Below are 71,311 nucleotides of genomic sequence, written 5' to 3'. Positions count from 1 at the left end.
CTTGTTTGGCATATGTAAGTTACATATTGGGAATGAACAGAGAAATGCCATGAATCAGAACTGATGGATGAAATAAATATTAGATGTACATGGATTTATAGTTTCAAGGAACTCTTGATATCCTGGCACCATGTTTGTGTGAAGTGAGAAGGACAAAGTGCCATTGAGGGATTTCCTTGTGAATTGATTCCAAGGGAAAAAGCTGTGAAATCACACTGAGCAGTTATGATCCAAACTCTCTCCTTTGGACTCATCTCTGCAAATCCACAATATTCCAAAATTGTTCTTAAACCCTCCATAGAATGGCCATGCCCATGGACAAGAAACACATTGATTTTGTGCAACCCGAGTGTAGAATGTATCGTTTCCAAAGTGTTAGTAAAGGTGTCATGGGATGTATGACTTGGCAGAGTTGGAATCGATTGTGTCAGAGAAATGCAAATATTGCTCTGCAGGAGCCTTGGTCTCAGAGTTCGAAGAAATGTTTCTCTGCTGTCATCATTTGAGATGAGGAGGCCAATCCCAAGTCCTTCCAAAATGATTTAGTAGCTGAACAATCCCAAGTGATCCTCTAAGAAATCATGAGAGATTTGGCTATTCAAATAAATTGGGGAAGTGCTGGAGCTCAGGTTAACAGCACATCCTTTGCATGCAAAAGGTCTGGGATCCAACCCCTCTGAAGTCAGGGCTGGGAAGACCCCTGTCTGAAAACCTGCGGAAAACAAAACTGGAGAACATCCAAAATGATCCAATGGAATAAAGGGATGAAGTCTCAGGATGTTGAAAAAATATATGTGGTTTTATTTCAAGAAGTAGCCTTCTTAAGAGGTTAGATTTGAGAAAAAAGAAATGGACAAACACATAGACATACACTGGAGAACAAACATTAATGTTAAAACAAGGTAATAATGCCAGTTGTCACACTATAAAATTGCCTGTGATTACTTACTCAGTTTTTAGATATAAATATAATATTGAACCAACTGATCCTATGCATAGCATGTTCCTGAGAGCTCCAACTGAATTGGCCGGGGGTGGCCTGAGTACTCCCCGCAGCTGTGGGCAGGAAGCTTCAGTCTGTTTCCCACCTCCCAGCTGAGCAGAGCAGAGCAAAGTAAGCTGCTCCAGCTGGTCCAGGGACCACAGAAGCAAGCAAGCGCCCAGAGAATGAGCGACCAGAGCGAGCGACCAGGGGGAGCAAACAGGAGTTGGCCAGGAGAGTTCGGCAGCGGAGGTCAAGGGGGAGGCCCCTAACATTTTTCAACCTTATTTTATTTTATTTTATTTTATTTTACTTTATTTTAATTATTTTTAAAAAAATATTTTTCCTGTAACACACACTTCCACACCAGTGGGACTCTGCTTTTAACCTCTAGTGAGTACAGGAGCAGGCACAGGCTAGTCTAGAACAATCACAAAGCCAGACACAAAAAGGGAAAAGAGGCTATGGAAGGACAAGACTCCCCAGTGGTGGTGACCTGCAAGGTGTATGCAATGTTTGTTTTCTTGCCTAAGAACAACATGGCCTACACCTGTAACAAGTGCAAGTTGATCACGCTGCTGGAAGAAAAAGTAAGAGGACTGGAGCGGCAACTGTCGACCTAGAGAACATGACAAGTTCTTGGACAGAATGGGTGAACTACAGCAGCAAAGTGAAGAACAGAAACTTGAAGAGCAACAGCAAGCTAAGGCAGAAGTGGGAAATGCTGACGTGAGGAAAAATGCAGTAGACGATACTCCTTGGAAAAGGTTGACAGGAGGAGAAGAACTAGACGTCACTCTGCACCAGTGGAAGCAGTAGAGCTGTGGAAACAATTCCAGGTACTTGCAGATGAGACTGGAGGACATCCTGCAGAGGAAGAATCACAGGGGAACCTGCATGAGAGTGATCAAGAGGCTGAAGTAGGGATATCAGAGAATTCCATGACGGATCTCGGTGAGGCCGAATGCCAGTGCATTCGGCCCCCCGAAATCCATCACAGAATGAAGCCCCCGCCCCCTCAACCCACGAAAGGCATGAGGGATGAAGTCCCCGCCACCCCCAACCCACAAAAGGCGTAGGAAATGGAGCACTTACCTGCTCCTGTCTGCGCTGCTTTGTGAATGGCGGCCATCTTGCGGCCGCCATTCGCTTCCTCTTCATAGCCATGATAGGCTAAGTAAATATTTATGTAGCCTATCACAGCTAATGCAGGGACACCATTTGCATCCCTGAAGAGGCTGTGATAGGTTACGTAAGTATTTACATAGCCTATCAAGGCAGGGGGGGGGGGAAACCCAGCGTACGCAAATGGCGGCTACCGCCATTTGAGTACACTGGGTTTTTTCCCCCTGCCATGATAGGCTACGTAAATATTTACATAGCCTATCACAGCCTCTACAGGGATGCAAATGGCGTCCCTACGTTAGCCGTGATAGGCTACGTAAGTATTTACGTAGCCTATCACGGCTATGAAGAGGAAGCGTAAGGTAAGTGCTCCGTTTCGTGCACCTTTTGTGGGTTGGGGGTGGCAGGGACTTCGTCCCGCGCGCCTTTTGTGGGTTGGGGGGTGGGGACTTTGTTCTGCGATGGGTTTTGGGGGGCTGAACGCACTGGCATTTCGCCTCACCGAGATCCATCGCGGAATTCTCTGATATCCCTAATCGAGACTCAAGTATGTCACGAAGACCCGTGGACTTGCCAGGGATGTTGTCTCCCGGGAGGATGGCTTAGAGACATGACTGAAAGGTTACCTGGACTCATAAAGCCCACTGACAGGTACCCCTTTCTTCTCATCCATGTGGGAACAAATGATACTGCCAAGCGGAGCTACGAAGAAATCACATCAGACTTTGAAGCTTTGGGAAGGAAACCCCAGAACTTTGGGGCCCAAATAGTTTTCTCATCCATCCTTCCAGTAGTTAGAAGAGGAATGGAAAAGGAAAGAAAAATAGTCCGGGTGAATGACTGGCTATGAAGGTGGTGCTGGCATGAGAGATTTGGATTCTGGGGCCAAGGGCTATACATCCTGGAAGATGGGCTGTTGTCAAGGGATGGGTTGCACCTCACAAAGGCTGGGAGGAATGTGTTTGGCTGCAGCATGAAGAACTTCATCAGGAGGGCTTTAAATTGAATCCTGCAGGGAAGGGAGATGTAAAGTTGGGGGTAATAATGGACAAAGGCTCATGCACCGCAACGGAGAGAACAGCTCTAACAGCACCCAATAATAGTCTTCAGACACATGTAGGAAGAAAGCCAGACTATGAAGCACATGGTCTTCGATGTCTATATACTAATGCCCAGCGTATGGGAAACAAACAGAACAAGCTTGAACTCTTAATACAAGAGGGAAATTATGACTTGATAGTTGTAACTGAGACTTGGTGGGATGACTCTCATGACTGGAATACAGCAATTGAAAGATATAACTTGTTCAAAAACAATAGGAGGAACAGAAAGGGAGGTGGGGTAGCACTTCATGTGAAAAATACATATCTCTGCACAGAAATACAGGAGGATGAGCTTGGTAGCCCCACTGAGAGCATCTGGATCCAAATAAATGGAGCAAAGAATAAAAGGAACCTGGTGGTCGGAGTCTACTACCGGCCACCCAATCAAGGAAAAGACAAAGATGAAACTTTTGAAAACCAAATTGCCAATGTTTCAAGGAAGCATGATGTAGTAGTAATGGAGGACTTCAATTTCCCCAATATTTGTTGGGAGACAAATTCTGCAGAACATAGCCCCTCCAGGAAATTCCTGACTTGTGTGGCAAATAACTTCCTCCTACAGAAAATAGAGGAAGGAACTAGAGAACCAGCTATCCTTGACTTGATCCTAACCAGGGTTAGCGGAGAATTTCTCCACGAGTCTTCGGGAGACCGAGTGCCAACGCATTCGGCCCCCCAAAAGTGTTGAGGAAATTCTCTGCTGGCCCCCCGCGCCCCCCCCCCGGCATGGGATTTACCTTCGGTGAATGTCCCTCTCAGTGGCGGGTCCCGGCGGCGGTTCGGCGGCAGTTCGTCGGGGGCGGCGGCCGGTCTTCCGACCGGCTGCTGCCACCGCCATTGCAAAAAAAAAAGTAAAGTAAAAAAAAAAACCAAACACTCATGATAGGCTATGTAACGATTTACGTAGCCTATCACGGCTAGATTTCCAAAGTCAGCTGTGATAGGCTATGTAAACATTTATGTAGACTACGGCGAAAATAAGGGAACGCTATTTGCGTTGCCCTTATTTTTGCCATAGTCTACGTAAATCTTTACATAGATTAGACATGCCAAAATAAGGAACGCAAATGGCGGTCCCCATGGGAGCCGCCATTTGCATACGTGCTTTTTTTTTTCTTTCAAAGTCACCCGTGATAGGCTACGTGATGATTTACATAGCCTATCACAGCTGACTTTGGAAATCTAGCCATGATAGGCTATGTAAATCGTTACATAGCCTATCACGGGTGTGTGTGTGTGTTTTACTTTTTTTTCTCAGCCAGGTAGACGGGGCGCTCCTACCCGGCCTGAATTTTGCCGGCGAGGGATGGGGTGCCTCCCCCCCGGCCTGAATTTCGGCCGGGTGAGGCAGGGCGCCTCCCCCCCTCATCTGAACTTCGGGGGGAGAACCGAAGCACCTCCCCCCCACTGTGAAGCAAGCTGCGGGACGAGGTAAGTCCCTTTCGTCCATCCCTAATCCTAACCAACAGAGATGACTGAGTGGATAAAGTGGCAGTTCAAGGAACTCTGGGGGAAAGCAACCATGTTGTACTTGAGTTCTTGGTTCTAAGGGAAGCAAAAGCCGAGTGTAGTCAAACGCGTACCCTGGATTTTAGGAAAGCTGATTTTAATAAACTCAGAACAATGATCAATAAGGTCCCATGGCAAGTGACTCTAATGTGAAAAGGAGTCCAAGATGGGTGGGAGCTTTCAAAAAATGAAATTCTCAAGGCACAATTACAAACAATTCCAACAAGAAAAAAAGGTAGAAGACAACAGAGGAAGCCAATGTGGCTTCACAAAAAACTTAGAGATGACCTGAAAACAAAAAAGCACACATATAGGAAGTGGAAAGAAGGCCAAGCAACAAAATAAGAGTACAGGCAGGTAGCACAGAATTGCAGGGATGGCATCAGGAGGGCTAAAGCTGAGAACGAGCTGGGGTTAGCGAGGGATGCTAAAAGCAACAAAAAGGCTTTCTTCAGCTACGTGCATAGTAAAAGACAGAGGAAAGAAATGGTGGTTTAGCTAATAAATAAAGATGGCAAAATGATAACAGATGACAAAGAAAAGGCAGAGGTGCTCAATTCCTACTTTGGCTCAGTCTTCTCCCCAAAGAGGGTCTATGACCCCCTAGCAAAGGCGGAGTACAAGCTGAAGGGGCAGGATTGCAGCTTGAGATCGATAGGCATATGGTCAAGGAACACCTAAATACTTTGAATGAGTACAAATCACCAGGGCCAGATGAACTGCATCCTAGAGTAAGAAAGGAACTGGCAGAAGAACTCTCAGAACCACTGTCTATTCTCTTTGCGAAATCATGGAGGATGGGTGAAGTGCAAGATGACTGGAGGAAGGCTAATGTTGTCCCTATCTTCAAAAAGTGTAAAAAGGGGGAACCTGGGAACAACAGACCAGTCAGTCTGACATCAATCCCTGGGAAAATTCTGGAGCAGATTATAGAGCAATCCATCTGTAAGCACCTTGAAAACAATGCAGTGGTTACTCGAAACCAACATGGATTTGTCAAGAACAAATCCAGCCAGATGAACCTGATCTCATTTTTTGATCAAGTAACCTCCCTTGTGTACTGTGGGAATGCTGTAGACATCATATACCTCAACTTCAGCAAAACTTTCAACAAAGTGCCCCATGATGTCCTGATGAACAAACTAGTTCAAAGTTGGCTAGATGAAACAATGATCTGGTGGATCCACAGTTGGCTACAGAATTGGACTCAAAGAGTGCTTCTCAATGGGATCTCCCCAACTGGGGAGAGGTAATGAGTGGGGTACCAAAGGGCTCTGTCCTGGGCCCAGTGCTCTTCAACATTTGTATTAATGACTTGGAGGAGGACGTGCAGGGAATGCTGATCAAATTTGCAGATGACACAAAATTGGGCAGGATAGCTAATACTTTGGAAGACAGGAACAAAATTCAAAGTGATCTTGATAGACAGGAGTGCTGGGCAGAAAACAACAGAATGTCATTTAATAGGGATCAATGTCAACTTCTGCACCTAGGAAAAAGAAACCAAATGCACAGTTCCAAGATGGGAGATACGTGGCTCAACAACACTACACGTGAGAAGGATGTTGCCCATTACAAGCTGAATATGAGCCAACAATGTGATGTGGCTGCAAGAAAGGCAAATGCTCTTTTGGGCAGCATTAATAGAAGCATAGCTTCCAAATCCCGGGAAGTACTAGTTCCCCTCTACTCAGCACTGGTTAGGTCTCATCTGGAGTACTGTGTCCAGTTCTGGGCACCACATTTTAAGAAGGATGCAGACAAACTGGAGAGGGTTCAGAGGAGGGCAACGAAGATGATCAGGGGACTGGAAACAAAGCCCTATGAAGACAGACTGAAAGAACTGGGCATGTTTAGCCTTGAGAAGAGAAGACTGAGGGGAGATATGATAGCACTCTTCAAGTCCTTGAAAGGTTGTCACAGACAGGAAGGCCAGGATCTCTTCTCGATCATCCTAGAGTGCAGGACACGAAAGAATTGGCTCAAGTGACAGGAAGCCAGATTCTGGCTGAACATCAGGAAAAACTTCCTGAGTGTTAGAGCAATGCGACAATGGAACCAATTCCCTAAGGAGGTGGTGGGCTCTCCCACACTGGAGGCATTCAAGATGAGGCTGGAAAGCGATCTGTCAGGCATGCTCTGACTTTGATTCCTGCATTGAGCAGGGAGTTGGACTCGATGGTCTTGTAGGCCCCTTCCAACCCTACTGTTCTCTGATTCTATGATACTGAAACATTGCCAAAGAACATTATCATGTGACAATGTAACCACAGTTTAAACTGTACTTATTTTTGTACTAATATGATTGATTTTTGAAATACTTATAACAAAATGTTTTAGGAATTATTATGATAGATACATGGTAAGCACAACAATAACAGCAGCAACAAAATAAGTGATTCAAAATTTTTGAAAACATGTATCAAGGATAGATATTATTTCAAGACAAAAAAGGCAGAGTTTACTAGGGAGGAGACCAGAGCCAGACCTACTTAGTTTCAGCAAGGTTTTTGCATTACATTGCTTCAGGCCATGCCCTAGGACACTTTAAGCATTTGAAATGGTCTGTGGCCCCTAACAGCTTATTGGAACAAAAGGCTTGTGGGTCTGTAATGTGCTAGTAAGGTTGTTGTTGGTGGTGGTGGTGGTAATGGTAAATATTACTTCATGACTTCTTCTCTAACATAGTGAAAAACTCTGTTGCGGTTTATGCTCATGTTGAAATCTTTTCTATTTGCCTCAATATTTACTGATCTATGACACCTGCTAGCGTGATTTTTAGTAAATAGCATACTGGGTTTTTAAAAAATATATAGTTGTGCTTTGTTTTGACTATAATATATATTTATATTTTGGTTTTTATTTTTATATACCACCTGGATCTATCGTACATGACAGGTGCTGTAGAAATATTCTAAATAAATACTAAGAATAGTTGGGTCAAATTTAGCAATTGTGGGACTCAATACCCACCTCTAACCATCACTAGATATCAGTGTTGGCAAATCCAGAAGGATAGGAACACACAGAAACAAACAAGCAGACAGACAAACATCGAAGCACCATAAAGTTAAGAAGAGGCAGCTTTGAGATTTGGTTCAAAGACAGGGACAGTCCTGATGACCAGGCACACTGGAAGGGTGTGGTATATGGTATCTCAAAGGGAAAATCATCTCATCCCTCCCCCCTTTTCTCCACATGGACTTCTACAAGCTCTCTTGGAGGTAAATTAGGTTCCAAAGCACCTTGGATTTTTTTAAATGACCCTCTGTGGGACTCTACATGAGTTGGTGCTCCCCAGAGTTTTGATTCCTTCATCATCAATGCTCAGAAAAGATATCTGGGATGATCACTACAGACCTGGAATGCAAGAGGCTCATCCAAAATGTTACAAGGGGATATTCCATGGATGGTCTCCTCTTGATTTTCAAGGGCAGGCAGAAAGACCAGGTAGGCAACATCAGGGCAGGAGCACCTCTGTGTGCACCTCTGACTTTCTGCTACACACAGTGCTGCTTTCCTATGGTTGCCATACGGGTCACACAAAATAAAGGCAGATGGGGAATGAATATTCATTTGTAAACTGAATTCATTTTAAAGATGAACAAACAAACCAAATGATGCAGTGTGACATGATGCTGTTCAGGATTCCATCCAGAAATGCCCCTTTCCTGGGTCTCCATTCTGTCGCACCTTCCCTGGGTTTTGTTGTTCAGTCGTTCAGTTGTGTCCAACTCTTCGTGACCCCATGGTCCATAGCACGCCAGGCCTTCCTGTCCTGCGCTCTCTCCCGGAGCGTGCTCAAGTCCATATTCATTGCATCAGTGATGCTATCTAGCCATCTCATCCTCTGCCGTCCCCTTCTCCTTTTGCCTTCTGTCTTTCCCAGCATCAGGGTCTTTTCCAGAGAGTTTTCTCTTCGCATTAGGTGGCCAAAATATTTGAGCTTCAGCTTCATTATCTGTCCTTCCAATGAGCAGTCAGGGTTGATTTCCTTTAGGATGGACTGATTTGACCTCCTTGCAGTCCAGGGGACTCGTAAGAGTCTTCTCCAGCACCACAGTTCGAAAGCATCAGTTCTTCGGCGCTCAGCCTCAGCCTTCCTTATAGTCCAGCTCTCACAGCCATACGTTACTACTGGGAAAACCATAGCTTTGATTATACAAACTTTTGCCGGCAATGTGATGTCTCTGCTTGTTACTATGCTGTCTAGGTTTGCCATAGCTTTCCTCCCAATGAGCAAGCGTCTTTTAATTTCATGGCTACAGTCACCATCTGCGGTGATCTCGGAGCCCAAGAAAATAAAATCTGTCACTGCTTCCATTTCTTCCCCTTCCATATGCCAGGAAGTGATAGGGCCAGATGACATGATCTTCATTTTTTTAATGTTGAGTTTCAAACCAGTTTTTGCACTCTCCTCTTTCACCTTCAACAAGAGGTTCTTTAGACCCTCTTCACTTTCTGCCATTAGGGTGGTATCGTCTGCATATCTGAGGTTGTGGATAATTCTCCTGGCAATCTTAATTCCAACCTGTGATTCATCCAACCCGGCGTTTCTCATGATGTACTCTGCATATAAGTTAAATAAGCAGGGCAACAATATGCAGCCTTATCGTACTCCTTTCCCAATTTTGAACCAATTGGTTGTTCCATGTCCGGTTCTTACTGTTGCTTCTTGACCCTCGTACAGGTTTCTCAGGAGACAGGTAAGGTGGTCTGGTATCCCCATCTCTTTCAGAATTTGCCACAGTTTGTTGTGATCCACACAATCAAAGGCTTTAGCATAGTCAATGAAGCAGAAATAGACGTTTTTCAGGAATTCTCTTGCTTTCTCCATGATCCAGCGAAAGTTGGCAATTTGATCTCTAGTTCCCCTGCCTCTTCGAAACACAGCTTGTACTTCTGGTAGTTCTCAGTTTGCATACTGCTGAAGCCTAGCTTGTAGGATCTTGAGCATAACCTTGCTTGCATGTGAAATGAGTGCAATTGTACGGTAGTTTGAACACTCCTTGGCATTGCCCTTCTTTGGAATTGGAATGTAAACTGACCTTTTCCACTCTTGTGGCCACTGTTGAGTGTTCCAAATTTGTTGGCATATTGAGTGCAGCACTTTAACAGCATCATCTTTTAGGATTTTAAATAGCTCAGCTGGAAGACTGTCATCTCTGCTAGCTTTGTTGTTAGTCATGCTTCCTAAGGCCCACTTGACTTCACTCTCAAGGATGTCCGGCTCAAGTTCAGTGACCACACTATCATGGCTATCAGGGACATTCAGATCTTTCCTGTATAGTTCTTCTGTGTATTCTTGCCACCTCTTCTGAATCTCATCTGCTTCTGTTAGGTCCCTGGCTTCTTTGTCCTTTATCATGCCCGTCTTTGCACAAAACGTTCCCTTGAGATCTCCGATTTTCTTGAAGAGATCTCTAGTCTTTCCCATTCTGTTGTTTTCCTCGATTTCTTTGCATTGTTCATTTAAGAAGGCCTTCTTGTCTCTCCTTGCTATTCCCTGGAACTCTGCATTCCATTGGATATATCCTTTCTCCCTTGCTTTTCGCTTCCCTTCTTTCCTCAGCTACTTGTAAAGCCTCATCAGACAGCCACTTGGCTTTCTTGCATTTCTTTTTCTTTGGGATGGATTGAGTTGCTGCCTCCTGAACAATGTGACGGACCTCCGTCCATAGTTCCTCAGGCACTCTGTCTATCAGGTCTAATCCCTTAAATCTATTCCTCACCTCCACTGTATATTCATGAGGGATATGATTTAGGTCATACCTGAATGGTTTAGTGGTTTTCCCTACGTTCTTCAATTTAAGCCGAAATTTTGCAAGAAGCAGCTCATGATCTGAGCCACAGTCAGCTCCAGGTCTTGTTTTGACTGACTGTATAGAGCTTCTCCATCTTTGGCTGCAAAGTACATAATCAATCTGATTTCGATATTGACCATCTGGTGATGTCCATGTGTAGAGTCGCCTCTTATGCTGTTGGAAAAGAGTGTTCGCTATGATCAGCGTGTTCTCTTGGCAAAACTCTATTAGCCTTTGTCCTGCTTCATTTTGTACACCAAGGCCATGCTTGCCTGTTATCCTGGTGATTTCTTGACTTCCTACTTTGGCATTCCAATCCCCTATGATGAAGAGGACATCTTTTTTTGGTGTTAATTCTAGAAGGTGTTGGAGGTCTTCATAGAACCGATCAACCTCCGCTTCTTCGGCATCAGTGGTTGGGGCATAGACTTGAATTACTGTGATGTTGAATGGTTTGCCTTGGATTCGTACTGAGATCATTCTAACGTTTTTAAGATTGTACCCCAGTACTGCTTTTCCCACCCTTTTGTTGGCTATGAGTGCTACTCCATTTCTTCTCAGGGATTCTTGCCCACAGTAGTAGATATGATGGTCACCTGAATTAAATTCGCCCATGCTTGTCCATTTTAGTTCACTGATTCCCAAGATGTTGATGTTCAATCTTGCCATCTCATGTTTGACCACCTCCAGCTTACCTTGATTCATTGATCTTACATTCCAGGTTCCTAAACAATATTGTTCTTTACAGCATTGGACTTTCTTTTCACCACCAGACACATCTACAGCTGAGTGTCCTTTCGGCTTTCGCCCAGCTGCTTCACTCTTTCTGGCACTACTTGGAAATACCCTCTGCTCTTCCCCAGTAGTATATTGGACACCTTCCAACATGAGGGGCTCATCTTCCAGCGTCATATCTTTTAGCCTTGTGATACGTTCCATGGGGTTTTCTTGGCAAGAATACTGGAGTGGGTTGCCATTTCCTTCTCCAGTGGACCACATTTTGTCAGAACTCTCTGCCATGACCTATCCGTCTTGGGTGGCCCTGTACGGCATAGCTTATGGCTTCACTGAGTTATGCAAGCCCCTTCGCCACAACACGGCAGTGATCCATGAAGGGGTCCCTGGGTTTACCATTTATTTTTTTCCCAACAGTCAGTTAGCATTCTGTGCCCACTGAGCATGCTCAGTCCACATAGCACCACTTTGGGTCCCTCCTCAGTTGTTCCCCTCCTTAAAGATTTTGGAAGGATCCAATGTTAGTCCTACATAGAGTAGACCCATCAAAATGAATGGGACTTAGCTTAGTCATAACTTAGTTCTCATTTTCATTTCAATCAGTTTACTCTAGGTAGGACCAGCACTGCATACTACCCTTTGTTTTTGTACTTCTGTAAAATCTGGGGTAGTATACCCAAGCCTGTTGATACCTCCTCTTGTGTGTGGAATGGATGGTGCTATTTTGGATCCACACTCAGAGAATGAGTTTGCACTGATATGTACTTTTGTCTTCAGATTTGAGTATATTTTTCTGAGGAATGTCTCTGCTTGACTTACTGAGACAAGTACAGCTGCCTTGGTGATTCCTTTCCCTCCACTGAGTCATGCACTCCTTTAGTGGTTGGGCAATAATCCATCGCACAGGTCTTTTTAGGACTTTTCATCTAGCCAGACATTTTCCCCCAAAATGAGGGGTTGCCAGCAACACAGCTTCCCTCTCCCTGCCCTCTCCAGTCTTAACTCACAACAAAGTGAATTATACCACACCCTTGATGGGTCCTTTTCATGGTGTGACAATACGACGGTTCTTATTGATTTTAGCCACACTGTGTGTAACTGTAATGGACCCTTTAGGTCTGCAGTAAAATCTCTAGAAGAATACATTGGTGATGGAGACGCAGGTCTACTAGTGCCATCGTCCTTTCCATTTTTGTTGAACCCTGGGTGGAAGATCAAAATTCTACAAACTATTGCAACAGTGACCATAACAAGGGATGTTATTTGCATTGCTCCTGAATCTGTTGTTTTGTGCACGGGTATGTGTGAATGTAGGACTGACTCCAGCCAGGACTAGATAGGCAGTAGAATGAGGGGGTAGAATTTGTTGTTCAAACTCTGGATTGCAGGTGGTCAATACCATTTCTTCATGCTCCCCCAGTGTAAAAAACAAACAAACAAACCTTTCCTGTAAATATTATGCTAGCATTCCCTGATGTGCTAGTTTACTATAGGTAGGGCAGTATGTAAGAACATAAGAAGAGCCATGCTGGATCAGACCAAGGGTCCATCTATTCCAACATTCTGTTCTCACAGTGGCCAACCAGCTGTTGATCAAGAACCCACAAGCAGGACATGAATACACCAGCACCCTCCCACCCATGTTCTCCAGCAACTGGTGCACATAGGCAGACTGCCTCTGATACTGGAGATAGCACATAGCCATCAGGACTAGTAAACACTGATAGCCTTCTCTTCCAGTAATATATCTAACCCCTTTTAAAGCCATCCAAATTAGTGGCAGCGAATTCCATAGTTTAACTATGCACTGTGTGAAAAAGTCCTTCCTTTTATCTGCCCTGAATCTCCCCCCCCCAATTATCTTCAAGGGATGACCCCACTGTATAATGTGAGAGGGAGAAACATGTCTCCCACATTCTCCACACCGTGCATAATTTTGTACACCTCTCTGTCATGTCTCCCCTTACCCTCCTTTTTTCCAAGCTAAAAAATCCCAGCTGTTGTAACCTTCCCTCACAGGGGAGATGCTCCAGCCCCTTGATCATTTTAGTTGCCCCTTTTCCACCCCTTGTCCATTGCTACAATATCCTTTTTTAGGTGTGGTGACCAGAACTGTACACAGTATTCCAAGTGTGTTCGCACCATAATTTGTATAAAGGCAGTATGATTTTGGCAGTTTTATTCTCATCCCTTTTCGAATTATGCCTAACATGGAGTCTGCCTTCTTTACAGTGGCTGCACACTGGGCTGACAGAAAGGGCCATTCAAAAATCTGATTTCCCCTCCCCTTTGCAGTCTAAAGTGCTGTAGTCTGCCATATTTAAGAACTGCGATCTGGGACTAGGCAATACGTTTATGTGATCGCAGTCACAGGCTTGGATTCTCTTCTTTGAAATAGCAGCAGTGTGTGTGTGCACATGTGTGTATGATCTGAACAGGACTGCCGTGGGCAGGGAGAGGGGTCTTATCCTTCACCCACCCCACCCCCAGTAATATTTGTCCCCAGGAAAGCCATTTGCTGCATGACAGCTGGGGAGGGGGGATTTCAGCAAGAAAGCAGTCTAGAGAAGTCAGATCACCCTTCCTGTCCACTGGAGAACTGTCATGGAACTACCCTTCCACCCCCATCCCACCTCTGTGAAGGAAAAGAACAACCACTCCAAGCCTGGGACAGATACTCACATGGAGAGTATACTGTCTAATCTCAGTCTCCTTCTGCAGCATGTGTAGATAAGACCACTGCGTCTTTTGGTCTGTGGTGTGGCTATTATTGACCTAACTTTTGTTATTTCCAAAAGTTGGTGTGCCTGTTATTTTTTCTGTCCATCATTGAGGGTTTAGATCGATGCCCTCCAGCTGTGTTGACCTGCAACCCCCATCATCCCCAGCCATCATGGCCATTGTGAGTTGCAGTTGAATACATCTGGAGGGTGACAGGCTGGGGGATGCTGAGCTAGAGGAATAGAACTGTGTTGTGGGTGGGGATTAAGGCAAAACAGAAGATGGACAGCTTAGCTAGATCAAGGAGAAGGAGATGAGTTTGACCCGGAAAACCTCAGGCCAGAGTGGCAGGGGATGGGAAGATGGGACACAGTAGGATTTAAAGTAATAAAAAGCTCAGGGAAGGGGATAAGTAAAGTGATGAGGCAGGGCAAAGAATCAAAACAGTGGAGTTCTGGAACGCAGCCCCAAGCCATCATGGCCAAGAAGCTGGCATACATGTTGCTGACCTGTGTGGTAGGTAGCACCCTATTCCTGCTTCCTTCTATGGAATTTGCTGGGAAGCTGGAACCATCACTCCCCCCCGCCAAAAAAAAGGAAGAAGCAAGCTCAAGGGGCTCCAGGCAAGCTCCCATTCCAAATCAGGGTGGGGCTGAGGAGTAATTCCTGATATGATGTCCCTTCCTCTCTCCCACCAGGTTAAAGGCTTACCATGAACCAATCCACTATTTCAGAATTCATTTTGCTGGGCCTTTCCCACTCTTGTGCACACCAACTCATCCTGTTCACCATGATCTTGGCCTGCTATGCCACCCTCCTGTTGGGTAACTTCCTCATTGTGGTGACCGTGCATGCTGAATCTCGCCTCCTAAACTGCCCCATGTATTTCTTCCTTGCCAATCTGTCCCTTCTTGACATGGCATTGGGCTCAATAGCTGCCCCCAAGATGTTGGCTGACATATTGACCTGCAGCCATACCATTTCCTATGGAGGGTGCATGGGCCAGCTCTTTTTCCTCCACGTCTTTGGGGGTGCTGAGATGCTCCTCCTCACCATCATGGCCTATGATCGCTATGTGGCCATCTGCCACCCACTGCGGTACATGGCCATCATGGATCGGCAGCGATGCCTCAGGCTCCTTGTGGTATGCTGGACAGGAGGCCTTCTTCATTCAACCATCCAGATGGCTGTAGTTGTCCAGCTACCATTCTGTGGACCCAATGTGCTGGACAATTTCTACTGTGATGTTCCACAGGTGATCAAGCTGGCCTGTACAGAGACCTACACCATTGAGCTACTCATGGTGGCCAACAGCAGCATACTTTCCCTCCCTAGTTTTATAATAGTGGTTATATCCTATGCTGTCATCTTGGTGACCCTCCGAGGACACTTCACAAAAGGTGGTGGGAAGACTCTGTCCACCTGCAGCTCCCACCTGATGGTCATCAGCCTCATCTACATCCCTTGTGTCTTTGTGTATCTCAGACCCTTCTCAAGCTCTCGATTGGACAAGATGGCCTCTGTGTTCTACACGGTGGTCACACCAGCTCTCAACCCCATTATTTACACCCTGAGGAACCAAGAAGTGAAGGGAGCCATGGGTAGGTTGAGGAACAAACACATATTCTTCCCCACTAGGTTGAAGGAAGGTCATGCATAAGGTTGTTTTCACTGAACCTTGTTTTGGTGACCTTTAGCAAATCCTTGTTTCATATGTAAATATTTGGATCAGCAGCACCAGCTGATAAACATGCATTAGTTATATCTTGACTGTATGACTGTAACACAATCTATGTAGGGCTGTCCCTAAAAGCTGCTCAGAAACTTCAATTAATGCAGGATGCAGGTGCTAGAGTCTTGACTGGGGCAAAGTGCTGTGAGAATCATGTGACACCTTTATTGTATCAGCTGCACTGGATGCCAGTTTGTTTCCAAGTGCAATTCAAGGCACTGGTTATTGCCTTAAAGCCCTTAACAGCCTGGAACCAGACTACTTGAAGGACTTATTTTCTCCACTGTGAATCTGCCCATCCTTTAACATCATTTGTTGACTCCTCTTTTGTGTGCCATTGCTTTATGTAGCACAGTTGGTAGCAACATGGGGGGGGGGTTTCCTCAGTGGTGCCCCAGCATATGTGGAACTCCTTGCACAAAGAGGTTAGGATATATCCATCTCTATTTGTGTCCCACAGGCAACTGAAGACATCTCTCTTGAAACAAGCTTTTGTTATTTGTTAGTTTTGGCTCTTTGTGGTCTTGACTTTTGATTCTGCTTTTAGTTTGATAATTATGTTTAATGATATGAGTTTTCTCCTTCTTTTTATATATTGTCAGCCACCTTGGGCAACTCGTTTTTGGAGGAGAAGAACGGTATATAAAGCTTTGTAGAAATAAAATACATTCCAAAAATCAGAAAGAGAGATGTGTGTTGGTTTTTGAGAGGGCTGGTGTGGGGTCCTGAACCACATCTACAGAAGAGAGTTGGCCCATAGCTCAGAAAAGGAATAATTTCAGACACTGCTGTGAACTCTCTCAACCCCCATCCCCAACATGTGCATGGATAGATAAACTGACAGTGCCACCCAACTAAGCAAGCACATTTTGTGCGGGTTTGTCCCACCTGTTCCCTGTGATACCCATCTTTTCTATTGTCTTATTGTGCTCCTTCACAATCCTCTGCACATCAGAGAGGAGTCTGGGGGATCCCATTCTCTCAAAGCCCACCGAATGCCAAGAGAGAAAGAAGGTCCTTCACCACCTCTAGCCTCCCCAGGTACCCACAGTAAGCAAGAATGGTGAGAGGTTTCATGCATCTGGATTTCACACATGCCTAACCATGCCAACTGCTAGTGTCAGCCATATCACCAGGACATTGACTAAGTCAGGGGTCCCCATCCTTTTGGGGGTTGGTTGAAATTTGGAATTTTGAGAGAGTGGCATGGGTGCTCTCACAAAATGGCTGCCATTGGCAGCTTGACCATTGATAAAATTGCTACCATGGGGGAGGGGGAGTCAGACACAAAACACCCATTTCCCAGAAGCCAGCACTTCTCTTTGCAGCATGCCAGCCTCACAGTTTTAAAACCACCACCACCACCACCACCACCACCACCACCAAACTGGGCAACAACCCTGGCAGGGGCCAAGAGATATGTCCATAGGAACATTGGTACCCACGGGTAGCATGTTGGAGACTCCAGATCTAGGTCAGCACCAATGGCAATGCCACAGCCCCTGCAAAACTGCACTCATGATCCAATCTCCCCATGATAGCCATAGGAGGGAAGATGTTTGACTTTCAGCTCACTTTGGGCTGAACTGCTTGGGCACTGGAGCATCAAGGACTCTCATGTTTGGGCTCTGGCAGCATTGAATCGTAGACCTAGGAGATGTCATCTACCTGCCATGTGCATTCACCCATGTACAATGCAAGAGACACAAAACTGGTAAAGTAACAATTGAGAACTAGGGAGAGAAATGCATCCACATCTCATTTTAATGAGAACTTACCAAATTGCACATATTTGAATCAGTATGTGAACTGAAACTCAGTTATCCATTGATGTTCACACTTCTCTGAATTTTGCAATGGAGTTCTCCAATTTTTAAAAAAAAGGAATACACAAAGCATATATATTAGGGAAGTGAACACAAACTGCATACATTAGTGAAAACAATGTTCAGAATGGATCACATTAGGAAAATGGGCTGCCAAAATGTGTATATTAGGCAATATTGCATGCAAAAACACATATATTAGGAGAAACGAACACAATAATATGATCAAATTTTCATGCAAACATAAAAAAATAATAATCTCAAAGTTCAAGAAAAGCTAAATTTAAGATTGGAGAAACTATCAGTTTGAGATGAACCATGGCAGGAAACTTTTCAGCCCCGGGGGGCGGGGCGGGCACCTCCTTGATGGTACATGAGCCTTTTAAAGCTCTATTTGTATAGCAGTTTTTAAAAACCCACCCTCTTGAGATGAATTTCCCCCGTTGGGGCTGAACAGCAGCCTGCACTCTCCAAGGTGCTGATTCCTTTATCAACGGTAAGAAGAGACCCAGACTTCACTCACAGAGGGTAGAATCCAAGGTCATCTGACGCAGGAGGATTATAAAGGGGAATGGCAAAGGCTTGCACCTCTCTGTTTCAAAATCAGCTGAAAGAAATGTGGAGTGAGCCCTCGTTCTCACTCACGTTCTCAATTCTGATATTTGTGCGGAGGAACTCTCTCCTGTTTTACTCACCTGGGTATTGTCCACCCATCCACGCTACTATGGCATCGCCATTTGCATCCCTGCTCTTTGCTGTGATAGGCTATGTAAATAAATATGTAAATATAGCCTATCACCAAAAAGCGCAAGGAAGCAAATGGTATCAGCTATGCCAGAAATCATTTGTATCCGCAGCCCTGCAGCAAACAGAAGTCCAACTGCAGATGGGCCAGGCCCGCAGCGCCGCAGACTTGCTGCGGAGCGCAGCCAGCCAGGGAGGATTCTGGGGGGGGGGTGAGAGGGAGTAGTCCATTCCTCCACGAACCCCGGGGGGCCAGATTCCAAAGAATCCAGCCTCATTAGAGTCTGTGGCGGATTTCTCCACCATCCCTAAACCCAAGTGCATATCTTTGTTGGTCATTGCTGTGCCAGATATTATATGACAGCTCTTAGCTGTGTGTATCTTAACATCCTGCACATAGAGAACTGAGAACTAATCACAACATTGGGCAAAATCTGAACTTTAATTCCAAATCAAGTTTCTAGCCCTTAAGACTGTAAAGATGTCTTGAAATACTTGGTGAAATTGCAAAATCCATAGGTGTATATGATAAGATATTCCAGTTGTCAGGGACTGGGGCTTCTGAGCTCTGCACAGTCTTTCCCCCAACTCCTTATCCCAAGTGGATGCAAAACAAAATAATTGGTTCAAATCAACAAAAGATGTAAATGTGACTAATCTGTCTCAAGTGTTGTTGTTATTGTTGCTGCTGCTGCTCTTGTTTTGAACACAGCTTTTTTAAAGAGCACACTCTCCTGGATATTGGTTTGAAACAGCTACTTGTATATAGTAACACAGGAAGGTGTCCAAAATGGGGTCTAGGTTAGAAATTGGCATCAAAAGAAATAGGTCCAAGAACCAAATTCTTTTCACAGCTCCAGGAGGGGAATACCATATGGTTAGCTAGAATAACATGGGCTGGAGGAACATTAACAATAACCCTTTAATTTTTTCTCCCACTAGAACCAGCTCTCACCATGAATGGAACCACCATTCCAGAGTCCATTTTGCTGGGCTTCTCCTTCTACCACACTTCCCAGATCTTCCTTTTCACTCTGGTCATGAGCTGCTACATCATTATCTTCCTGGGCAACTTCTTGATCATGGCAACTGTGATGTCTGAGCCCCACCTCCAACACTGTCCCATGTATTTCTTTCTTGTGAACCTGAGCCTTACTGACATGGCCTTGGGCTCGGTTGCAGTCCCAAAGTTAGCAGTGGATCTGTTGAACTCTGGCCATACTATTTCCTTTGGGGGATGCATGGCCTAGATCTTTTTTCTCAATGCCTTTGGGGGCATAGAGATGCTTCTTCTCACCCTCATGGCCTATGACCACTACGTGGCCATCTGCAACCCTTTACTGTGATGTCCCGCAGGTGATCAAGCTGGCCTGCATGGACACCTATGCCTTTGACATTCTCATGGTAGTCAACAGTAACCTGTTAACTTTTCCCTGCTTTCTGACCTTGCTGCTTTTGTACATCCTAATCCTGGCCACTGTCTGTAGCCATTTGGGGAAGGATGGCAGCAGGAAGTTTCTGTCCATCTTCACTTCTCATTTGATGGTGGTCAGCCTCTTCTATGTGCCCTGCATCATAGTGTATCTGAAGCCCAACTCTCATGTGATCAAGGTGGCTTCTGTGTTCTACGTGGTGGCCACACCTACCCTCAATCCATTTATCTACACACTAAGAACTGAGAAGTAAAGGAATCCATGAAGAGGTTGAAGCACAAGTGGAAATCCCTCTTGATGCCTCAAAAGAAGTACTTGTGTGAAAGAAACTGTTGTGTGTAAGAGACTGAGGGTTCTTTATCAAAAATGATTTCAAATAATAATTGTTGAACATCTACAAATGTAGCATCATTCACTTGAATGTCTGCTTAGTGGCTTGGATCCTGAAATGTTCCACTTATGGAATGGGACCTGTGTCTCCTCCTCTCCCACCTAGTCCCATTCCTCAAGCATTAGCCTTCCTCTGGCAGAAGAACATTTCTAGATCCAAGCTTTCATATTTTGTTGTTCCATAACTGGAGAAGTCCCATGATACCTAATAATTCAGTAGTGGAACTGGAATTTGATGCCATGAGATGTAGTAAATGATGGCCACTAGCTTAGAGATGAGCTTGAAAGGGATTTGGAAAGATTCATGCAAGACAGGTCTATCATTACTAAAAATGTAATGGCAACATCCAGAGATAGGCTACCTCAGATGATGAGAGCCTGGGACAAGTAACAGATCATGCTGGGGGGTGGAGGGAGGAGGGGTTTGGGATGTCCATTCTGCCCAGCTTGTGAACTTTCTGGATTGATTTCCTGACTGAGTGATGCTGGGGAAAGAGTACTGGACTAAATAGATTTTCTGTCTGATCCACCAAGGCATTTCCTGTATCTTCCCCCTTATGACTCATTAAGCCTCTTCACAAATCTAACCTAAGTACATGATAGAAGTGATATAAGATGGCACAGTTGGCTTTGAGGTGTTTTTTGCTTTGTTTTTGTAGTTTGGATTAAGCTGGTATTGATATAGACGCTTCATTTTAGCTCAGATTTTCTTTTTTTCTTGTTTAAACTTTGCATTAATGAACCAAGTAAAATCTGTATTTAATATTTAGTAACGACTGATCTTGATGGGCCCTCTCCTATTTTCTTTTACAATCTTTTGAAAGTAATAAATATTACAGAAATGTTTTTTAAAGGTTTAATGCAAAACCTTTTTGTGACTCTCTCCCCACCCCTTCTCCATCCAGATGTAAAACACTGATGAGAACATCATCAGTGTGGTCTCCACTGATAATTGTATCATGGAAACTGAATGGTCTCAAGAACACCAATGAAGGACACAATCCTATGGGGATAGGCGGCACCTCCAAACTTGGAGGCATCTGACTATCCAATGCAGGGTGGGTGGAGAGCGGAGGGAATCTTCTCCTCCATGTTCTCCTACAAATGCTGCCCTACATTTGTGGCTAGATGGCTGATTTTGGCTGTATAAAAGGGGCACCTTGGAGTGTGTGGGGAGGCTGGATGGTGCATTTGTTGTTTATTTGTTCAGTTGCTTCTGACTCTTCGTGACTTCATGGACCAGCCCACGCCAGAGCTTCTTGTCGGCCGTCACCACCCCAGCTCCCCCAAGGTCGAGCCTGTCACCTCCAGAATATCATCCATCCATCTTGCCCTTGGTCGGCCCCTCTTCCTTTTGCCTTCCACTTTCCCTAGCATCAGCATCTTCTCCAGGGTGTCCTGTCTTCTCATTATGTGGCCAAAGTACTTCAGTTTTGCCTTTAATATCCTTCCCTCAAGTGAGCAGTCTGGCTTTATTTTCTGGAGGATGGACTGGTTTGATCTTCTTGCAGTCCAAGGCACTCTCAGAATTTTCCTCCAGCACCACAGTTCAAAAGCATCTATCTTCCTTCGCTCAGCCTTCCTTATGGTCCAGCTTTTGCAGCCATAGGTTACTACAGGGAATACCACTGCTTTAACTATGTGGACCTTTGTTGTCAGTGTGATGTCTCTGCTCTTAACTATTTTATCAAGATTTGTCATTGCTCTCCTCCCAAGAAGTAAACGTCTTCTGATTTCCTGGCTGCAGTCAGCGTCTGCAGTAATCTTTGTGCCTAGAAAGACAAAGTCTGTCACTGCCTCCACGTTTTCTCCCTCTATTTGCCAGTGATCAATCAAGCTGGTTGCCATAATATTGGCTTTTTTGAGGTTTAACTGCAACCCAGCTTTTGCACTTTCTTCTTTCATCTTCGTCATAAGGTTCCTCAGCTCCTCCTCGCTTTCAGCCATCAAAGTGGTATCATCTGCATATCGGAGATTGTTAATGTTTCTTCCAGCGATTTTCACTCCAGCCTTGGCTTCATCATGCCCAGCATGTCACATGATGTGTTCTGCGTACAGATTGAATAGGTAGGGTGAGAATATACAACCCTGCCGTGCTCCTTTCCCAATCTTAAACCAGTCCGTTGTTCCGTGGTCTGTTCTTACCATTGCTACTTGGTTGTTATACAGATTCCTCAGGAGGAAGACAAGATAACTTGGTATCCCCATCCCACCAAGAACTTGCCACAATCTGTTATGCTCCACACAGTCAAAGGCTTTAGAATAGTCAATAAAACAGAAATAGATGTTTTTCTGAAACTCCCTGGCTTTCTCCATTATCCAGCAGATATTGGCAATTTGGTCTCTAGTTCCTCTGCCTTTTCTAAACCCAGCTTGTACATCGGGCAATTCTCGTTCCATGAATTGCTGGAGTCTACCTTGCAAGATCTTGAGCATTACTTTACTGGAATGTGAAATAAGTGCCACTGTTCAATAGTTTGAACATTCTTTGGTGCTTCCCTTTTTTGGTATGGGGATATAAGTTGATTTTTTGTAGCTCACTGACCACACCGTCAAATCTATCCCCGATATTATTATCCTTCCTATACAGATCTTCCGTATATTCTTGCCACCTTTTCTTGATCTCTTCTGCTTCTGTTAGGTCCTTGCCATCTTGGTTTTTGATCATACCCATTTTTGCCTGGAATTTACCTCCAATGTTTCTAATTTTCTGGAAGAGGTCTCTTGTCCTTCCTATTCTATTATCTTCTTCCGCTTCCGCGCATTGCTTGTTTAAAAATAATTCCTTATCTCTTCTGGCTAACCTCTGGAATTTTGCATTTAATTGGGCATATCTCCCCCTATCACTCTTGCCTTTTGCTTTCCTTCTTTCTTGGGCTGCTTCCAGTGTCTCAGCAGACAGCCATCTTGCCTTCTTGGTTTTCTTTTTCTTTGGGACGTTTTTTTTGCTGCCTCCTGAACAATGTTGTGAACTTCTGTCCATAGTTCTTCCGGGACCCTATCTACTAAATCTAGTTCCTTAAATCTATTCTTCACCTCCACTGCATATTCATTAGAAATATTAGTGAGCTCATATCTAACTGATCTGTGGGTCTTCCCTATTCTCTTTAGTCTGATTCTAAATTGTGCAATAAGAAGTTTGTGATCTGAACTACAATCAGCTCCAGGTCTTGTTTTTACCAACTGCATAGATGTCTGCCACCTTTGGCTACAAAGGATATAGTCAATCTGATTTTGGTGTCGACCGTCTGGTGAAGTCCATGTATAAAGTCATCTCTTAGGTTGTTGGACGCCCTCCCTTCCCCAAGGGATGCCCCCTTTTTCAGCTGATTCATGTCACTCTTATGAGCATGGAGCTGGGACAAACTGCACCTCCTACAAGGTGGCAAGCGAGGGGGTGGGGAGTTGGATTTCTGGGAACCAAGCTTGGAGCACTGGCTCCGAGCTCAGTTCCCATAAACTGAAAAATCTTATGGCTGTCTAGATGCTGCTATGCTACAAGATACAATGCTCTTGTCTGAAATCATATGATCTAAATTTTGTTTCTTCAGCAAGGGCCTCACCAAAATTTCTTTTAAAGATACAGGGACCTCACTGTTCCTCAAGGAGGCATTTACTGCCGTGGAGGTCCAGATATATCCGGCCCACCTCTGGCAGATTTCACAAGCCAGGATGGGCAAGGATCTAAAGGGCAAGTAGTAGGCCTCAGCCCCCCAGGCAGTTTGTCCACATCCTCCAGTTGCACAAGCCAAAAGGTATCTATAACATGACTAGATGGTGCATCAGCCCCACCTGTATCAGACTCAGTCTAAACAATGGCATCCAAGTCAGCACAAATATGGACGATTTTATCTGCAAAGTGTCTGGCAAATTGTTCACAGCGGGCCTTTGAAGGTTAGAGTTCTTGTGTTCCAAGGCCTACACGCAAGAGGCCTTTAACCGCACAAAAGAGCTCCGCTGGACGACACTGAGCAGATGCAATGGTGGTGGGGAAGTAGGATTAAGAATAAGATCGCAAATGTGTTCGATTGTATTTGTTCTGAGTCTTCTGCCATTTGCTCTCTAATCGTTGACAGATGAACATATTTGTCCAAGTTCCAGCCTTTCTTGTTGTCTATCTCATTGATCTATATCAGGTGTGTGTGGCTGGTTTCGGGGGGCAGTCCCCCCTTATCTGTCTGAGTAGATAAGGGTAGTGGTGAATGCCTCTGTATAGCATTGTGTGGTAGGAGGCCTAAAGGAGGCAATGGTAAGACCTTTTTAAATTATTTTTTTACCTCCCTGAACCCCACTGTATTGGATAATTTCCAGCTGTTCTCAAATATTCCATTATTGGGCAGGGCACTGGAGCTTCTCAGCTCCCAGGATTTCTGGATGATTTGGATTATCTAGATCCATTTCAGTCTGGCTTCAGGCCTGGTTATGGGACAATGACTGCTTTGGTCACCTTGGTGGACATTCTACACCAGGAACTGGTCAGGAGAGTGTGCCCCTATTGATTTTGCCAGACCTCTCAGTGGCTTTCAGTACCATCGGCCATGGTATCCATCTGAGGCATCTGTTTGAGATGGGACTAGGAGGCACTGTTGTACGGTGGTTCCAGTCCTTCTTGGAGGGGTAAGCTCAGAAGATGGTACTCGGGAACTCCTGTTCAATGCCATGCCTATTGGCCTGTGGTGTCCTCAGCATTCCATCTTAACCCCCATGCTGTTTAACATATATATGAAACTGCTGGGAGAGATTGTCTGGCATTTTGAGGTTTGGTACCACCAGTACACTGATGACTCCCAACTCTATCTTTTCCATCCAAATCCAAGGAAGCTGTTCTAATTCTAAATCAATGTCTGATGTTGGTAATGGACTAGACTAGGGCAAACACATTGAAGCTTAATCCAGACAAGATAGAAGTGCTCCTGGTTAGTCAAAAGGCACATCAGGGATGAGAAATCCAACTTCCACTCTATAATACTATATACATTCTAAGTATTGTTATTATAGGATTTTAGACAAGAAGGAAGGCATCCTCAGTGAGCAGTGAAATCAAAAGTTCCACTCTGCCATTCTTTTCCTGTTTCTACCCCTCTACTCCAGGAAAAAAAATAAGCTTCCCCTGTTGAATTTCTAGCCATCATGCAGTGGTTAAAAATGCTGAGTCTCTCTTTGGCATGCAAACTGTAGCAACCACATTCACCCCTATTTGATTTGCCTGTAGATTTTCCTGCTCACATCAGGGCTGTCAGTATCCCAGAATTCTGTGATTGGAGTGAACTACAGTGGTGCAGAAGGTGATATTAGGCATAGAATTCAGAAGACAAAAGAGGTGGGCCCAAAATACAAAAATAAAAAACCTTCCCTAGCATAATATAGCTTAAAGCTCTTACTACCAGTAAGGATGTGATGGGTGTCCAGCTGGGGTTCAAGGCCCACCGAGAAATCACTGTCTTGGCCCCCCAGACACCAGTCTGCGGATCCCTGTACATGTCCAACTTGGTGAGCGCTAAGTCAGCCGAGAGCAGGAATCCCCGATCCCTCACCAAGCTGCAAAATGGCGGCTTGGCCTTTTTTGTAAAGGCCAATTTTACACAAATGGCAGCCATGAAGCAACCATTTACACAAGACTGCAGGCATACATGACCATTCATGCCTGTAATCTTGCATAAATGGCCACTTTGTGGCCACCATTTGTGTAAAATCAGCCTTTATGAAAAAGGCCAAGCCAAAATGGCAGCTTGGTGAGGGATCAGGCAGCCACATGCTGGGTGCCAGGCACTCACAGACCACCCAGTGACTCCCCGGAAGTGGCGAGCAGTGGCAGGCAGGCAATGCGGGTCCAGCGAGTGGTGCACAACCCAGATCATGATGAGTTTGCCCATCCCTAACTACCAGTAACTAAGCCTTAGGGTAGGCAGTTCAACCTTTTACAATTTGGGGAAAAATGCAGAATAGCTGGAATTCACCAAACAACTGGTTTTGGGGGGAAAGGTATCAGGCCAGGGGAAGGGGCATGGCCATCTGGGGAACCTCGGAGGGTCAGAATGGGACCCCAGGCAGACTGGATTTGGCTTCCAAGGTAGACTTGAAACTATAGGACAATGTTTGCCAGAACAGGATTTCCTGTTCTCAGATGGTGGGGCTCCAATGTCACGTCTAGCTCCTGATTTCTCTCCCTAATGTGAAGAAGCTGTATGAATGATACAATAACAAAAACACAAATATAAGTATATTAGCATAACATATTCAACTTCTGAATTTTGATTTTTTTTCCTTCTTTTTAATAGAGTATGTACATTCCTGTAGATGGTCAATATTGCTGGACAGTTTAAAAGGCACTAGAATAAGTTGTAGAGAAGACAAGAGTACAACCATCAGCCATTTGTGCTCATGGTTTCGCTGCAATGAATGGCTCAGTTTCCAAAAAGAGCTGTCACCATATTCTGATACATCTAGAGTTCATTGCAGCGAATTCTCAGTTCTCCCCTGGTAGATTCACAGACAAACTAAAGCAGGATCAGACAAATATGAGGAAACCTTCCAGACTTCTCACATTTGAGTGATATCAGGATGTTGTGGGTTCACACAAGGAGAAGGAACTCTGCATACATGTGAGGCAAAATCTGGTCTATAGTGGAATCCAAAAACGGATTCTGGAAACTGTTCTGGATGTTCACTGGAAATGTGGATGAAAAGTCCAGTGCTGCCAAACTAATTTTAGAACAAAACCCAGTTGCTTCATCTATCCCATTTGGAGAACTCAGAACACTGGGTTGGCCAGGTGTTCTATTTTACTGTGGACAGGCCTCTATTTGGCAGAGAACAGTCCTCTAAGAACATAAGAAGAGCTATGCTGGATCAGACCAATCTCCATCTAACCCAGCATTCTGTTCTCACAGGGGCCAACCATCTGTCAACTGGAAACTCACAAGCAGGACATGAGTGCATCAGCACCCTCCACCCATGTTCCCCAGGAACTGGTGTACATAGGCAGACCGCTGTGGTACTGAAGATAGCACTTAGCCATCAGGAATAGTAGCCATTGATATCCTTTTCCTCCAGGAATTTGTCCAACCCCTTTTTAAAGCTATCCAAATTGGTGCCCATCATTACTTCCTATGGTAGCGAATTCCATAGTTTAACTATGTGCTGTGTGTGAAGAAGTACTTCCTTTTATCGGTCCTGGATCTTCCACCAATCAGCTTCAGAGGATGACCCCAGTTTCTAGTATCTTGAGAGAGGGAGAAAATGTCTCCCTAGCCACATTCTCCACACCATGCATAATTTTCTACACCTCTATCATGTATCCTCTTACACTCCTATTTTTCCATGCTAAACAATCCCAGGGGCTGTAACCTTCCCTCACAGGGGAGATGCTTCAGCCCCTTGATCATTTTAGTTGCCCTTTTCTGCACTTTCTCCAGCTCTACAGTATCTTCTTAGGTGTGGTGACCAGAACTGGACACAGCATTCCAAGTGTGGTCGCACCATAATTTGTATAGGGGCAGGTATGATATTAGCAGTTCTGTTCCCAATTCCCTTTCTAATTATGCCCAACATGGAGTTTTTCTTCTTCTTTTTACATTAGCCACACACTGGGTTGACACCTTCATAGATTTGAAGGTGTCCCCTGATCGATAGGCTGCCCAGTCCAAGTCTGATTAAAAGTCAAAGAACCATAACTAACTTAAGTCCCATTCATTGTAAAGGGTCTAGTTTATGTAGGGCTGACATTGGATACTACTCTTTTAGTTGCCCATCTAGAGTTAGCACGTGGGCAGCAGAATGAGCAGGGACATGGGTCACCTACTCAGTCTTCTCCACTATGGTGTGATGAATTGTATTTCTTAAGGATGTTGCGAGCATCCAGTTGGGGGCTTGAGCTCTGTGGGATCCCAGCAGCTTGGCCCCCCCAATGCCAGTCCGTGGATCCGTGGACTTGGTTCAGACCAAGTCAAGCAAGTGCGGTGGTCCTCAACTCCTCTGAGCTGCCATTTTGCAGAAAATGGTGGCTCGGCCTTTTTTGTAAAGGCTGGTTTTATGTAAATAGTGGCCATAAAAAGGCCCATTAATGCAACATTACAGGTGTAAATGGTCTATTTAGACCATTTACCTCTGTAATGTTGTGTAAATAGGGCCCCTTTACAGCCGCCATTTACTTAAAATAGAAAAGGCTGCTGAACCACCATTTTGCACAGAATGGTGGCTCAGCAGAGGAGTGGGCTGCCTCACACCACTCGCCACACATCCACGGACCACCCAGTGGCTCACCCTGCATGACAAGCAGGGGCGGCCGGCCTGTGGGGGTCCAGCTAGGGATGTCGCAGGAGTCAGAGAGGGGGTGGAACCTGGCAGACTACCCTCCGCTCAGCCTCCTGGACTCAGTTGGCCAAGCCGACACCACTTTCTGGACCCATTCATTGGGTGCTTGCATAGTCCGCAAGAGCTTGGAAGCCACTCGTCCCCTTAGTGAGTGGCCATTTTGTGTAAAAATGCCAGCTCAGGTTTCTCTGTAGAAGTAATGTTGCATAAATGGTGACTGTGAAGGGGCCATTTATGCCACATTACCAAAGTAAATGGTCCCTTTATGGTCACCATTTATGCAGCATTACCTTTAGTGGTACAAGCAGGGGCGAGTCTGGCCATCCCTAGTATTTCTATTTGAATAATAGCTCTCATTTCTAAATTCGCACCTGTATCTATAAATCTCAATATGCATCTGTTATATGGAAATCTGAGTCCTCTTTTGTCCTCTTCTCTGGTGATGCATTTCTTCTTTTTTGGTGATGTATAAGTGGCCACCCTATAGAACACAGGAAAGCGAAGACTGCGTAAATGGCTAGTTCTCCAGTAGGGGTACTGTCTGGGTCACCAAGGAGATTTTGTTTTGATGGAAAACAGAACTATCCTCCATAGGCCAGTTCCCAAGTTCCATTCATTCCACGGATGACAGCTTCAGCGAACATCTTAAAACAGTATTCCAGCTCTGCTCAGAAGCCTCAAGCAACATGGCCCTCTTCCATCCACTACCAAGACCACCTTTGGACCCAGGAGATGACACATGGAATAACATACGCATTTCAGATGCTGGGAGCATGTCTGCATCTTAGCCCCGGCTTGCTGGAGCAGCTCATTGTGTGCTGTCAAGGTACAGAAATGCTGGATCCTTATGAAAGGGGAATGGGGGTGAGGCTAGAGACTTAGAAGGCTGGGTTTGCCAAGGTGCCCAGCTTGGAAGAACAGACTGCAAGATTTGGGTACTTTCTGCTTCCCCACCCAAGGATGATGAGAACAAACACACATTGGTGTTCTTTTCTAGTTTTTTACCCCATGTTCTAAACCAGGGGTGGGCAGAATGAAGACCATAATCCATTCAAAATACAATGGCCAATTTCTGAGGAATCATTAGATTCTAAGTTCTGCTGGTTCCTGGGATTTTTGCAAACACTTCTGAGTTTTTTTTGCAAACACTTCAAGATAGAGTCATGGCTGATCCAGAACAGGACTCGTAATTCCTTTAGCAAGCATTCCTAATCAGGAGCATTTGTCACAGATTAGTAATGCCAAAATCTTTAAGAGACCTGGAGTGCGCATCATAGCTTTTTGAATTTAAAACATCTCCATGCATCTAGTAAAAACAAGTAGACCAAATAATACTGAAGTCAGCCAGCCGTTGGTCTGAGCCACCTTACTTATCAATAAAGACACTTGGTAGGAGGGGGAAACCCATTCTATTTCAGTACTGGTTTCAGTGGTTTGGAAATTAGTCCCTCCCTACCATTCAAAGGCTACTTTTACAAACAGTAGTCCTGACGTAAGGAACACCTGCAAGCTCTGTGGAGATTAACTCGTAACATGTCAACAGATGCTTCACCCAATCCGAGCATCGGACATAATACCTTATATTACTACTGAACCCAGAAAGACTAGCCTCCTCCTTGCAGGTTGATTCTGTGTGGCCCAGATGGAGATGCTCAATGAGACCATGGTGCAGGACTTCATTCTTCTCGGCTTCAGACTCGGGCCACAAGGATGCTTGCTCCTTCTGCTTTTCTTCATGGTTGTCTACACCCTCACTCTGGCTGAGAACTTCTTCATCATCATGCTAGTCATTCAAGATGCCCATTTGCCTCGTCTTCCCATGTACATCCTGCTGAGCAACTTCTCCTGGCTGGAGATATGTTACGTGAGTGCCACCGTCCCACGGATGCTTTTTGACTTGTCCTTCCCAGGTGGGCTCATCTCCTTCCACACTTGCTTCCTCCAGTTTTACTTCTTCTTTTCCCTCGGCATTACTGAATGCTTATTCCTTGCTGCCATGGCTCTGGATCGGTACTTGGCCATTTGCCACCCACTGCGCTACCCACAAATTATGTCCCCAAATTCTTGCTACACACTAGTGATGGCTTGTTGGGTCCTTGGCTTCCTATGGTACATTGTACCAGTACTTTTGATCTCCAGGTTGACCTTCTGTGGCTCCCGGACTATTGATCACTTTGTGTGTGACCCTGGCCCAATTTTAGCTCTTGCTTGCCCTCCACTGGGGTACATCCCACTCATCTGCCAGATTGTTGTAGCCTCAGTTGTTCTGGCCACCTTCTTCTTCATTCTGATTTCCTATGCATGTGTGGGTGTTACTCTTGTGAAAACCTCCAGTGGCCGTACCAAGGGGTTCTCCACAGTGTCTTCTCACCTTACAGTGGTGACACTTTTCTATGGCTCTGTCGTGGCTATGTATGTAGGACCCAATGGAGAAAGCCATTCTGAGATCACTAAGGTGGTGACTCTCTTCTACTCCACTGTCACCCCTCTGCTTAATCCCCTGATCTACTGTCTCAGGAATGATCAAGTGAAGCAAGCGTTAGTCAGGTTCCTGAGAAGGAAGAGGGTGATGTAGACAAATGGAGTGATTTGTATTTTCCTCTAGGACAGGAATTGCCAAAGCAGGTGGGATGAGTGAGGTCAGCTTTATTGATGCACTTTTGAGATAGGATTATTGATTTAGTTTGGCTGGTCTGTAATAAGAACACATCTATGAAGATGACAATGATAATGAAGATGATGTGAGATTACCATCAAGAGGTAAACTACTGTACATGTACAGCAGGGGTTGGAAGTGGAACTGCCACTCCGCTCTTTCCCAACCCCTCTTTGGGTTGCTCTTCCTCTTTGGAAGTAATTTTCCCTGAATTTGTATTGAAATTCTCATGTGAGTTCAGTTCTATGAATGAGAGCTGATATCATAGAAAGTGTTCATGCCCAGTTCTTCAAGTACTTTAAGTACTTTCACTCCCAGTTGACTTTTATCAGTTATATATCTTTCTTTAGCACAGGGGAGGGCAACTTTGGAGGGTCTGGGGGGCAATGTCCACACTACATACATGGCCAACTTGCTGCTGAAAAAGTGTGTACCTTTTTTCATGCAAAATTGTGCTCCTAGAAACCCCAAGGGAGCACAATTTTGCATTAGAACAAGGTCTGCGCTCCTGCACACCTTGTTTGAAAGCAAAAATGTGGCTTCTTTTCTTGCTGCTGCTGCATGCCACCAAAATTCAGTGGTCATTTGGAGGTGTGGCAGCAATTTGGGGGCCCACAAAAAGGAAGGGGGTATGCAGCCCATGGGCCATCTGTTGCCCACCCGTGATCTAGCGGATAAAGAATACCAATGTATTTTTATATAAACGTAACAACCACAACAAAACCCTGTTGGTTGCATCATGTTATATGGCACTTTGCAGAGGAACAAATGGAAAACAGATTATCAGTGCCCCGAATCGATTATCTAAAGGTAGAGGAAGGACATCAGTTCAACAAAGTCAGAATGAAGTGATGAGTTGTCAAGAGGCATTTATGTACCATCTGGTCAAGGCTGGTGCTCTTGTTTGGACAGACTGCAAGTACCCCATGGCCCTTAGAGTCCTGCCAGCAAGCTATGTGTAGTCCTGTTTGCTAAAGCATGTATAATAAACCTGCTATTTTACTAGACCTGTGTGGTGCCTGAAAAAGTAGTCACGGTTCAGTGCACTTCCCTCACCCGTTGCTTCAGGACAGACACATGAAATACCAGTGTTGTAAGCCTGGGGAGGAGACGGTTAACGGACCTGGAGGTTGCTTTCATGGTCCTGGCAAAGCTGCCAGGTATCTCCTTTGTTGAGGAAATGAAACATACACACATAAACCTTCTAGCTAAGGATGAGGTAATCCAGGTGCCTGTGTAAAGCAGGGGTGGGAAACACATAGCCCTCCAGATATAGTTGGACTCTGACTCCCATCATCCACAGCCACCATGACCAATGGCCATGGATGATGGCAGCTGTAATCCAACAACAGCTGGAGAGCCATAGGAGTGTGTGTGCGTGTGTGTGTGTGAGAGAGAGGGGGGGGGCACAGTTTGGGCCCTGTGGAAATCATAGAGTACTGGCTGTCTCCCTGAAGTGGGAGCGGAGGACTTTTGCTCTCATTTGTTCAAGTCATAGGTGGGGAAGCTTTTTCTGCCCAAGAGCCAAATTGGTTCAGGGTGAGCATGCAGAGGGGAGTGTCACCAAGAGAGCGTCACCCCACAGTGAGCGGGGCCGCCCCACTGCTGGGGTGTGACCCAAGGTGATTGTCCAGACACCGTTCATTTACACGCACGCACACACGCTCACACTCACTCATGTAGAAATGCACTCACACACACTCACGGCCACACGTCAGCCCTCCCCAATGCAATCAGGCTCTTTAAAAGCCCCTGTTGGTGGAAATGGAGGCTGTTCAGAAGCCTGGTTGAAGTGGGAGAGGGACGATGGGGGTGGGGAGGTGATAGCATGGGGAGAGGAGGGTTAGTCCTTCGTTCCCCAGCAGCAATCCCCCTCCCAGATGCCCACACACACACACACACATTTTAAAAGCCTCAGGTAGCATGGGCAAGAGGAGGGGAAACTCCTGATCTCTGACCTCTGGTGGGACAAGGGCAGGGACACAGAGGGGATGAACCATATCAGGACTGTGGGCCAGAAGGTCCCTGTCCCTGGTTTAAGGTGTGCTTCCCCCAGCTACGTTGAACCTGTATATATGTCAATAACTCCAAATATTGGAAAGTACATTAAGCCTCCTGTGTCCTGCTTCCAAAGGAAACCATATCTGAGTAAGTTCAGCGCCTCTGAAATTTCTCACCACTCTGAAAAGTGGAATGTCTGCAACTTTACTTGGGAATAATTATTGTTAGATTTATTTGCACAGCGTTGCCACTCGAAGATAGCACTTTGCAGGGTAACAAAAGTGAAACAAATCACATCAGCAACAACGAGACAGTCGAGGGAGGGATGGGGGAAAAGGCCAGAGAAACAAGCAACAGGCAAAGGGGAGGATTGGGAAAGGCTAGCTCGAAAATGTGACCATGCTGAAGAACGTGGTGGCTGCCAGCCACTGTCTTCAAGTGAGATCTACTGCTGAGCTAGATTACTTTTGAGGAAGTGTCATTCATACTGGACCACGCTTCTTGTAGGCTGTAAAATGTTTTGTTGTTGCTGTTGTTGTTTTGGCTTCTGCCATGGTGGTGTGTGCCATAAGAATCCAATAAATATATTTTAAACTGCTGTACTGATTAGGGCCAGAAGTGATTCTTCTACTGCCTGTTAACCCTGCCATGCAAAGCGACCCAGGCTGGCTTTACACATCGCAGAACCATCTCCATCAACATGAGGCTTGCAGAACTCAAACGCCACCACCAGCCCATGAAACATGAATTTTAAACTAACTGGCAAGCATGAGATCATTCAGGGGGGGAGGGGGGTTGGGGGAGGTGCACATTATTGCTTCATCCCCTGAATCGCACATATTTGGGGTAGATAGAAATGGGCATTTAGATACATTACTGAATCCAAATCCCTTTGAAAGCAAGGCGGTGCTACCAGATAATTTCTACCTCTGGATGTGCATCTAGCTGCACATTAGAATTCAGATCTTATCCATTCAAACTCCATTTTCAGTGGGATGTGTCTAGATGTGTATCTGATGCCACCTATCTGTACTGCAGTTGTTTCCATGGGATGCACATACCATTGAAAGGAGTGTGGTGCAAACAGATACTATCCACAGCTCAATGCACATCCTGATGTGCTTCACTATGCATCTCTCAGCCATTCACACTCCATTACTTTCAGTGGGACACACGTTTAGAGGTACATCTCCATCAACATCCTGGCCCAAGAAGATATGCCTAACTACTATGAACCGGGTCAGAGAGAAGGTCTTGCCATGCAGGTGGTGGCAGATAATGAATTTGCGGAGGCAGCTCTGCATGACAGGCACTCCTGAGCAGCAACATGTTCACTTGTGAGAGTACAGACATTCATAGCAGCAGCAGCAATAGTGGTCGCTAGGGATGTCTGAGGAATCCGGCTCAGGGTGGAGCTCGGTGAGTTTTCGCGGCTTGACCCCACCCCCCCCAGATTCCAGCTCGCTCATCTGTGAGCTGGCCAGACCCGGCCAGTGTGGGTTGGGTCAGCTTGCAGACTTCCACTGCCTGCCGGTCAACCCCTCCTGCTCTCCTTGCAAGGAGAGAATGGAGGGTTGGTGGGTGGTGATGGAGACTCCTGCAAGGAGCTATTTTGCACAAACATCATGGGAATAAATATTAAGGAAATAGCAATTTGCGCAAAATGGTGTAGTGAAAATGTAACCTAAAAGCCATTGTATGTGCCTTAAGCAGCACGTAGTATTGTAAGAACTGCGCATGCCTGGAATGACTGAGCAGTAACCCTAAGATGATTTAGCTAGGCAAACTGCTAGCAACCAATCAAAGTGACACGCTGGCTAAGGAATGCAAGCTGAAGTGATAAAACTGTAGCACGGGAGTTGCCCAGGGTCAACTCTGCTTTTGAGCGTGAGCTCCTTTGTCGAACGGTTTGCAAACAATAAAATCGAGTTGGACCCAGCCTGAAGTTGACTCTCCTCTTTGGGGCAAATTGGACGAAACTCCAGGGGGCGAAACTAGTATTTTGTGCAACAATGGTGACCGTAAATGGTTCCATGTGTGCAAAATTACAAGTGCAAATGGTCTAATTGGGGGGAGATGGCGAGAGTGGTTGGGGCACATGCAGGGCTGAGGACACCTGCAGTCAAGGCCTTGTGCTCACAAGGGCTTTATGGGCCCAAGGGCTTGACTGCCAGAGTCCTCAGCCCAGCACATGCCCCCCCCACTCTCGCTATCTCCTCCCTGAGAGGAGGAGATGGCGAGACCCCTTGGGGCACATGCAGCACTGAGGCCTCATGTTGCCCCCATCGTGCCCCAAGCATCCCTCCCTCCCTCCCACTCCTTGCAAGGAGGAGATAGCAAGACAAATTGGGATGCGTGGGGCGCCAAGGACTCCAGCAGTCAAGCCCTTGTGCACATAATGCCCTTGTGCTCCCTAAGGCTTGACTGCCAGAGTCCTCATCGCACAGAGCAGGGCCAGCTCACACGGCTCAGTAGGTGGGCGGGGCAAGCAGGGAGGCTTGCTGAGTGGGCCTGGGCCGTGCGAGTGGGGGGGTGGGTCCTCGAGCTCCCGCCCATCCCGGGTGGAGGTGAATCTGTCCATCCCTACTCAGAATATGAATTTTACCCAGCTCATAATGCTTGCCTCATTATGAATCAAACTCAATTTTTCTGAGAAGTTCTTCTCTGGCTTCGAATGTAAACCAAGCTTCTGAACATGTGCTGGCTGGTCAGCAAGGAGCTTTGGGAGTTTTCCAGGGTACCCGAGTGAGCGACATGCAGCAGTTTTCTTGCACCAGGAATGCAGTTGGAATACTTAGCAGCACAGCAGCCACAAGAAGCTCTGGGACATGTAGTTTTCAGGGTGCCTGATGTCCCCTACTGAATATTGTGAAGGACTAGAAAACTACATGTCCCAGTGTTCATGGAGCCAAGAATGCTGCCCTTTCACTGTGGTGCCTTAGAGGCCTTGCAGATAAACCTAGTCACCAAAATTGCAATGTAAGTTTTAAGTGAAAGTAAAGACCGGAAACAGGAGCTCATGGATGGGAAGATGGGGGAAGCAACATCAGAGCTTGGGGGGAGGCATAGGGGGAGGCGTTCAGATCTAGGGATGGGGGAGAATTTCTCCCCGAAACTTCGGGGGGCTGAGTGCCAACGCATTCGGCCCCCCAAAATCGGTGGTGAAATTCTCCGCCGCGCCCCCCCCCCCCGGGATGGGACTTACCTTTCACGAATGTCCCTCCCGGCGGCGGGTCCTGGCGGCGGTTCGTCGGGTCTTCGTCAGGGGTGGGGGCGGCAGCCGGTCTTTCGGCTGCTGCCGCCACCGCCATTACAAGGAAAGTTAAAAAAAAAAAAACCACCCCCGTGATAGGCTATGTAACAATTAACGTGGCCTATCATGGCTAGATTTGCAAAGTCAGCCGTGATAGGCTACGTTAATCGTCACGTAGCCTATCACGGGTGACTTTGGAAAAAAAAAAAAGCGCGTACGCAAATGGCGGCCCCCATAGGGAGCCGCCATTTGCGTTCCTTATTTGGTCCCTGTAGTCTACGTAAAGATTTACGTAGACTACGGCAAAAATAAGGGAACGCTATTTGTGGTAGATCAACAAGCATCTGATTCCCAATTGTTTAACCATGGCAGCAACATGAGCTCGGTGGGTTTGTGTGTGTCTTTGTAGACTAGAACTTCAATGCTACTGATTAGCTCCAATTGCAGATTTACTCATCATCGACGAAAATGTACCTTGGGGACACGTCTCTCAGCAATGGCACCGTATACCCACAAAATAACACCTCTTGGGAGCCAGGATTCTCTCTGCTTTGGTGCATGGCTCTTGTTTTCCAAAGTGCTGCCTCCTCCAAATGGAGAGCAGCCATTAAGGCATTACCAGGAAAGACAACAAAAGAGGACATGGATTGGCATGCGATGTGCATATGATAATTTACATCTATAGATGCAAATGTAGAGATACTTCATGTAATTTATACATAAAGACAATACATTTTACTCCAGTGGCGTAGACTATGATCAAGTGACCTTTGTGCCTGTTCAGTCCACTTCCCTAAATACTGTTGATGGACAGCTTCAAGGCCTCTGGGCTCTCCTTTCTGATGGTTCATTTATCCTTCCACCAGACTTGGACTGGAGTGCCCTTCAATTAGAGGACACTTTCAAATAGAGGAATGTTCCTCTGACAGCCTTTCCGATGGAAGACTGTCCTCTCCAAAGCAGGAAACTTGGCCTCTCTACTACATGATTGCAGTTTTATGCAAATTGGTGTCCTCTTTTATCCTCTTTGGGGGTGATGTGTTCCCTGTTTGTTTTGTCATCGTGTAAGTAGGGATGTGTGGATTGTGTAAATCTGTTCTGTCTGTGCTTTGTGGATATTCAGCCAACTTGGGTTCTTTTGTCTGCCCATTGACGGAATTGGATTGGGGGGGGGTGTCAATGTATTAACACTTTTTACTCGGTGTTTTATTCTTTTGCCTTATTGTTCACCACTCCGAAATCTTCTGATCTGGAACAGTATATAAATATTGTGAATAAATAATAAATGCATAAATTTCCCCCATAGGTTAAAGCGTGAAAATGCACATCTGGGGGAATTTGCACATTTCTGCATGTGTGAATTTGTGCAAATTTGGACCCCCCCCATCCAATTCCTTCAATGGGCAGACAAAGGAGCCCAAGTTGGCTGAATATCCACAAAGCACAGACAGAATGGACTTACACAATCCATACATCCCTACTTACACGATGACAAAACAAACAGGGAACACATCATCCCCAAAGAGGATAAAGGAGGACACCAATTTGCATAACTTTGCAAATCATGTAGCAGAGAGGTCAAGTTTCCTGCTTTGGAGAGAACAGTCTTCTATTGGAAGAGCTGTCAGAGGAACATTCCTCTATTTGAAAGTGTCCTCTAATTGAAGGGCACCCCAGTACAAGTCTGGTGGAAAAATAAAAGAACCATCAGAAAGGAGAGCCCGGAGGCCTTGAAGTTGTCCATCAACCATATTTAGAGAAGCAGACTGAACAGGCACAAAGGTCACTTGATCGCAAACTACCCCACTGGAGTAAAATGTATTGTCTTTCTATATAAATTACATGAAGTATCTCTACATTTGCATCTATAGATGTAAATTATCATATGCACATCGCATGCCAATCCATGTCCTCTTTTGTCGTCTTTCCTGGTAATGCCTTAATGGCTGCTCATTGGAGGAGGCAGCACTTTGGAAAACAAAAGCCATGCACCAAAGCAGAGAGAATCCTGGCTCCCAAGAGGTGTTATTTTGTGGGTATATGGTGCCATTGCTGAGAGACGTGTCCCCAAGGTACATTTTCATCGATGAGTAAATCTGCAATTGGAGCTAATCAGTAGTATTGAAGCTCTAGTCTACAAAGACACGCACAAACCCACCGAGCTCATCATACACTCCTTCATGTCCTCTACTTCATCGATCCTGCAATTCACCGACGTCAGGCACAAAGAACAGCCTTCGGCTGGACGCATCAGTGCTCTGACTCCTGCCATGGTACAGAGATGGGAAATATTGTTACCAAAGTAAAGGGGACTTGGGTGGGACCAGTAAAGCAGGGGCTGGGAGATTTCAGGCTTGTTGGATCAATTTTGATTTTTACAGTTAGAATGAAAGATTTCTGAGCCTAGCATTTGTCTGAGTACCAGAACTGTGTGCCACTCACAGTTCCTTTACAGAAAAGAATCACTCCTGGTTACCCCGTGCTGTCTTCAGTTCAACAATATAATCTAGGGCAGGAGAGGAGCCATTTTGTTGCTGCCATGGTTAAACCATTGGGAGTCAGAAATCATTGTTGATCTACCACAATCACCCAAAGATCTACCAGTAGATCAAGATCTACTGGTAGATCTAGATCTACCTTCTGTCCCCCACCCTGCTGTAAATGGATGGACTGGAATGGATGCCACATTCTAGAAAAGGTTTTGGGCTTCTTCAAAGAAATGTTGACAGATAATTATGAAATGGGTGTGTGTGTGTGTGTGTGTGTGTGTGAAAGAGAGGGAGAGAGAGCGAGAGCAAAAGAGAGACAGAGACAGAGAGAGAAAGAGAAGTAGTAAAAGGAAAGAGTCATGAGAATCAACCATGATTCTCAACTGCATCCCTGATTTAAACTTAAATGAAGCCAAAGACTTGGGCCTTCTGCTTTCCTGCATGTGGAAATGTTAGTGGGGAATTGAATACCATCCTTTTCAGGCCATTTTCCAGCCCCTTCCTCCTCCTCAACCCCAGACCAAGCTGAGGAGAGATTTTCCTATGTCTCCCATCCAGTGCAGCAGATAACTGAGAGCCAAGCACTGCTTTGGGGTAACACTTTCTGGTCATTCAGCTGTCTGCAGAAAAAAATGAGGAAAGAGGCAGAGTATGGTTATTAATTGTTATGGATATTTAATAAATATTATTAAATATAAATAGAAAGTATAAAATACTACACTTTGTGAAGAAACATTACTACTTCCAGATGTTAGTCTGTTGCAGCCAAAACAACAAAGACACTTGTAGCACCTTAAAGACTAATTTATTCCAGAACAAACTTTTGTGGAGATTGTCCACTTTATCAGAGACAGGACATGTGAACCTCAAATTGACAGATGTATATAAACACTCTGAGAGGGGATGTAAACTGTGTCATCTGAGTGGGCTGAAATACGAAAAGTACTGGCAGTGATGATTACCGGTTGCTATTCACAAAATATTGTTGCGTGATAACATAGACATCACTGCAATGGTGAGGGAATTAATGTATGTAGTAACACCCCCCCCCCCCGCAACCATTGTCCTTATTCAAACCACAGGACACAGAGTGGAATCCCTTGATGACTTGTACGTCAGCAGCTTTACGTTAGTATATGTCTTTGAAATTCCTTTATTCCGGAATAGCCATCTTAAGGGCATTCACGGATTATACTGAGAGGTGGAAATATGCCCCCACTGGTTTCTGAACATTGACATTCCTGATGTCCATGTATTCCAAGTATGTTCAGGAGCCTTCGTCCCAATTAACACACCTTATGGCAATGGCCCAGAGAAAATGGCACTTCTGACAGAGTTCTCGGTAGTTCTTCCCCCTCTTCTCTTTTGATCCTGGCTTCTGTAAGCCACAGACAGGTGGAACAAGGGAGACAGAGAGCAAAGTTGAGGAGGAGGAGGAGGAGGAGGAGTTGAGGTGGAAGATAGCAGCCCTATTCAGGCATCCTGCTCCAGAGCACAATGATCATGCAAGTGGGGATGGCAAGGATGAGCATGCGAGCTCTCCTTGCAGTTGGTCAACCTATGCAATGGGGAGTCTTTCCTAGTTATGTAGGCTCCATATGCAATTATTTAGAAGCCTGGAAAACTGGGATTCTAAATCCAACGGGATCCAAGATGGAGAGAAAAGGCTCCCTGTTGCAGAGGTTTGCTGTCAACATGTGGAGAGCAATGAGGTTGGTGAAGGAGAGGGGTGGAGCTACCATGCTCATCCTCACTCTCCCTGCTTGCATGCTCATTGCATTCTAAAGCCCGACACCTGGATAGGGCTATTGTCTTTCAGTGGAAACAGAAACAACAAAGAGTCTTGCAGCAGCAGCACTTTAAAAATGAACACATTTATTCTGGCATAAATTTTCATGGATTACAGCCCACTTCATCAGAAGCATCGAGTGTTATGGGGAATTTCACATTTGTATACCATAGATATGATGTGCTTGTGTATGTGGGAGAAGAATCAGAAGGAAATCAAATGCAAAATGTCCTTTTGAATTCAGTGTTTATCATTCTTCCCTACCAGCACCAACACTTATAGTATATAAACCTGAAACTCTCATTACACTCCATGAATCTGATGAAGTGCTCTACAGTCCATGAAAGCTTAGGCCAGAATAAAATTGTTGATCTTTAAGGGGCCAGAAAACTCTTTGCTCTTTGCTAGCTACACTCTGGAACATGAAAACAGGCAAGCCTACAATATACAATGCTTGTTCACTCCCTCACTCCCTCCCTCACTATCTATCAGGTGTGTATGTATGTATGTATGTATGTATGTATGTATGTATCTATCTATCTATCTCTCATCCTTCTATCTTTTTGTGATATGCAATTTTGATTCCATTGTGTGATTCCAGATGGAGTCAGCCAATGTGACTGCAGTTGAGAAATTCATTTTGCTGGGCTTCAGAATCAAGCTACAGAAGAAGTTCCTGCTCCTCACCCTTTTCACCACCCTCTATGTTCTCACTTTGCTGGAGAACATGATCATTATCTCACTGGTGTTCCTAGATGCTCATTTGGCCCAGCTGCCCATGTACATCCTGCTGAGCAACTTCTCCTGGTTGGAGATGTGCTACGTGACTGCCACTGTGCCTCGTATGCTCTTTGACCTGGCTTCCTCTCAGGGGATCATCTCCTTCCATGCCTGCTTCCTCCAGTTCTATATCTTCTTCTCTCTTGGCAGTACAGAATGTTTCTTCCTTTCAACTATGGCTTTGGATCGATACTTGGCTATTTGCCATCCATTGCACTATCCGCAGATCATGTCCCTAAATTTCTGCCATTGCCTGGTGGCTGCTTGTTGGCTCCTTGGGTTCTTGTGGCACCTTATTCCAGTATATTTTATCTTCAACTTGTCCTTCTGTGGTCCCAACACCATTGACCATTTTTTGTGTGATCCTGGTCCAATCCTATCCTTAGCTTGCCCTCCACTAGGAAATGCTCCAATTCTCTGCCAGATATTTATGGATGCTCTTGTTTTAGGCAATGTCTTCTTTGTTGTGCTATCCTACTGTGCTGTGATTCTCACCCTGACAAAAGCCTCTTATGAAGGCAGCCGTAGGAAGGCCTTCTCCACCATATCTTTCCACCTAGTGGTGGTGACACTTTTCTATGGCTCGGTGGCAGGGATGTACCTGGCTCCAAGTGGAGAAAGTCAGTCAGAGGTCACTAAGGCAGTGACACTCTTCTATACTGCCTTCACGCCTTTTCTAAACCCAATGATCTATTGTCTGAGGAATGATCAGGTGAAGGAGGCAGTGAGCAGGGTGCTGAGGAGAAAAGTGAGATTTTTGAGGAGAAAGGTGACAGCATAATAAGGAGGGAGTCAATGAGAAACCAACAAGCAAAAACAAGTATGTACCCCCCGCAACTGAAGAGATAAAATTACAGCATTCAGAACTGAGCAGGAGGGGCATCTCTTCTCTCCATGTTTTCCATTTTTCAAGATGCCCCAAATCTAAGCTGGGGAAAGACTCAGTGAGGACCTTGCAGGTTGCCTGGCAACCACCTAGCAGGTGAAAGAGGTGCTGGGTTGGTTACTGAGGGGAAAGACAGTGGCAGTTTAAAATGGAAGAAGTCATGAAAGCCAATTATAGATCACTAAGGTAGTGACAATTCTTTATGCTGCTGTTGCACCCTTCCTCAAGCCCATGACCTGTTGTGATGAATGATCAGGTGAGTGAGGCACTGGGCAGGTTGCTGAGGAAAACAGTGAGACTCCTGGTGGCTGGTCTGCTATAAAAACATTTTCTTTCACATTCTTAAATCTGGATTTCCCCATACAGTCCATTTAGCGTGGGGAAATGGGTCAAACCGTAATTGACGTGACACTATACGCCACACTTTTCTAAGTGCCAAAATCCTGGGAGGAGCGCTGTCTGCCTTAATATGCCGGTAACCTAATGCCATCCATTTAAAGAGAGGCTCCATTCAAGACGATTCCAGCACAACCTGAGTATTTGAAGCTTACTGTTCTTCACAGGGTGTTTAGCTGGTTGATGAGGTGACCTTGGAACTGGGCTGTTTGCCTGTCCTGGATAGGGCTGCACTCCCAGTAAAGGACAGGTACATAGTTTAGGGGTGCTTCTGGATCCCACTTTGTCACTGGAGACCCACGTGGTCTCAGTGGCCTAGAGTGGCCATTACCCACTTTGATTGGAGACAAAGGAGACAGAGGCTAAGAGGTAAGTGGGCTGCAGGAAGCCCAGGGGGCTGCCCTTTATCCTCCTGAGTGGCTGTGAACTCACCAGGTGCTTCTGAGAGCTCCAACTGAATTGGGGGTGTGTGGCCTGAGTACTCCCAGCAGCTGAGTGGGCAGGAAGCTTCAGTCTGTTTCCCGCCTCCCAGCTGAGCAGAGCAGAGCAAAGCAAGCTGCTCCAGCTGGTCCAGGGACTACAGAAGCAGGCAAGCTCCCAGAGAGGGAGCGACCAGAGCAAGCGAACCAGAGGAGCAAACAGGAGTTGGCTAGTGGAGTTTGGCAGGGGAGGTCAAGGGGGAGGCCCCTAACATTTTTTCTTTCTTTTTTAACTAACTTTTCTTTTCATTTATTTGTCTTGTAACACACACTTCCACACCAGTGGGACTCTGCTTTTAACCTCTACTGAGTAGAGGAGCAGGCACAGGCTAGTCTAGAACAATCACAAAGCTAGACACAAAAAGGGAAAAGAGGCTATGGAAGGACAAGACTCTACAGTAGTGGTGACCTGCAAGGTGCGTGCAATGTTTGTTTTCTTGCCTGAGAACAACATGGCCTACACCTGCAACAAGTGCAAGTTGATCACGCTGCTAAAAGAAAAAGTAAGTGGATTGGAGCGGCGAGAGTTGACCCTCCAGGGAATAAGAGAACACGAAGAGTTCTTGGACAGAATGGGGGAACTACAGCAGCAAAGGGAAGACCAGAAGCTTGAAGAGCAACAGCAAGATGAGGCAGAAGTGGCAAATGCTGAGGTGAAGAAAAATGGAGTAGGGGATACTCCATGGAAAAGGGTGACAGTTAGGAGGAGAAGAACTAGACGCCACTCTGCACCAGTGGAAGCAGTGGAGCTGTGGAAACGATTCCAGGTACTTGCAGATGAGACTGGAGGACAGCCTGCAGAGGAAGAATAACAGGGGAACCTACATGAGAGTGAGCAAGAGGCTGAAGGTCAGTCAAACAGAGGCGATGAAACCCAGGCCTACAACAACAAGAAGAGAAGAGTCGTAGTAGTGGGAGACTCCTTGCTGCATGGGATCGAGACCCAAGTATGTTGCAAAGACCCGTGGACTCGCCAGGTATGCTGTCTCCTGGGAGGACAGATTAGAGACGTGACTGAAAGGTTGCCTGCACTCATAAAGCCCACTGACAGGTATCCCTTTCTTCTTATCCATGTGGGAACAAATGATACCGCCAAGCAGAGCTACAAAGAAATCACGTCAGACTTTGAAGCTTTGGGAAGGAAACTCAAGAACTTTGGGGCCCAGATAGTTTTCTCATCCATCATCCTTCCAGTAGTTAGAGGGATAGAAAGGGAACGAAAAATACTCCAGGTGAATGACTGGCTACGAAGGTGGTGCCAACGAGAGAGATTTGTATTCTGGGACCATGGGCTATACTTCCTGGAAGATGGGCTGTTGGCAAGGGATGGGTTGCACCTCACAAAGGCTGGAAAGAATGTGTTTGGCCACAGCATGAAGAACTTCATCAGGAGGGCTTTAAACTGAATCTTACGGGGAAAGGAAATGTAAAGTTGGGGGTAACAATGGACGTGGGCTCATGCACTGCAATGGTGAGAACAGCTCTAATAGCACCCAATAATAGTCTTCAGACACATGTAGGAAGAAAGCCAGACTATGAAGCACATGGTCTTCGATGTCTATATACTAATGCCCAGAGTATGGGAAACAAACAGAACGAATTTGAACTCTTAATACAGGAGGGAAATTATGACTTGATAGGTATAACTGAGCCTTGGTGGGATGACTCTCATGAGTGGAATACAGCAATTGAAGGATTTAACTTGTTCAAAAAGAACAGGAGGAACAGAAAGGGAGGTGGGGTTGCACTGTATGTGAAAAATACATATCTCTGCACAGAAATACAGGAGGATGAGCTTGGTAGCCCCATTGAGAGCATCTGGATCAAAATAAATGGTGCAAAGAATAAAAGGAACCTGATGATTGGAGTCTACTACCAGCCACCCGATCAAGGAGAAGATGAGGATGAAACTTTTGAAAAGCAAATAACTAATGTTTTAAGGAAGCATGATGCAGTAGTAATGGGGGACTTCAATTTCCCCGATATTTGTTGGGAGACAAATTCTGCAAAACATGGCCCCTCCAGAAAATTCCTGACTTGTGTGGTGGATAACTTCCTCCTACAGAAAGAGGAAGGAACTAGAGGATTGTCTATCCTTGACTTGATCCTAACCAACAGAGATGACTTAGTGGATAAAGTAGCAGTTACAGGAACTCTGGGGGAAAGCAACCATGTTGTACTTGAGTTCTTGGTTCTAAGGGAAGCAAAAGCTGAGAGTAGTCAAAGGCATACCCTGGATTTTAGGAAAGCTGATTTTAATAAACTCAGAACAATGATCAGTAAGGTCCCATGGCAAGCGACGCTAACAAGAAAAGGAGTCCAAGATGGGTGGGAGCTTTCAAAAAAGGAAATTCTCAAGGCACAATTACAAACAATTCCAACAAGAAAAAAAGGTGGAAGACAACAGAAGAAGCCAATGTGGCTTCACAAAATGCTTAGAGATGAGCTGAAAACAAAAAAGGACACATATAGGAAGTGGAAAGAAGGCCAAGTAACAAAGGAAGAATACAAGCAGGTAGCACAGAATTGCAGGGATGGCGTCAGGAAGGCTAAAGCTGAGAACGAGCTGAGGTTAGCGAGGGATGCTAAAAACAACAAAAAGGCTTTCTTCAGCTACGTGCATAGTAAAAGGCAGAGGAAAGAAATGGTTGTTCAGCTATTAAATAAGGATGGCAAAATGATAACAGATGACAAAGAAAAGGCAGAGGTGCTCAATTCCTACTTTGGCTCAGTCTTCTCTCAAAAGAGGGTCTATGACCCCCCTGGCAAAGGCCAAGTACAGGCTGAAGGGGCAGGATTGCAGCTTGAGATCGATAGGCATATGGTCAAGGAACACCCAATGACTTTGAATGAGTTCAGGTCTCCAGGGCCAGATGAACTGCATCCTGGAGTAAGAAAGGAACTGGCAGAAGAACTCTCAGAACCACTGTCTATTCTCTTTGCGAAATCATGGAGGACGGGTGAAGTGCCAGATGACTGGAGGAGGGCTAATGTTGTCCCTATCTTCAAAAAGGGTAAAAAGGAGGAACCTGGGAACTACAGACCAGTCAGTCTGACATCGATCCCTGGGAAAATTCTGGAGCAGATTCTAAAGCAAACCATCTGTAAGCACCTTGAATACAATGCAGTGATTACTCGAAGCCAACATGGATTTGTCAAGAACAAGTCCTGCCAGACAAATCTGATCTCATTTTTTGATCAAGTCACCTCCCTTGTGGACTGTGGGAATGCTGTAGACATCATATACCTCAACTTCAGCAAAGCTTTCGACAAAAGTGCCCCATGATCTCCTGATGAGCAAACTAGCTCAAAGTGGGCTAGATGAAACAACGATCCGGTGGATCCACAGTTGGCTACAGAATCGCAATAAAAGAGTGCTTATCAATGGGACCTTCTCCAACTGGGGAGAGGTAATGAGTGGGGTACTGCAGGGCTCAGTCCTGGGCCCAGTGCTCTTCAACATTTGTATTAATCACTTGGAAGAGGAGGTGCAGGGAATGCTGATCAAATTTGCAGATGACACAAAAATGGGCGGGATAGCTAATACTTTGGAAGACAGAAACAAAATTCAAAGTGATCTTGATAGACTGGAGTGCTGGGCAGAAAACAACAGAATGACATTTAATAGGAATAAATGCCAAGTTCTGCACCTAGGAAAAAGAAACCAAATGCACAGTTACACGAGGGGGGATACGTGGCTCAACAACATGACAAGCGAGAAGGATCTTGGAATTGTTGTCGATCACAAGCTGAATATGAGCCATCAATGTGATGTGGCTGCAAAAAAGGCAAATGCTATTTTGGGCTGCATTAATAGAAGCATAGCTTCCAAATCCCGGGAAGTACTAATTCCTCTCTACTCAGCACTAGGCCTCATCTGGAGTACTGTGTCCAGTTCTGGGCACCACACTTTAAGAAGGATGCAGACAAACTGGAGAGGGTTCAGAGGAGGGCAACAAAGATGATCAGGGGACTGGAAACAAAGCCCTATGAAGAGAGACTGAAAGAACTGGGAATGTTTAGCCTAGAGAAGAGAAGAGAAGAGAAGAGAAGAGAAGAGAAGAGAAGAGAAGAGAAGAGAAGAGAAGAGAAGACTGAGGGGAGATATGATAGCGCTCTTCAAGTACTTGAAAGGTTGTCACAGAGAAGAAGGCCAGGATCTCTTCTTGATCATCCCAGAGTGCCGGGATGATGGAAGAATGGGCTCAAGTGACAGGAAGCCAGATTCCGGCTGAACATCAGGAAAAACTGCCTGACTGTTAGAGCAATATGACAATGGAACCAATGACCTAGGAAGGTGGTGGGCTCTCCCACACTGGAGGCGTTCAAGACGAGGCTGGACAGCCATCTGTCAGGGATGCTCTGACTTGGATTCCTGCACTGAGCTGGGGGTTGGACTAAATGGCCTTGTAGGCCCCTTCAAACCCTACTATTCTATGATTCTATGATTGCTGCACCAGCTATGCCTGCTCCAGAGAGGGACACCTTGGCTACTGTGATCCATGCACTGGCAACCTCATAATTAGACTACTGTAATGCACTGTATGTGGGGCTGGTTCAAAAGCTGCAGCTAGAGTAAAATGCAGCAGCTTAAGTGCTCAGGGAGACCCCAGCCTCTGTTCACATCACACCCGTGTTAAAGAAAAGAACTGCACTGGCTGCCTGTTAGCTACCGAGCCATGTTCAAGGTTATGTTGTTGACACACAAAGCCTCAACCAACTTGGGACCAGGATATCTATCAGACTGCCTTCCCATTCATTCATTCATTCATTCATTTATTGTATTTATATGCCACCTTTTTTTCCTCCATGGAACCCAAGGCAGCATACACAATCCTCCTCCTCTCCACTTTATGCTCACCACCACAACCCTGTGAGGTAGGTTGGGCTGAGAGTCACTGACTGGCTCAAAGTCAGCCTGACTGTGAGCTTCATGCCCCAGTGGGGACTAGAACCCAGATCTTCCGGCTCTCAGTCCAGCACTCTAACCACGACACCACACTGGATCTCAGTGTGGTACACATGCCCAGCAGACCTTTAAGGGCTTCAGAGGAGGCCTTGCTGGTCATTCTGCAACCAGCACAATGTCGCCATATAATATCTTGAAGACCGGCCTTCTCGGTGGCAGCACCCATCATCTGGAAAACCCTTCAGAAAATGCAGCACGTTTCAAACATCTCCTGAAAAATACAATTGCCCATTCAAGCTTTCTCTAGCTTGTAATTATTTGCACCTAGTCATATACACCTCTGTTTTACTGTTCCTTGCATTGTATTGTATTGTTATTGTATTTTAAATGTGATTTGTATTATCACTGTAGTTGAAATTGTTTTTAAACATGTATGTAAATGTGATCCTTCATATATTTATGTAAAGTGCTTGGATATTTTATTATAGCAGTGTATAGGTATGATAAAAAAAAATAAATCGATGTAAACAATTAGATATAACTATCAATTGTCTTGTGTTTCCATACGTTCTTTGGTTTTAGGCAATGCCACGGGTGTGTGTATCTCCATGTGTGTATGTGCACTTGGTTCAGGATGTGTGCTTACTCACTGTTTAATTTTTCATAAAGAGATGTTCTGGGGCTGAAACCCATCTGAGAACTATGCAGCCATCCATGGATGCTCTTCATGTTAATATTCAGCATTTAGGGACAGCTTGAGCTTGGTCACTGGTGGTGGAAGAATGCTCCGTACCAGGTCAGAGATGCTTATTAGCAGGGACATGAGAAGTGCCGTGCTGGATCAGGCCAAAGGTCTACTTCAGCCTTCCTCAACAAGGTGCCCTCCAGATGGACTACAACACCATAATTCCCAAGGGCATGATGGGAGTTGTGGCACAACACATCTGGAAGGCACCAGGGTGGGCTACCTAGACAAGCTTTCTCCTTCCACAGTATCCAGTCAGATGCTTCCAGGTAGCCATCCTGCCCTCCCCTGCTGTTGAAACTGCTCTTCAGTAGCATACATTAGTTATTCAACAATTAATAAATCTAAGGGTGTCGAATCTCAGGCCCATGGGCCAAATCTGGCCCACCTGGAGCCCCAATCCAGTCCTCTGGGATTGCTCAGATGGACACGCCCCTTCCCCATCCCCCATACCCCATACCCCACCCCTCTCCCCTGACTACCAACCTTTTGGTGGTTTTCTGGCTTTTGTGAAGGCCCCCTTCTAAATGCCCTCAGTTGTGCCCCCCCTCGGACATGCCCAACAAGCATAATGGACCATTACAGGCATAAATGGGCTATTTACAGGTGTAAATGAGCCATTTAAAGGTGTAAATGACTGCCTTATGGTCACCATTTCTGCAACAGTTGATATACGGAAATAGATGAGCTGACATTTTAAAAGAAATGGGTGACTTCCTTAAAGAGGCCGATGGCTGTGGGTACTTGCAATGGGTCTGAGTAAGTGGGGGAGGCTCGCACAGCTTGGCAGGCAGCTCACATGCTGGTTGGGCACAATTCAGATGTCTGAATCTCGCTTCACATCAAGATTCCGAAGCAGGTTGGACTGGGTCTGAATCATGCCAAGGCAGATCAGGGCCAATTAGTAAGCTCTGAAGATTTACGTAGACTAAGATGGCCCAAACTAAGGAACGCAAATGGCAGCGGCTGTAGTAGGGATGGCGGAGAATTTCTCCCCGAAACTTCGGGGGGCTGAGCGCCAACGTGTTCGGCCCCCCGAAGAAGTTTCGGGGAGAAATTCTCCTCACCCCCCCCCCGCCCCCTGCACCACCCCAGGGACGGGACTTACCTATCCCAAATGTCCCTCCCGGCGGCGGGTCCGGCCGGCGGTTCGTCGGGTCTTCATCAGGGGCGGGAGCGGCAGCCGGTCTTTCGACCGGCTGCCGCCACCGCCATTCCAATAAAAGAAAAAAAATGCCCCCGTGATAGGCTACGTGACGATTAACGTAGCCTATCACGGCTAGATTTGCAAAGTCAGCCGTGATAGGCTACGTTAATCGTCACGTAGCCTATCACGGGGGCGTTTTTTTTTTAACTTTTTATTTCGCGGCCGGGCAAGGCGAGGCGCCTCCCCCCCAGCCTGAATTTCGGTCGGGCGAGGCGGGAAGCCTCCCCCCTCCAGCCTGAACTTCGCGTGGAGAGCAGCAAAGCGCCTCCCCCCCACCGCGAAAAGCTGCGAGACCAGGTAAGTCACTTTCGTGCACCCCTAGGCTGTAGCCACTGCCATTTGCGTATGCACATTTTTTTTTTTTAAGTCAGATGTGATAGGCTACGTAAAGATTTACGTAGCCTATCATGGCTGACTACAGGAACGCAAATGGCGGTGGCTATGGCCACCGCCATTTGCGTCCCTGCTAGCCAGTGGCCGGATGTCCGGCCACTGGCGGAGCCGGCCGGCGGCTCTGCGGAATCCCCGTGCAGCGGAGCCAGCTGGCCAGGATTCTGGGGGGAGGGACAGAGTGCCTCCCCCCCCCCGAGGAACCCAGCGGAGACAGGTAAGGGCAATTTCGTATATCCCTAGAAATCTCACCTTTCTGCTCAGCAACCTGCCCAATGCATCCCTAACCTGATTATTCCTCAGGCAATAGATTAAGGGGTTGAGAACAGGCGTACTTGTTGTGTAGAAGAGTGTCACTGCTTTAGTGACTTCTGACTGGCTTTCTTTACCTGGAGCTAAGTACATTCCTGCTACTGAGCCATAAAAAAGCAACACTACTATTATATGGAAAGATATAGTGGAGAAGCCCTTATGTTTACTGCACTGGCTAGATGCTTTTATCAGACTGAGAATCACAGTGCCATATGACAGGACAACAAATAAGATATTACCTACAATTATTTTAGTATACCATTTTATTTAGTATAGTATACTAAATTATTTTAGTATACTATTACCATATATGAGAATTTGGCAGACAAGGTGGACATTTCCAAGTAGAGGGCAGGATAGGGACAAAATTTGCCCAGGATCACACAAAAAAAAGGTCAATGATGTTAGATCCACAGAAGAACAACCTGGAGATCAAAATCACTGGAACAGTGAACCACAGGAAGCCAGCAACCCAACAAGCAGCTACCAGGGCATAGCAGAAATGTTGGGACATGAGCTGTGGGTAGCGTAGTCAGTAGCAGATGGCCAAGTAGTGATCCAAAGCCATGGCTGAGAGGAAGAAGCATTCAGAACTGCCAAGAGAGAAGAACATGTAGAACTGGAGGAAGCAGGCATGAAAGGAGATGATGACATCAGGGGAAGGCAGGTCAAAGAGCATATGGGGCACAGTGGTGGTGACATAGCACATCTCCAGCCAGGAGAAATTGCTCAGCAAGATGTACATAGGAAGCTGGGACAAGTGGGCATCTAGGAACACCAGTGTGATGATTGTGATGTTCTCAGCCAAAGTTAAGATGTAGAGAATGGTGAAAAAGATGAGGAGCAGGAATCACTTCTGCTGCTCATCTCCAAATCCCAACAAAATTAATTCTTGGATTGTCATCCCGTTGGCCAACTCCATCTGCAATGACATAATAAAATCACTGCCACATACCAGACAGCCAGGGCCAGCTCTCCCATGAAGCAGGATGAGCTTCGCAAGTGGGATGCTGCAAGGACTGGGCCCCTGCTGCTGCCCCTCTGTCCTGAATGCCACCTTTAAAGTGTGTTTGCTAAAAACCTCACTATCTCTCATAGGCCTCTCTGCCTGATCACTTCCACTGAAAGGAAAAGCCTAAGCAGGCATGCCATTTAGGCAAAGGTGTGCAGTGGAGCGTTTCACCCACCCATCTCTGCCCCCTACCCACCAGCTACTGAATCCTGAAATGACACCAAGCCAAACCTCACAAGCCCAACGTTTTGGTTTGTTTGCTGTTTTTAAAACAACAACAGTAAAACAAGACTGATGCAAAATGTCTTACCTTCAATTATATAGATGAGTTTTATAGCATAACAGGGGGAGACGATTACTTGCAATATGCCATGTGATTATATGGTATTTCTGGGAATACATTCGTAGGTGTGATTAAAGTATGTTGTTATGTGCTCCCAACTTGCCTGCGCAGAGATGTCCTGAGGCAGCACTGAAAGATTGTGTTTCTTATTGAGGAAAGAACACCGGAAACACAGGGTGGCTCTTTAAAAGTTAAAATTTACGTTTTCAGTTTTATTTGCAGATATGCAAGTAGTGCACAATGGAAGCAAATAGGTACTTGTGAGAAGCCAGTGTAGCTGCTAGTCCTGCATCAGGTCTCCAAAGATGGGAACTACATCACTAGGATGCATCAGCTCAAGCCAGCTCATGGTAATTTCAACAATGTCAACTTGAACAACAGAAAATGATCCCATGTAAAGTCTCTCCCTCTAGGCTAAAATGAATGCCACCTTCTAAAAGAAAGGACAAGAGAGATGATCTAGCCATGTAGAGAACATATCTGGTCATTAAGTCTCATTATTAACATTTTTCAACCAATCATCCCGGAGACATTAGCAAGCTATCAGCCTAACCATGGAGGGTGTCCCAAAACCAACAATGGCCAGGTTTACAAGGAATGACAACCGAGGTTTCTTTTAAACCCTGGGTTGTTCCAAAATATGGCAACATTCTGGTGTATACAGCCCAGTTGCTCCCACTGTGAGCAGGAGCAGCTAAACAACCCTGGGATGTTGTGTCCCTGAGTTGTTTAGAGTCATGTGTAAACCAGGAATTCTGCAACTTCAGGTTAAAGAAACTCGGTTGTTAAGATGTGTGAACTGGACAACATTACTAAATGTAATAGTATGTGCAAGTTGTATGGAGGATGGGAGATAATAAGCTCTGTATGAAGGGAAGAATCTGATTAAAGTTTTTCAGTTTCTTCAGTTAAAATGAGAGATGTAGCTGAGAATCATAGAAACATCTCATAACCCCTTCCTCCTACTCCAAACTCTTGCTACTAGTCAAAAAGCATTGTGCACCTATTCCATCCTTCCCTCCTTAATGGATTTTTTATGGTACGGGGGAAAAAAGATGGGGAAAGTGGTGGGAGAACATGGGAGGGTTAAAAATGGAAGATGACAGCTGGAAGCAGCAGCATCTGGAAGCAGCCTTTCTCTCCATAATATTACAAGGTCTATCAAAACATCCTCAAAGAAGCCCTAATCCTTTTCTTCCTGGAGACACACATGCCTTCTAAGCCATTCCTCTATGCTCACTTCTCAGGTTTCCTTTGCTTTGATAATAACTCCCATTTCTGTACTTCAGTAGGAGTCAAGATCTTGATCCATCCAGCAGACAGCTCATTAGAAGTGCTGAGGCTGAATTGTGGGGGGGGGGAGAGAGACTCTGTTCTCTGTGCACATTTACTGGTGTTCATCTGCATGGAGGAAAGGATGATATTGTGACCTTGGTGGGAGAAAGACACCATCTGTATGTACCGATCAGAGCTGAAGTGCTACTGATTAGTTTGTGACGCTGTTTTCAAAAGTGGCTGAAATCCATTTTGGGAACATGTCTCTAAGGAACAATAAACTATTGCACCAGAATAACATATCTTGCAAGACAGGATTCTACTACATGCCCCACTCCCTACAATAAGGTGCATGGCTCTGACCATGGATGGCATAGGCTCGAAGGACATGAGGGAGAGGCACTGTTGTCTTGTTGCTGGTTGTTGTTATTTTATAGCAGAGGTGCAGAGCCTAAGGTCCTGGGGCTAAATCTGGCCAATCTAGGATCCCAGTGCAGTACTCTGGGGTTCCCCTCCTTCCCCTGAAACCACCTGCTTTCCCCTAACCACTGGTCCTTTGGTGGTTTAAGAATATAAGAACATAAGAAGAGCCCTGCTGGATCAGACCAAGGGTCCATCTAGTCCAGCATTCTGTTCACACAGTGGCCAACCAGCTGTTGACCAGGAACCCACAAGCAGGACATGAGTGCAACAACACCCTCCTGCCCATGTTCCCCAGCAACTAGTGTACATAGGCTCCCTGCCTCAGGTACTGGTGGTTTCTGGTTTCCCAGAAACCAGGTTTCCCAGCATTTGTACACTTCTTCTTCTTCTTCTTCTTCTTCTTCTTCTTCTTCTTCTTCTTCTTCTTCTTCTTCTTCTTCTTCTTCTCCTTCTCCTTCTCCTTCTCCTTCTCCTTCTCCTTCTCCTTCTCCCTCTTCTTCTTGCCATTCTAAGAAGCCTCCCCTAAGGCTTTGTTACTTGGAGCTTCAAGATACAATATACTGGTGTTTGGGGTGTATCTTGTCCCATTCCTTTTTCATTTGGCCTTGCCCCTTTGGCCTTGAGCCCACTACTGGAACACAGCCTCTGCAAGCTGCTCCAAAATGGGATACGGGCCTCAGGCTAAAAGAGATTCAACACCCTTGTTTTATTGAGTGCCTAAGATTTACTAAATGATGTACTAAGATTAAAACCATGACAGTCTCTGCATGCAGTCTTGCACTCTAAAATATCATCCAGAGCCACTGACTCACGTCTGATCTCTAGGGAGAGGAACTCCAAGGACCAGGACTCAGCTGTTTCCCTGTTCACTCCCTCTAAATCTCTCCCCATCTCAAACGGCAAAATGCTGCTTCCTCTCTCTCTCTCTCTCTCTCTCTCTCTCTCTCTTTCACACACACACACACACACACCCCTGCCTCCTTTCCTTCACTGGGCAGGGTGGCATGAGTCACCTTCCCCAAGCTCTGCTATCCCCCTATTCGAACACACTCTGAGTCCCAAAGTGATTGAGACTCTGGGCTGACCTTCTTTCTTATCCTCTAGTTCCCATCATCTGGGATCTCCAAAGATGGCCAGCTGCTGGGTGCTGCCTTCTCCTCCTCCCAATGACAGCCACTTGTCCATTATTTCCACTCCGCTATGAGCCTAGCTACCATCTTGAAACAGCACTGTGATGGAAAATGTCATGTGTATATCTTGGTGAGGGGAGAGCTAAGCACTTGCGTAGGTGCGTGTGTGGTGGCAGGGAGAAGATCACTTCCCCCTGCCACCACATAAGAAACAAAGGGAGATAAGTGTTTTTTATTATTATTATTATTGGAGGCAGGGAGCAATGAAAAGGGAGAAAAAAGATACACAAGAAAATGTTCTTGAAATGGAAGAACGATAATACAGCATCGCTGTGTACAGGAAGATACAGCCTTGCACAAATCTGTTTTCTTTTCAAAAGAGCTACATGTGGACTCAGTAGTAAGTGACTATATGTGTTTCTTGAATACACACACACACACACACACACACACACAAATGCATACATTGACTCCCATTGCATATATTGAAAAATGACACTTAGGGTTAGGCTATAATGATTTTTATTGCATTTATTTCATTTTATCCAATACACAAAAATCACACAATTGATATCACCAAACTTAATATTATCGGACAATCTAATCCATTTTATTGCTATTAGGAAATAACTTTCGTTCCAATGGAAACTGCTCAAGTAACCTTAAATGTGCTATGCCTTATATTCTGGTTCTCAAGGGGAGGAATGAACCTCCTTGTTGTGCCATGTGGTTGCCAGGCAAGTGAGTGCCACACTAGGCCTTTCTCCAGCTTAAATTTGGGGTACTTTGACAGGACAATACAAAACGTGAAGGGGAAGAGGTTCCCATTCAACTCAACTCTGAATACTTTAACTTTTCAATGGAGTGGATGAAAGTTCTTTCTTTCCTTCTTGATTCCCCCCTTATTAAACTGTCACCTTCCGTATCAGAAATCTCTCCTTTCTCCTCAACAATCTGCCCAGTGCTTCCTTCACCTGATCATTCCTCAGACAATAGATCATGGGGTTAAGAAAAGGCGTAATGGTAGCATAGAAAACGGTTACTACCTTCGTGATCTCTGATTGACTTTCTCCACCTGGAATTAAATACATCGCTCCTACTGTGCCATAGAAAAGGGTCACTACCATTATATGGAAAGATATGGTGGAGAAGGCTTTCCTACGACTGCCTTGATTAGAGGATTTCATCAGGGTGAAAATTACAATGCCATATGATAGCACAACAAAGAAGACATTGCCTAAAAACAGGACATTCGTGAATATTTGCCAGAGAAGGGGAATATTTCCAAGTGGAGGGCAGGCCAGGGATAGAATGGGCCCTGGATCACACAAAAAATGGTCAATGATGTTAGGTCCACAGAAGGACAACCTGGAGATCAAAATCACTGGGATAGGGTACCATAGGCAGCCAACAACCCAGCAAGTGGCCACCAGGGCATAGCAGGAATGTTGGGACATGATTTGTTGGTAATGCAGTGGGTGGCAGATGGCCAAGTACCGATCTAAAGCCATGGCTGACAGGAAGAAGCATTCAGTGCAGCCAAGTGAGAAGAAGATGTAGAACTGGAGGAAGCAGGCATGGAAAGAGATGATGCCATGAGGGGAAGCCAGGTCAAAGAGCATACGAGGCACAGTGGTGGTCACATAGCACATCTCCAGCAAGGAGAAGTTGCTCAGCAAAATGTACATAGGAAGCTGGCCCAAGTGGGCATCTAGGAACACAAGTGTGATGATGGTGCTGTTCTCAGCCAAAGTGAGCACATAGAGGATGCTGAAAAAGATGAGGAGCAGGAATCGCTTCTGCTGCTCAAGTTCAAATCCCAGCAAGATGAATTCCTGGACTGTGGTCCAGTTGGCCAACTCCATCTGGAATCACACAATTAAATCAGTACTGCATATTACAAAGAAGTGCAAATTACATTACATACCATAACACTATTTCCATTGAACGACAAAGGGCAAAGGGACATGGCACTTAGTTCCGTGCAGTGTTCCTTGCACCTAACCCATTTCTTGCAGCACAAGTGAATATTCCTCAGAAGTAACTACTTCTTTTCTAATTAAGTGTAAACTATAATATAAAGGGAGTAACACTAACAAGTGCACTTACAAATAGACTCTTCAGGGCAATATATTTCTGAATATATACTCAAAGGAGCCTTGCTGTGAACAGCACACCTAGGTTGGCTGTAAGTCCTACTTTACATGAGGCAGTCAGCCATTTTAAGGGCTATCAGAGGACAATCCCATATTTAGAGTTGTCCTGTATTTTTATCCAAGTCCCATTTACAGATCAGGAATTGGAAGAAGAGACAACAAGGGCCTTGAAGTGGCCCATCAATAGCTAACAGCTGGCCGACAGATTGAGCAGGGACACAGGTCACCTAGTCACAATTCTCCCCACTATCGTGAGATGTGCATTGTATTTCTATTTGAATTATGGTACTTGTTGCTAAATTTGCATCTATATCTATATCTATATCTACTGTATATCTATATCTGTATCTGTATCTGTGTCTGTCTGTCTGTCTGTCTGTCTATCTGTCTGTCTATCAGGACATGCAAATGTATGCAGATCTGTCTCCTCTTTTGTCATCTTTTTTGGTAATCCATATCTTATATTCTCTCAAGGCATAAGTGATCACCCTATGCATGTGCCCCATCTCACTGAAATCTCTCCCATCCACCCAGGAAACAGTGGCCTGTTTTCAAGAAACAAGGGGGGCATGGAGGAAGAGAGACCAGTGAAAGAATGGGGGACTTCAAGAATCAACTGAGGATTGCGAAGGAGTAGGCTTAAGGAGAATGCAAGCTGCATTGGAAGAGGATATACAAGGAAGGTGGGTGTTTAAAATTGCCTGGCTAGGCAGGGTCAAACAGCAAAAAATAAAAGGTTCTTACCTTTTTAAATCCGGATTTTCTCAATGAGCTGGGGTACATGGGTGACTGCCTGCCTGCCTCCCTAGTTGACTCTCTCTCTCTCTCTCTCTCTCTCTCTCTCTCTCTCTCATTTTACAATAATCCATCAACACTTCCATTTAAGTCACAAATAAGCCAAAATCTTTTTCTTTCTTTGAAGGTGGCATCCATTCAACTTCCCACCCACGTTTCCATTGCCTTGGTAATTGACCAGTTCCCATTTGTGTACCTCAGTAGGACTCACAGTGGTGGTGGGGGGGTTCCCATGTAGGAGAAGGCTCAGCTCAAGTGCAGTATCGGAATTTGGGATGGAAGGATGCAGTCCTTTGAGTATTGGTGCTCATATGTCAGATTGATGGACTAAAGGACATAAAGGAACATATTGTGGGTTTGAAAGAAGAATTATTGAAGGGGATTCCATTCACATGCACACAGACCAAAGTGTCAACGCCACTAATTAGTTCTGGCTGCAGTTTTAATCACTGACTGAAATGAACCTTGGGGCTGTGTCTCTGAAGAATAATGCCATTTTCCAAGGAAACAACATCTCTCGGGAGACATGGTTGCACCATATCTCCCACTGCCTCCGCTATGTTGCATGGAGGCTTTCTGTTCGCTGTATATTAGATGGCTTCCTGACAAGGCCAATTGCCCTGCCTGCTTCTCAGAATTTTCCAGATGATATCATCTTCCTTTTGAAACCCTCCCATCTTTCTCTGTTGCTTCTTCCATCTTTTGTATTATAAATATTTTTTTTAAAAAAGAGGGAAAGATGGAATAGCTGCGCAATGTCTCTATGAAATTGCAAAACTAGAGGACTCTGAAGTTCTCATTCTGTCTCAAAACTTGCTCCAACTCAAATCCATATTAGATTGTGAGCTTAGTTTTTTTTCCTCATGAAAACCCATGCATATTTACTTGCATATTTTTCCAAATGTATGCATCAATTGTGTACTTCTTTGAAATGTACGCTTTCTTCTCCCATTGATTAAAGTGTATTTGTGCGTATTTTTTGAAAGTATGCATTTTTCCGTGAACATTTTTCAAATGTACGCATGATGTCAAACACGGGGGGGGGGGGGTCCATGAATCACATTGCAAGCTCGGAAATGTACGGATGTCAACTGCAGATTGCGGCCGAGTCTGTTTTCAGTCCGGAAGGTGCAAACTGGGTAAATCCTGATGAAAAATAAATTGAAATGAATTTCTCATACATCCCTAAGGCGATCCTTGGTCAAAAAGCATATGGGGCACAGTAGTGGTCATGTAACACATCACCAGCCAGGAGACATTGCTCAGTACATGGGAAGCCTGGCCATGCCCATGGCTAGAAGCACCAGTGGGATAAAGGTGATGTTCTCAGTGACATTATCAGTGAGTACATAGAAGATGGTGGGGGAAAAAATTAGGAAAAACTCCTCAGAGTGAGCAATTGAGCCTGGTGTGCCTTCTGGAGAGCCGTGCTGTCTACTTTCCAGCTGCATTGTGTCATCATGGTAGGAAAGCTGTTGGCACTTGGCAGGGCTCTCCGAGGCACCTGCCCATTGCCTCACCTGGCTGGTGGTGAGGGTGCACTGTGGTGGGCAGGGGGTGGCAGCTGCTACCAGATGAAAAAAGACATGGCTGGTGGTGGTGGGTGGCCCTCCTGGTGGAGTGTGTGAGCATGATGTGATGCTCCCCCTTACCCACCACCTGAGGTGAGCATCTCACCCTGCCTCATGGGAGGGCCAGTGCTGACTAGGGATGTCAGCAAAATCCGCTGTGGACTCAAATGAGGCTGCATTCCAAAGAATCCGACCTCTGGAGTCCACGGTGGAGCAGCTCCACTTACCTCCTGTTCTGGAGGATTTCGCATAGGGATGGCAGAGAATTTCGCCATGGATTCCAGGGAGGCTGAATGCTGGCACATTTGGCCCCCCAGAATCTGTGGTGGAGCGAAGCCCCCCACCCCACCACCCCATGGAATGGAGCTTACCTGCTACCGTTCGCCAGTGCTTTGCGAATAGGGATGGCGGAGAATTCCGCCACGGATTTCAGTGAGGCCAAATGCACTGGCATTCGGCCCCCCGAAACCCGTGGCGGAATGGCCTTCCACCCCCCGCCACCTCGTGGAATAGCCCAGAACGAAACTTACCTGGGGCTCCGGCGGCGATCTTCCAACTAGCTGCCGCGGCCGCCATTTGCATCCTGCATGGCTGCCCTGATAGGCTACGTAAGTATTTACGTAGCCTATCACAGCAAAGAGCAGGGACGTAAACAGCAGCCGCTACACCGTTTGCGCCGCCGCTGCTCTTCCCGGGATAGGCTACATAAGTATTTTGCGTGGCTGCCTTTACCGTGATAGGCTACGTAAATACTTAAGTATTTACGTAGCCTATCACGGAAAGAGCAGTGGCGCAAACGGCATAGCAGCAGCCATTTGCATCCCTGCTCTTTGCCATGGTAGGATACGTAAATACTTATGTAGCCTATCATGGCAGCCTTGCAGGATGCAAATGGCGGTCGCTACAGCGGCCGCCATTTGCATCTGCAGCAGCCCATCCATGGCCGGAACTCCAGCTGCGGACGGCCCTGGCCAGCAGCTCCACGGAGCCGCCGCAGAGCAGAGCCAGCCAGGGAGGATTCCAGGGGGAGGGATGGAGCACCTCCCCCCCACTGCGAATCACATCTGCAAAAAGGTAAGTGACTTTCGTACATCCCTATTTGCGAATGGCGGCTGTGTCTGCGGCTGCCATTCGCCTCCCCACAAATGCTGTGATAGGCTATGTAAGTATTTGCATAGCCTATCACGGCTAATGCAGGGACGCCATTTGCGTCCCCGCAGAGGCTGTGATAGGCTACATAAATTTATACTTCTATCACGGAAAGAGCAGTGGTGCAAACGGCGTAACGGCAGCTGTTTGCATCTCTGCTCTTTGCCATGATAGGATACGTAAATACTTACGTAGCCTATCACGGCAGCCTCGCAGGGAATAGGAAGGAACACAAATGGCAGCCGCCATAGCCGCTGCCATTTGCGTCCGTGTCTTTAGCCATGATAGGCTATGTATATATTTACATAGCCTAAGACAGCAAAAGACGGTAGGGATGTACGAAAGGCACTTACCTTCCACGGATTATGTTTATGGTTGGAGGGGAGGTGTTCCGTCCCTCCCCCCAGAATTCTCGCTGGGGGGGGAGGCACTCCGTACCTCCCCCCCCGGAATCCTGGCTGGCCGGCTGTGCTCCACAGGGATTCTGTGGAGCTGCCGACCGGCTCCGCCAGCAGCCAGACATCCGGCCTCTGGGTAGCAGGGACGGAAATGGTGGCAGCCGTAGCCGCCACCGTTTGCATCCCTGCAGTCAGCCGTGATAGGCTACGTAAATGTTTATGTAGCCTATCACGGCTGACTTTAAAAAAAAAAATAGCTACACTATTTGCGTTCCCCTTATTTTCGCCGTCTTAGTCTACGTAAATGTTTACGTAGACTAAGACATGCCAAAATAAGGAATGCAAATGGTGGCGGCCATGGCCGCCGCCATATGCGTACACGCGTTTTTGTTTTTTTTAAAGAAGTCAGACATGATAGGCTACGTAAACATTTATGTAGCCTATCATGTTTTTTTAAAAAAAATCCTAGCCGTGACAGGCTATGTAAATCTACGTCGCCTATCACGTTTTTTTTTAAACTGGAAATGGCGGCAGCGGCAGCCAGTCAGAAGACCAGCCGTCGCAGCCACCGCCTCCAGGAAGATCCGCCCAAGGTAAGTCTCGTCCCGGGGGGGCGGGGGGGCAGGCCGTTCCGCCGCCGGTTTCGGGGGGCCAAATGCACTGGCTTTCGGCCTCCCCAAGATCCGTGGCAGAATTTTCATGCATCCCTAAAAGACAGGCGCAAATGGCGTAGCGGCCGCCATTTGCACCCCTGTCTTTTGCCATGATAGGCTACGTAAATATATACATAGCCTATCACAGCAAAAGACACGGACGCAAGTGGCGGTGGCTGCGGCAGCTGCCATTTGCGTCCCTGTGCAGCCCAGCGGCCGGATGTCTGGCTGCAGGTGGCCCTGGCCGGCGGCTCCGTCGAGTTGCCATGGAGCGGAGCTGGCCTGGGAGGATTCCAGGGGGAGGGACGGAGTGCCTCCCCACCACCACGGATTGCCCGGCGCGGAGCCAGGGAAGTGTTTCGTACATCCCTAATTTCGCACGGAGCAGCTTTCCAGCTCTCTACACAAGGCAATATGCTAATGGTGGCTGCCATTAGTTTATTTTATTTATTTAAATAAATGGCAGCAAGTTAGGTCAAAGTCAGGGCTCTACGGACGCAAGTGGCATACAATATACCATTTGCGTCTGTATTTTTCCCAGTGATAGGCTAATGGTAGCTGCCATTAGTATCGCCTTGTGTAAGGAACCACAGACCCGCTCCATGAACTGTGCCAGACGTGGACTGGCTCTGGGGGATTTCGAGGGGCCCCAAGCAGCATGGATGGCCCCTCTACAGACCCCGCCCCCCAGACCAGAAAGTGGAGGGTTCGTACATCACTAGTGGCCGCCATTTGCGTTCCCTTAGTTTTGCCATGATAGGCTACGTAAATACTTACGTAGCCTATCACGGCTTCCTCAGGGATGCAAATGGCATCCCTGCATTAGCAATGATAGGCTACGTAAGTATTTACGTAGCCTATCACGGCTATATGGAAGAAGCGAATGGCGGCCGCAGACGCGGCCGTCATTCGCAAGTCAGTGCAAATGGCAGCAGGTAGGTGCTCTGTTCCTGGCTCATTTCATGGGGGGGGCAGGGGGGCTTCATTCCGCCACAGATTTCGGGGGGCCGAATGCACTGGCATTCGGCCTCACCAAGATCTGTGGTGTAATTCTCTGACATCCCTACAGCATGGGCAAAAAAAATCCCCAGGAGATGAGAGAGTAAGCAGGGTCATTCCACCAGTTCTGCTGAAAGTCTTCTTAAATTTCCCCCCCTTCTTTTCTCCCCATCCCTTTTCCCTTGCGTGTCATGTCTTTTTAAATTGTAAGTTTGTGGACAGGGACTGTCTTATTGACTGATTGATTGTAAGCCACCCCTGAAGCCCTTTGGGGCTGAGAAGTGGGGAAAAAACACTTTAAATAATGAATGAATAAATGCTTTTCTAGTGACACAGTCTTATCAAATATATACCTATATAAGTGCCCAGGTGATCAGGGCCTGGCAGTTATACTTGCACGCAGATGGGAAAATGATGTGACTCTCTCTTAACACAGATAGAAAACAGAACCTATGTGGGATTGAGAAGCTAAGTGATGAAAGAACTGAAAAAAGAATAAGGCAAAGAAGAGAAGAAAGAGGGCAATGGTGTCAGGAAGAAGAGGAAGTCAAGAAACAGAAGACCGCAAGAATGAAGACAGAAAGGAACTTGTGATCAGAGATTTACTAATAACATCCAGCTAGTGAAGGCTATTTGACAGCATTAAGTCATCAGATGCTGCTTGCTTTGGATTCATTTCTGTGTTCCTTTTCTGCATTGTTTATAGTTCTTATTAAGCCTCCTTTGGGCATTAGTCACATGAAGGAGGTACATGGGCTAAAAGGGAAGTGGGACTGTGCCTCCTGGCCCCACCCCTGATATTGCACATGCCACTAAGTCCCACCCCCAATGTCCACTTATTGATGTGGCCAACTGCAGCGGGAAAGATGTAGAGGTGTACACATGAAGTCTTCCACATGGTTGGAAACCTGCTTCCCTTTCAATAAATAGACCATTTCCATATGAGTAATGTGCAAATGAGGGTATAATTCTATGTTTCTTGAGTTATTTCTTATGATTGCACACTCCTTTCCCAAGCATTGAGACATTCTAGGGGCAGCACATCTGGATTTAGTTTTCTTTGGAAGAGGATCAGTGGGGAATTATGTGGCTTCTGTACTATTTGTTTTGTCTACTCATGTGCAAAAATATCATATTCTTGTACATGTGTACAAGAAGCAGTGTGCACCCACATACCAGAAAGATCTACTACTCTACATCAGATCTCTCAAAAGAGGAACCCCAGGTTGCTGCCATCATTCAGATATATCCCTGCTTGCTCATTCATTTCATTTCATTTATTGCATTTATACCCCGCCTTTCTCCCTCTCGCAAGGAACTCAAGGCGGCTTACATTATCCTCCTCCTCACCGTTGTATCCTCACAACAACAACCCTGTGAGGTAGGTTGGGCTGAGAGTCTGTGACTGGCCCAAAGTCACCCAGTGAGCTTCCATGGCCAAGTGGGGACTAGAACCCGGATCTCCCGGCTCCCAGTCAGTCACTCTCACCACTACACTACACTGGCTCACCCTCTGCATCTCTCTCCATCTCAAATAGCAAAGTGCTGTTTCTTCACAAGTGCACACACACATGCACACACCAGCCTCCTTCCCTTTGCTGGGCAGGGTTGGGTGAGTCTCCTTCCCCAAGCTCTGATAGTTTTTCCCAGTCATACACACATTGGGGCTGTTCACACAACACCTTAAACCACACTAGGGCTGCTCACACAACACACTCAGTGGTGGAGTGTGGGTTGTTGTTGAACTGTGCATTGTTTGTTTAACAATGTTGTCTCTGAACCCAGGCAGGGTGGCATGTTAACTGTGCAGTGTGGCTTGTTAACCACCCTGAACAATCCAACAACAAACCATGGGTTCTCAAGAAAAATAAGCCACACTGCATCATTAACAAGCCAGCCTACAGAAAATGTTCTGGGTTCAGACAACACACTAACCCACGGTTCAACAAACAACCCACAGTTCAACAGCAACCCACACTCAACCACTGAGTGTAGGTTAGTGCTTTGTGCAAACCCAGTTTGTTGAGTCCCAAGCTGATGGAACCTCTGGGCTGACCTCTTTTCTTCTTCCCCATCTGGGATCTCCAAAGATGGCCAGCTGTTGGGGGCTGTCTTCTCCTCTTCCAAATGAGAGACACTTGCCTCTTGTTTCTATTCTGCTGTGATCTTAGCTAACATCTTGAAACAGCATTGTGATGGCAAATGCAATGTGTATGTCTTGGTGACGGAAGAGCTTGGCTGAGTTCTACCTAGCCATGCAGAGTGCATAGGGGTGTGTGTGTGTGTGTGTGTGTGTGTATGGGCGGGGGGGGTCACTTCTTTATGAGGAAACAAGAAACAAAAGGAGATGAGTGTTTTCACTGCTAGAGGCAGAGATCAGAGACCCTTCAAAGAGATACTGACAAATAAAAGGGTATTGAAATGGAAGCAGAGCAGAATATTGCTAATCATCAGCCTTCCCCAACCTGGTTCCATCATCCCAGCTGGCATGGTGTTGTGGTCCAACATATCTAGAGGACACTGTGTTGGGGACTGCTACTGTACAAGAAGGTATAGCCTTGAAAAAAAAATTCTCTTTCCTTTTTCCCTTTCTAAAGGGCTACATCTGCAGCCAGCAATTATGTGCTCATCCTTCATCAAACTCACACACAACCATCCATATGTATATACATGCACACATACACTTGACCATGTAAATAAAAACGAATCACATCTAGGGTTTGACTCTAATTCTTTTTACTGCATCTATTTCCCTTCATGGAGTACACAAAAATCACACAATGGAGATCATTGTAATTAACGATAGGTAAACTATTCTATTAATTCAGGGAGGAAATCAGTTCCAATGGAAACTGCCCAGATAAACTTCTTTAATGTCTTGTATGGTCATTGTGATGGACTTGAGCATGCTCCAGGAGAGAGCAGGACAGGAAGACCTGGCGTGCTATGGTCCATGGGGTCACGAAGTGTCGGACACAACTGAACAACTGAACAACAACAAATGGTCATTGTGAAGATGTGGACTTCCTTGAAATGCCCTGTGGTTGCCAGGCAAGCAAAAAATTATTTGCTGAGTCTTTCTATGGCTTAGATTTGGGGCATTTTTGACAGGACAATACAAAACATGGAGGTGGAGAGTGGTGCCCCTACTAATAAATTCTGAATGTTTTAATTTTATCTCCATCATGGTGGGTGATTGTTTTTGTCTGTTGGTTTCTCACTGACTCCCCCCTTTTATTTAACTTGACACCTTTCATGTCAGAAATTTTTCCTTTCTCCTCAGCAACCTGCCCAGTGCCATCTTCACATGATCATTCATCAGACAATAGATCATGGGGTTGAAAAAGGGTGTGATTGCAGCATACATGATTGTCACTACTTTTGTGATCTCTGCTTGACTTTCTCCACCTGGAATTTGTATATCGCTCCTACTGTGCCATAGAAAAGGGTCACCAGTCACTAGTATATTTATTTATTTTATTTATTTATTTCATTTCTATACTGCCCAATAGCCAAAGCTCTCTGGGAAGTTCACAAAATTTAAAACCAAACAGCACACAATAAAACAATTTAAAATATACAGAACATTAAAACCACAATATAACAATACAACCACAATAAAACCTAGCAGCAGTGCAGGAGTTTAAAATACAGATTTAAAACAGCAAAGCTAAAAATTTAGAAAGCCAAAATGCTAAAATGCCTGGGAAAATAAAAAGGTCTTCACCTGGCACCGAAAGGAATACAATGTAGGTGCCAGGTGAACCTCAAAGGGAGCTCGTTCCAGAGCCGGGGTGCCACAGCAGAAAAAGCCCTCCTCCTAGTAGCCACCCACCCGCCTCACTTCCTTTGGCAGGGGCTCACGGAGAAGGGCCGCTGACGATGATCTTAAGGTCCGGGCAGGCACATATGGGAGGAGGCGATCCTTCAGGTAACCTGGCCCCAAGCCATTAAGGGCTTTGAATGTTAACACCAGCACTTTGAATCGGGCCCGGAAATGGACTATATCTATATGGACAGATAAGGCGGAGAAGGTGTTTTTACAACTGCCTTGGTTAGAAGATTTCATCAGGGAGAAAATTACAATGCTATATGATAGCACAATAAATAAGACATTGCCTAAAAACAGGGTATTCATGACAATGTGGCAGAGAAGGGGGATATTTCCAAGTGGAGGGCAAGTCAGGGACAGAATTGGCCCAGGATCACAGACAAAATGGTCAATGACATTAGGTCCACAGGAGGACAGGTTAGAAATCAGTATCACTGGGACAGGATAAATTATGGACTTCACTTCCACAAGATGGCCACCAATATGGAAGGCTTTAAAAAGGGATTAAACAATTTGGGAGAAATAGGGCAATCAATCATTAGTTGTGATAGCTATGTGCTACTTCCAGTATCAGAGGCAGCATGCCTATGCACACCAGTTGCTGGGGGAAATGGGTGGGAGGGTGCAGCTGCACTCATGTCCTGCTTGTGGGTTCCTGGTTGACAGCTGGTTGGCCACTGTGTGAACAGAATGCTGGACTAGATGGCCCCTTGGTCTGATCCAGCATGGCTCTTATGTTCTTATGAACCTCCCAGAACTGGTGGGTAGCTACAGAGGTGTTCCTCTCACATGTCCCAACTAAACTAGCATTCAGCCATGTTGGAACAAACTGAAGGCCCTCTCCATCAGATCTTAGAGTGCAAAAAGCTCATATGGGAAGAGGCAATGATTTATTTACCCCGGAGCAAAGCAATTTGGGGCTTTGCATAATCAAGACTTTGCACTGTGTGGTCACACAGCCTCATTCCTATGAGCATTCTACCTGCTGCATTCTACTTCAAGCTTCCAGAGATGTTTTGATAGCAGCTCCATGAAGATACAGTACAGTAACTTTGATGTAAGCAACGCATGTATTACTATGGTTAGGTCCACCCTCCTGAAAAATGGAGGCAGCTGGAGTTGTACCCAACGGCATCATGACTGAAGCAGCTCAGTCAGCAGAACCAAGAGGAAGCCATTTCCCCTCCACTCTGTAGCCACCACCCGAAACACCCTCAAAATCTTCTCTGGAGGGCTAGGAAACCCTTCAGAAGAGATTTTTGGGTGTTGTGGTGAGGTGCAGGTGGAAGAACAGAGGGAGAAAGTCCCACTGAACTAGCAAATGCTCTCTAGCAGGTTGTTGAATCCTTAGCTAAGTAGGTTACACTAAACCTAGTGTACACTACTATTGTACTATATACCTAGTGTACTATTTAGTTACACTAAATCCTTAGCTAAGTAGGTTACTGTCAGGGTGGACACTGAGCCCATAGAGTCCCAGAGTAGTTCTGATTCTGAGGAAGAGCAGTTGCTCCTGGGAGAGGAGCGCGCTCCTCTTTCCCAGGACCAACAGCTGACGGAGATTCCTCCCACCAGCATTCCTAGTTTAGTTAGCAGTCCAGGGAGTGACCGAGCAGAGATAGCAGACTTGGTGGATACGCGACGCAGACGCAGAGAGTGGCGCCAGATGGAGGGCGCGGAAAGGAGGCGAAGTGCCCGGTTGGCACGCAAACAACGGCTGCGCCCAGAGGAACCAAGGGAAAAGGGGAGGGACTCTCCCTAGTCCTTAAGTTCAGGGGTCTGCCAGTAATTCCCTTTCAAATGGGGACCAACTGTTCCAACTTAGGGCATAGGTACTGTGCTGCTCAGATCTAGTTGCAATCGGTATAGTTGTTAAGCTGTAAAAGAAGAATAAAGCTTTGAAAGGCATCCCTTTGTCTGTGTCTGGACTTGGCTACTGGATTAGACTGAGAGAGGCCTCCAAGGAGCCCTTGACAGCTTGGTCCCCGTTCCTTTTTTTTTCTTTCTCTCCTCTCTCTCTCCGATTGCCTTATGGAGGGTGCCGGGGACCCAGCGGTGCAGGCTCTGGCGCAAGAGAACCAGTTGCTCTGTGATCAAATGGCTCAACTGACGGCGGCCGTGCAAAATCTACAGGCTGTTGTTCAACCCCCCCCACCTCCGATTCCCCCACACCGTAAGTGCCCGGTGGCGTTGCCAGAGAAGTTTTCTGGTGAGAAAGGACTTTTTCAGATTTTCAGGGCCCAATCAGAGCTGTTCGTGGCACATGTTTTCCGCCTCCACAGATGGCCAGAAGGTCTCATTTCCGATAGGGGGGCCCAATTCACTGCCCATTTCTGGAGGGAGCTACTGGCGTTGCTCCATGTGATGCTCCATCTTTCCTCCGCCCACCATCCACAGACGGACGGTCAGACCGAGCGCACCAATGCACCTCTGGAGCAATATCTGCGCTGTTATGTAAATTACCAGCAGGATAACTGGTTTTCCTTGCTGCCTCTCGCAGAATTTGCTTATAACAATGCCTGCCATGCTTCCACCCGCCAAACTCCATTTTTTGCCAATTTTGGTTACCACCCCAAGGCCTTCCCGTCCACCCTAGCTCCCTCTTCGGTGCCAGCAGCCCAGGACTTTTTAGAGGAGTTGCGAGCGGTACACCACCTCTTACGGGACTCCCTTGAGCAAGCCAAGGCAGCCTACAAGGCCCCTGCAGACCGGCGGCGCCAGCCGGGTCCGTCTCTGCAACCAGGGGACTGGGTTCGGTTGTCCACCCAATACCTCCCCTCTCACTCGCCCGCAAGGAAGCTCGCGCCTCGCCACACGGGGCCTTTCCAGATTACGGCCCAGATTAACCCTGTTGCTTTTCGCCTGGCTCTCCCTCCGTCCATGAAGATCCATCCTGTTTTTCATCGGTCCTTTCTGTCCCCCCTGGTTCCTGGCAACCCTCATCGCTCGGTCGGCTCCCCCCTGCCACCAGTGCTGGTGGAGGGGGAGGAGGAGTTTGAGGTCGCGGAGATTCTGGACTCCTGCCTTTCTCGTGGCCGATTGCAATATCTGGTGGACTGGAAGGGGTACGGGCCTGATGAGCGATCCTGGGAACCCACGGAAAATGTGCATGCTCCATTGCTGCTGCGGCGCTTCCACCAGCTGTACCCCCACAAACCTGGGGCCCCAGGGGAGGAGCACGAGGCGGGGCCTCATGGGAGCGGGGATGATGTCAGGGTGGACACTGAGCCCATAGAATCCCAGAGTAGTTCTGATCCTGAGGAAGAGCAGTCGCTCCTGGGAGAGGAGCGCGCTCCTCTTTCCCAGGACCAACAGCTGACGGAGATTCCTCCCACCAGCATTCCTAGTTTAGTTAGCAGTCCAGGGAGTGACCAAGCACAGATAGCAGACTTGGTGGATGTGCGACGCCAACACAGGGAGCGGCGCCAGATGGAGGGCGTGGAAAGGAGGCGGAGTGCCCGGTTGGCGCGCAAACAACGGCTGCGCCCAGAGGATCCAAGGGAAAAGGGGAGGGACTCTCCCTAGTCCTTAAGTTCAGGGGTCTGCCAGTAATTCCTTTTCAAACGGGGACCAACTGTTCCAACTTAGGGCATAGGTACTGTGCTGCTCAGATCTAGTTGCAAACGGTATAGTTGTTAAGTTGTAAAAGAAGAATAAAGCTTTGAAAGGAATTCCTTTGTCTGTGTCTGGACTTGGCTACTGGATTAGACTGAGAGAGGCCTCCAAGGAGCCCTTGACAGTTACACTAAACCTAGTGTAGCCTAGGCTAGCCTAGCCTTAATGGCCTGATCCCTTCACTTAATATCCGAGACTGGACAACTCCCTCCTAGCTGCATGTGCTTTCTGCACACCCAACAGCAAGGAGGATCCCAAAATGTATTTCTCTTTTTTTCCTTTAAGGGAAAATCTAGTGTCTCACTACCAATAGTTGTATACATATGGTAGAGAAGGCCTTTTTAAAAATTGCCTTGGCTGAAAGAAGTCATCCGGGTAAATATCAAAATACCATATGATAGACAAACAAAGAAGGCATTGCCTGACAAAAGAGCAGGCATGAAAATTTGGCAGAAAAGTAAAGAAAGGGTTTGATGGTGCTGAAGTGTACAACTGGAGAAAGCAGATATGGAAAGTGATTACCCCATCAGGGGAAGCCAGTTTAAGAAGTGTACATAGAAACAAATGATATCTGAAATTTGCATCATACCCTTTTTATTGCTTTTTTTTTTTTCATTTCTTCGAATGCTTAAAAATCACATGGTCAAGGTTGCCTTAATTTATAAACATCAGAAAATACTTTTTTATTTCATTTACAGCCTAATATTTACTCTGATGGGACATTCTGTTTTAACAAGTTTGTGATTGGTATTCCAGTCCTCAAAGGGAGAGTCTATCTTCACTGTAGCTCCATGTGGTTGCCAAGCTACCATTATTGTCATCCAAGATCCATTCCTCATTTTACATGTTGTTCATCCAGACTGGCCCACAGAAAACACTAAGGAGGAACTGGTGCCACTCTTGTCTGATGTGGAATGAATTGATTTCAGCCCTTCAAATGGGTGCTTTAGTTTGGTTAGATTTGGTTTAATTCTCCCTCTCCACCCCCAGCATTCATACAGCCTCTTAATATTGTGACCTTTGTCATCAGTCAACCCAACTTTCTCCTCAGCAACCTGCCCAGTGCCTCTTTCACCTGATTGTTTCTCAAACAGTAGATCAGAGGGTTGAGAAAGGGTGTAATGGCAGCATAAAAGACTGTTATTGCCTTAGTAAGCTCTGAGTGGCTTTCTCCACCTGGAATTAAACACATCCCTCCTACTGAGCCATAGAAAATGGTCACCACCAATAGGTGCATTGAAATGGTGGAGA

General features: G+C 46.1%; 4 protein-coding genes and 3 pseudogenes across 5 annotated transcripts; 4 read left to right on the top strand and 3 right to left on the bottom strand.

The window, feature by feature from the left end:
• Window positions 1–14,691: 14,691 nt before the first annotated feature.
• LOC146342425 (olfactory receptor 4Q3-like) lies at window positions 14,692–15,639 on the top strand. The gene has a single exon (XM_084807834.1). The coding sequence runs from the start codon at window positions 14,692–14,694 to the stop codon at window positions 15,637–15,639; it is 948 nt and encodes a 315-aa protein (XP_084663960.1).
• A 3,598-nt stretch (window positions 15,640–19,237) lies between these two features.
• On the top strand, window positions 19,238–19,967 carry LOC146342424 (olfactory receptor 4Q3-like; annotated as a pseudogene).
• A 10,092-nt stretch (window positions 19,968–30,059) lies between these two features.
• On the top strand, window positions 30,060–30,992 carry LOC146342423 (olfactory receptor 11G2-like). The gene has a single exon (XM_084808544.1). The coding sequence runs from the start codon at window positions 30,060–30,062 to the stop codon at window positions 30,990–30,992; it is 933 nt and encodes a 310-aa protein (XP_084664670.1).
• A 10,184-nt stretch (window positions 30,993–41,176) lies between these two features.
• On the top strand, window positions 41,177–42,166 carry LOC146342422 (olfactory receptor 11G2-like). Its single transcript, XM_084807833.1, has one exon. The coding sequence runs from the start codon at window positions 41,207–41,209 to the stop codon at window positions 42,164–42,166; it is 960 nt and encodes a 319-aa protein (XP_084663959.1). The 5' UTR covers window positions 41,177–41,206.
• Window positions 42,167–42,471: 305 nt separating this feature from the next.
• On the bottom strand, window positions 42,472–51,631 carry LOC146342421 (olfactory receptor 11G2-like; annotated as a pseudogene).
• A 4,166-nt stretch (window positions 51,632–55,797) lies between these two features.
• On the bottom strand, window positions 55,798–61,144 carry LOC146342420 (olfactory receptor 11H6-like). Of its 2 annotated transcripts, XM_084808541.1 has the most exons (2): window positions 61,109–61,144; window positions 55,798–56,727 (listed from the first exon to the last, which is right to left on the bottom strand). In XM_084808541.1, the coding sequence occupies exons 1-2, from the start codon at window positions 61,142–61,144 to the stop codon at window positions 55,798–55,800; spliced, it is 966 nt and encodes a 321-aa protein (XP_084664667.1). The 2 variants fall into 2 exon arrangements, with proteins under 2 accessions (XP_084664667.1, XP_084664668.1); XM_084808542.1 differs by lacking the exon at window positions 61,109–61,144 and having other exon boundaries at window positions 55,798–56,766.
• A 9,871-nt stretch (window positions 61,145–71,015) lies between these two features.
• The window catches only part of LOC146342419 (olfactory receptor 11G2-like), a 1,020-nt pseudogene continuing 724 nt past the window's right edge, over window positions 71,016–71,311 (bottom strand).

The sequence above is a fragment of the Heloderma suspectum genome, chromosome 6 (genome assembly GCF_057233095.1).
Source record: "Heloderma suspectum isolate Gila_16-S chromosome 6, 16-S_ref, whole genome shotgun sequence".
Classification (NCBI taxonomy): domain Eukaryota; kingdom Metazoa; phylum Chordata; class Lepidosauria; order Squamata; family Helodermatidae; genus Heloderma; species Heloderma suspectum.
The sequence above is the reverse complement of the archived record's forward strand: the minus strand, read 5'-3'. Positions and strand labels throughout refer to the sequence as shown.

Coding starts and splice junctions, on each gene's coding strand:
- LOC146342420 (XM_084808541.1), bottom strand. CDS start 61,144: ATGCAAACGGTGGCGGCTACGGCTGCCACCATTTCC. Junction 56,728..61,108: donor CTACGGCTGCCACCATTTCC/GTCCCTGCTACC, acceptor ACCACAGTCCAG/GAATTCATCTTGCTGGGATT.
- LOC146342425 (XM_084807834.1), top strand. CDS start 14,692: ATGAACCAATCCACTATTTCAGAATTCATTTTGCTGGGCCTTTCCCAC.
- LOC146342423 (XM_084808544.1), top strand. CDS start 30,060: ATGGAGATGCTCAATGAGACCATGGTGCAGGACTTCATTCTTCTCGGC.
- LOC146342422 (XM_084807833.1), top strand. CDS start 41,207: ATGGAGTCAGCCAATGTGACTGCAGTTGAGAAATTCATTTTGCTGGGC.